The sequence below is a fragment of the Anopheles merus genome, unplaced genomic scaffold, assembly GCF_017562075.2.
Source record: "Anopheles merus strain MAF unplaced genomic scaffold, AmerM5.1 LNR4000087, whole genome shotgun sequence".
Classification (NCBI taxonomy): Eukaryota; Metazoa; Arthropoda; class Insecta; order Diptera; family Culicidae; genus Anopheles; species Anopheles merus.
Window position 1 is genome coordinate 25,173 of NW_024427667.1, and position 67,593 is coordinate 92,765.

The following is a 67,593-nucleotide window of genomic DNA, read 5'->3' on the forward strand; positions in this document are numbered from 1 at the left end:
TTTGGCTCAGAAAAAGAAATATTTAGTTGATCATTTCTTCCCAAAATCTCACCACTACCCAAAAATTGATGGCGCAAAACCAGGCGAAATGCATAGTTTCTATCCAAATAATCGGTATCCTATAAATGATTTACACTATGCAGCGTCATCATCAAATCCGGTCATTGTGGATAATCACCATTTTAATACTCAAGCAAAAAACTTACACGAAAAACAACCCTTGGAAATTCTTAACGACGATGCTTATGCAGGTATGTTTCCAGTATGTATGTAATATTTAAATTATTTATTTTCTATATGTGCACCTAATCAATTTAATTCTTTCAAGCAGGGAATGTTGCTTCCATGCAATATGAACCAGTCATTAAGGACGATTACATAGGACCAATTCCATTATTGGCGGATCATTGGGCTAAAAGCGACGTAAAATTCCGACGTAATCCTAGCTACGGAAAGGGTCATCGCATCGAATACGGAGGATTTAAGCCACCATTAGTGCCATCGGTTGAGATAGATGAGCATGGCATTCCACTTTTAAAAAAAAGCCCTCCTCTGCTTTCTTGGTAGTATCTTCGGTAGAAAATAATAATTTAGACGTGAATTTTCCTGTTTGATTGAGCGTAGGTTATATGTTTTGTTTGCTATACTATTTATTGCTTTTTAAGTCATAAAAAACGTTTACCAATTGAGAAATTGTAGATGAAATAAAGTAGTAGCAAAAAATAATAAAAAAGATTTTAAGTGCTATGTGTCAGACTTATGAAATTGTTAAAAACGTGATGTTCATCGTAAAAGCTTTATATTTTCAACTGTCAGCGTCCGCGTTCTCCAAGTCAGTAACCGCCATCGCATTTTTTCTCTTCGCCGTTCATTGCTTCCATCGTGCTGTCAACCGTAAGACGTTTGACGCAGGCGCAAAATCCTAACGTCTTCCGGCTGATTAGACGGAACACCTTCCCCCCACGGATGACTATCAAATGGAGCTCGGAACTTCATTATCCTCAATACTCGATTCATACAGCGTCGATATGTCCCTATCTTTGTCTTAACTTCAAAAGCTCTAACTAAGCCATCTTTTCCCGGGTATATAGCTGCAATCCGGCTTAGTTGCCATTCGAGCGATGGTAGATTTCAGTCATGCACAACGACTATCATTCCTTCTCGAACGTTGTTCCTGACTTGCTGATTCTTCTGCCTGAGCTGTTGAGAAAACAAATAGTCTCATTTTATTTCATTTCTATTAATTAATTGAGTGCAATATCCGCCATCAAGGCTAAATAATGCAGACTTAAAAGTAATTAATAATTAACAAATAAACAAAATCATTCATGAAAAACTAAGCCTAATTGAATTGGCCCTAGCTAGCAAAAAATAAAAGAAAAAAATACAGGTAGAGCGTAGAGACTATCATAAACTTAGATAAAAAAGGGAATAAAAGAAAACCAAGAAGAAGAATTAAAGAAAATTAGAAGAAAGAATACGGTTATGGAAAGAGTTAACCCCTCAGGACAATCGCATCCCAACCGGCATTATCGCGCGATTTTTATGTGGATCTATCATTTTTCTCATTCTAACATTCAGAAAAAATTTCATTCTGCCTCGTTCTTCTGTGTGTTGGTCAGTATTTGCTTGCAACTTGGCTGTGTCACATCAACGATTCGCATGTTTCGTTTAGCTTTGTAGAGACCGTGAACGGTTTGCGAGATTTAGAGACAGGGAACGGTTCTGGAACTTTCCTGAGGAACAAGGATGAGAACATTTCTTCTCTTTCACGCAAGGGTCAAGGAGGATATAAAAAGCCGCGATCGGCCGGAGCAGATCAGAAGGTTCTGGCTCGGCTTACTGTGTGTATCGTCGCGGAATTGAAAGAGAAATAAAGGCTCACAGTTGTGTTACACTTTATTGGTGACCCCGACGTGATCAAGAGAGATCACATAATCGCACACTCTTTGTTAAGAACACTAAATCTACGATTCATTTAACGTGGCGATTTGTTTCGTATAGTACGCCAGCCTTCTAATTAACGTGAGCGTCGTGACCGTACATGTGTTGTACAAGCGCGAATAAAACGTACGTAGTATCGCGATCGGGCGTGTGTTGAAGTACGTATGTTCAAAAGTACGGAAAATAAACATTGCGTGTGAGTTCTAGTGAAAAAGAAAGCAGGATTATTTTCTAGAATCCTTTGTGGATTACACGTCATCCGGTTACGCTCACCCCACAACGACACACACCAACACTCAGCACACGTCTGGTGACAGAAACGTTTCTTCAACGCGTTCACATACACACGCACCATCTTGCAGTAAATGTTACACACACCATCAAGAGAATCACATTCGTCTGGGTTTCGTTCGGAGCGTTATTCCTTTGCCGTATAAAAGGATCTGAACAGAAACATGGCTACAAATCAACCACAACTCGGAGACGAGACGAACGCGTCGGTACATCATGCGGCTCAAGAGGAGGCACATTTCGCAACTCCATCGACGACACCTCAATCCGAGATGACGAACCGCGTGCCGCCACCTACCGCACCACAGAACATCCGGGATGAGATGGAGATCAGTGCTGTGAAGCTGCCACCATTTTGGACCAACTCACCAAGTACATGGTTTATTCAAGCAGAGGCTCAGTTTGAAAACGCGGGAACCAAAACCGAGCGCACCAAGTATGCTCATCTTCTAACCGCCATGCCGCCCGAGACGCTGGAGAAAGTGATCGACATCGTCCAGAATCCTCCTGCGCACAACCGGTATACGTATTTGAAGGAAGCTTTGCTGACATGCTTATCGATTAGTGAGGAGCAGCGGATCTCGAAACTTCTCTACAACGCCGAGATGGGAGATAGCAGTCCGTCGGAATTTCATCGGCGTCTCGTGCAGCTTGCAGGATCATCCAGTGACATTTCAGATAAGTTAATTTTTCGTTTATGGTTAGGGCGACTACCAAAATCAATAGAAATAGCCATGATTTCACTAGGGAAAACTAACCTTAAAGAGATTCTACCTATTGCGGACAAAATATGGGAAGCATCAAAAGGGGCGATGGTGAATGCATGTAGCGTTAAACAAGAATCAAGCAACGAGAATAGTGAGGTATTTGCCCTTAAGAAAGAGGTTCAGGAATTAAAAGGCTTAATGGAACAGATGCGAATTTCTCGCGGCCGTGATCGATCGATTGAACGAAATCGGATGCGCAATCGTAGTGCATCTCGCGGCAAAGTAGGAACACCTAGAAAACCTTTTTGTTGGTACCACTATAAGTTTGGCAGTGCCGCTACAAAATGTGTGGAGCCATGTAATTTCTATAACAATGAAGCGCAAAAAAACGAATAAACGCTGCAGATACGGCGGGATCTGTGAGTGTTTTTACTAATTCAAGCCGCCTTTTTCTTTATGACGAAGAGTCTAAGCTAACAGTTAGATAGTGGGGCCGATGTTTCTGTCATTCCTAATTCTATTTTTGGCATTTTAGCAAAATCGAATGACACGTTAGTCGCAGCAAATGGAACTCCCATTCCAACTTATGGGGTAAAATTCTTAAAGGTGTCCTTGGGGCTACGTCGTTCTTTTCCTCATACTTTTGTGCTTGCTGCAGTGAACCATCCGATCATTGGGGCAGATTTCCTCAAACGATATGGTCTATTGGTTGATCTGAGTAACAAACGGTTAGTTGATCCACTCACCTCTTTATCTACCAAAGCGAGTATAGCCAAAGTTGATACTCCGTCCCCAAAATTGTTTGCGGTTTCTGATGTTTACACAAATTTGTTGAAGGAATTTCCATCCTTAATGGAAGCCCCAGATTTCAACAAACCGATTAAACATCATATTGTCCACCATATTCAAACCAAAGGGCAGCTTCCGGTTGCAAAACCACGCAGATTAGACCCAGTAAGGCATAAAGCTGCCCATGCGGAATTCCAGCATATGATGGAATTGGGCATCTGCCGTCCTTCTTCTTCACCTGTGTCATCTCCATTGCACATGGTGGCTAAAACAGACAATGATTGGCGCCCGTGTGGGGATTATCGGCGTTTAAACGCTGCCACAATACCCGATAGATACCCAATTCCACATATTCAGAACTTTGCCATGAATTTACATAATTGTTCATTTTTTTCAAAATTAGATATTATAAAAGCTTATCACTTGATACCGATTGCTCCAGAGGATGTGTACAAAACAGCGATTACTACTCCTTTTGGGCTTTTCGAATTTTTAAGAATGCCTTTCGGTTTACGAAATGCCGGTCCAACCTTTCAACGTTTTGTGGATTCAATTTTCCAGGATCTAGACTATGTATATGTTTACATCGATGACATCTTGATAGGAAGCACCTCACAGGAAGAACACCTTGTTCATTTGAGGGAGGTTCTGAAAAGATTGTCCGAAAACGATGTAAAACTAAAACACTCCAAATGCGTTTTTGGAGTACCACAGATAGAATTCCTTGGCCACAAGGTTAATAGTCAGGGCATCACCCCTACTAAGGATAAGGTCGAAGCAATCACGAATTTTCCTCAACCAACATCACTAAAACAATTACAGCGGTTCGTGGGGATGGTCAATTACTACCATAGATTTATCCCTCGTATCGCAGAAATTATGAGACCTTTACATAAGCACATAGCCATGTACTCCAAATCAAAGACTCTTCCATGGAGCTGGACATCAGATTGCGAAACTTCATTTGAAGCGTTAAAATCCAGCATATCCAACGCTACTTTGCTTAACCATCCGAGAGACAACACACAGTTAAATATCACAACCGATGCTTCCAATGTCGCGGTCGGTGCAGTACTGCAACAAGAGAATAACGGTTGTTGGGAACCTCTAGCATTTTTCTCAAAGCAATTGACAGAAGCAGAACAGAAATATTCTACTTTTGATAGGGAATTGTTAGCAATATACCTTGCAATTAAGCATTTCCGGTATTTTGTAGAAGGGCGAGATTTCTTTGTTCTCACGGACCATAAACCACTCACAACGGCTATTTCATCAAAAGCTGAGAAAACTCCAAGACAGGCTAGACATCTCGACTACATTTCTCAGTTTACTGCGGATATCAGATACATAAAAGGGGATAGCAATATTGTTGCTGACACTTTGTCACGCGTAGGAGAAGCTAGTACCATAAATTCTCTCAATTATGAAGAATTAGTAGAGGGCCAAAAACATGATATAGAGCTGAAAAAATGTTTAGAAAACCAATCAAGTGATTCAAGGTATAGACTTAATAAATTAAACGTAAATAACCAAGGTATATACTTTGAGACATCAACAGGTATCAACCGTCCTTACATCCCTGAACCATTTAGATTTTCCGTTTTTAAGGATCAACACAATCTATCACACCCCGGGATTAGAGCCACGCGGAAATTAATAACATCAAAATATTTCTGGCCTAGTATGAATAAAAACATAACAGAATGGACCAAAGCTTGCGAAAATTGCCAGAGGGCTAAAATCAATAAGCACATGCACTCACCATTAGCACAATTTGATCTTCCAGCTGGCAGATTTGATCATATTCACATTGATATCGTGGGACCGCTTCCAATTTCCGATAACAAATCGTACCTTTTAACAGTTGTAGATAGATACACGAGGTGGCCGGAGGCTTATCCAATAGAAGATATTACAGCAGAAACGGTAGCCAAAACATTGGTGTCAGAATTCGTATCAAGATTCGGTTGTCCTATTAACATAACAACAGATAGAGGTAGACAATTCCAGTCAAAACTGTTCATGGAGCTAGCTAAACTATTAGGAAGTCATCATATATCGACAACAGCATACCATCCTCAATCCAATGGTCTTGTAGAGAGATTTCACAGGCACTTAAAAGGCTCACTAATGGCTAACGATATTTCTGAACGATGGACCGAACGATTACCTCTCGTGTTGTTAGGAATCAGAGTTAGCTATAAGGAAGATCTGAAATGTACTCCGGCCGAATTAGTTTACGGACAGAATTTGCGGTTACCAGCAGATTTCGTTTCACCATCAGACAGAAATATTCCTGATGTTACTGATTACTTAGCCAGGCTTAGAAACGCGTTTAGCAAAGTATCTCCCACATCACCTCGCGTCACAGAAACAAAGGTTTACGTAGCTAAGGAATTAGAAACATGCAACAAGGTGTATGTCAGGATAGATAGGGTTAGGGAAGGCCTCGAACCTCCATATGAAGGGCCTTACGATGTGGTAAAGAAACTCAGGAAGTTTTTTGTGATAGAGAGAAATGGTAAGCAACTGTCCGTATCGATTGATAGGCTTAAACCAGCATACCAACTAAATAGAGTAGATAGGAAAGTAAATTTTTCACTCCGCGAATTTAGGGGGGAGTAGTGTAGAGACCGTGAACGGTTTGCGAGATTTAGAGACAGGGAACGGTTCTGGAACTTTCCTGAGGAACAAGGATGAGAACATTTCTTCTCTTTCACGCAAGGGTCAAGGAGGATATAAAAAGCCGCGATCGGCCGGAGCAGATCAGAAGGTTCTGGCTCGGCTTACTGTGTGTATCGTCGCGGAATTGAAAGAGAAATAAAGGCTCACAGTTGTGTTACACTTTAGCTTTGTTTCCATAGCCCGCTGCGCAAAGCGATTGAAAACTCAGCGTTTCGCTCAATGTAGCTAGAGAGCAAGAACCAATAAAAGGTAAAAGGATGGTGAAGAGGGGAAGGAGGGGAGAAAGAGAACGTGGGTGTGAACAATTTTTCGGCCATTATCATTTTTGCGCCAACACGGTCGCGTACCGGAGCTTTTTTGTCAAAAAGAGACATACACATACAGCGCGCTCTCTCGAAATACCGTAAACGCTTCAACCGATCAAGAGCTTCGATCGGTTCTTCGGACATTTCTGCTCGCTTTCTCGATCGGTTTCGGCGGAAAGCGAGCTAGAAAGCGAGCTCAAAAACTGCTCGATTTTGTTGTGCGGGTGTTATTGCCCGCTGCGCAAATTCGAGCAGTTTCCAGCGCAGAAAATGTACCAAAATCTGCGCTGGCCAGCGCAGATTTTGGCTGGTCTCCCGCGCTGGACTTCAGCGATTCCTGCGCTGGGTCGCGCAGTTCGGGCAGTTCGGGCCAAGTTCGGGCGGCGGCGGAGCAAAAAAAACGGTCAAAAAATTAAAAAAAAAAAATGGCGCCCATTCTTTCGTCCGCTTCTTCCTCTCCTCTCCCTCCTTCACCCTGGCTTGCCTTACTTGAACTTCAGCCCGTGCCTTCCGCCGCCAGCTGATTGGGTGTTGTGGTGTATGCGTTGATACTTATATGCGCATTGCGGTTATGTATTGTTATTGGTGCGTGTTAGCATTTATTAATAAGTGTGTGACCTTGGGACGATGCGGGAGAAGCTGGATTGGGATTTAAAGTGTTATCGGTGTATTGATGGATTATTTTATTTCGTGCCGCTGCTGATGAGACCATTCGATGCCCGTGGCAATTGAGGGTGAAGAAGCCTATTTAAAACAAGCGTAGGAGAACGTCTAACACTGAACTAATATTTTTTTATTAGAACATGTTTGATGCTTCAATGACCTTCTAAGCATCATGTAGCACGGCGTATAGTGGCAATAATTTTTTTTTAATGTGCAGAAATCTGTCTCGAGTTTTGGGTCTCGACACACACATACACGCACACACACAGCGCGGGGAAAGTGACCGTCCACTCAATCATGTCGCGATCCCCCACCCCACCCGGCGCTGGATGAGGATGCGCTACAAGATAGCTGAACCAGCCTTTCTTCCGAAAAGGTAGCCGTACTCGCTCGTGCGGGTGAGGGGGGGGGGGGATTGGTGGTGGGTGCGCGCTCGCCTGCGCGCTTTCGTGGGTGCGTGCTCGCGTGCGCGCATTCGTGGGTGCGCGCTCGCGTGCGCGCGTTCGTGCATGTGTGCGTGCATGCGTGTGTGTGTGTGCGTACGAGCGGAAACCCCACAACTGCTTCATTCTGATGCGTAAATTTTCATCCACTGCGGCAACAGAGTCCGTGCGTTTTTGATCTCGCTACCTGAGAGACAACACAACCATTGGATTGACACCACCATCTTTGCGATCGGCTCTGCTGTTGGGGGTATTAAAAAGACACACGATCGAAGCAAACGTGCATGTGATATGTAGCACATTTCTTTCCAAATCAGCTAGCAGATCCAAGTGGAAACAAAATTTGAATTGAATTCATACAAAAGAGGATTCTGGATTTGTTTATTACGGTGCGCGTATGGTGCTGCACCTGTCCGTCCAGAATCTGGTGGCTTGTTGGCTGGGCAAGCCGGTATCATGACGCCGTTCGACTGGCACTGCCTTGGAATGGGTTCGGCTCGGTAGGTTCATGTCCTTTGGTCGAGGGCATTTCGTGCATTTGTCGCGTCACAGCGGTAGTCCGGCAGCAATAAAGACAAGCCAATCTCTTCTCCGGGTGTGGACTGTTATGCTAAGTTCTTCTTCTTATTATTATTATTATTGTTGGGGTAATAGCCTATGCGATCATGCCGGCCATTTCAGGACTTGAATACCACGTAGCCGGATAGTAAGCCTTTGCTACGGCGGACGGTTCATACGCGGTTAGAACCCATGACGGGCATGCTGTTAAGATGTGCGGAATGATGGCGGTGCCGCGGGACCGCTCCTATCCAGCGGGCAACTTGCATACTGCCACACTGTCTCCTGCTCGATGCATACGCTGCAGGCAGGGGGAAGGATGCACCTCCATGATAGAAAAAAACACCATCATGAACCAGCGGTGGACCTAACGGTAGGCGGACTAGGCGGTCGCCGAAGATTTCTAGTCTGTAGTATGCCGTATGTCTACAAGTGGACAGATTATTAGCGACAAGGGTCCCCGGAAAGATGGTCGTTAGGGCTCCGTGGCTGGAGAACCATTTGCACCTCCCCTCCCCCCATGGCGACAACAATTTTAGGGCCTGTGACCCATGATCGTAGGGGTCGCATGGCCACCCCCCCCCCCCCCCCCCGCCCCATCCGCTGGCAATTTAAGTATACTGTTCAATCTTCCAACAGCTGTGTGTCAGTACCCCCTCCTCAGGGGCCTCAATTCGTCTTTCCGCCTTTCATGAACACCTTCCTTTCTTTGACCGATGGATCATAACATTCCGGAAGAAATTACATTTGACGACAGTTTTGCATACACACGCACACTCACAACCATGTGCAGGATGCTTAGCATATCTATGTAATCCACAACAGACGAAAACAAAAGCTTAGTGTTATGCTTAATGCTTAGCACGTTCAGTTCGATGGCACGCCCCAGGGACTGCCAGTGAACTTTCCAGTATGCCGATTTCACAATCAGCTTGCGTTCTAGATGCCGGCGGAACGGAATGTTGATGAAAATCAGCGCCGGGCTGAACGTGTTAGAGCGAATAAGGGTTCTGCGCGTTGCACAGCAAACCCTCCATCGTGCGCTAGTGATTCCGTAGTCATTTTTACATTGCATCGATTAAACTCATAGCGCTTTTTTGGTTTGATTTGTGAAAATGCAACTTCATCGCAGCAATGTGTGTAAACGGTTTTTTAAGCGCCACAGCAACTCATGAGCATTTTCCACACGCGAGAAAGAGATAGCGCTATGGAGGGAAAAAGCACGGACGACGGCTGACAGCGATTGGCCGTCTGACGCACCAACACATTCAAACCTTCGACAGCGCGCTCAGGCGAGGGGTATGAGGCGGAGTCAGGGACGGGTAGCTCGACGAGCTGCTTGACAAATTTGCCGTTGGAGGGAAAAAGATGGCATGATAAAATTCTCTGAACGGCATGATTTCTTCCGTCGCTTTGCGCAGCGGGGAGCTAGAAAGCGAGCTCAAAAACTGCGCGATTTTGTTGTGCGGGATTGAGCGAGTGGCTGACAAGTTTTCGATCGCTTAGCGCAGCGGGTGCTAGACCAATCGTTCACGCAAGCGTTTTCCTCTTCCCAAGCGAAATTTTTCGGGGATAATGAACACAAACTCATGCCATCTCTTTCTATTCATCAGCCCTATTCTCTCACACGCATCGATGAACTTTTACACATCTCTTTGTTTATTGTGCTATATTTGAAGGGTTTAAAACTGATAGATAACGATTCATTTTCATGAAGTAGTTATGGTCAAATGGTAATGGTGTAATTTTTTCACCATGGTCGACCTGAGTTCAATTTCATTGTTATTATTGGCGTTGATAATTTAAAGTTTTCTTTAACATACAGCTCCACTAACTTCAGACCCCTTTACTAATTGTTAGAAATGCGTGTTTTAAAATCAGTCTGTTATTTTTATTGTTTTTTTTTAATTTCTTTTAGTTCATTTATTATCAGTACCCCTTCATACAACAAAACCAGCAAATAGCACGATAATGAATAATGATATGGTGGTGCAACTGGCAAAGTGATTCGATGTAGAACTAATGAAGTGGTTGGTAGCATCAGCTCTTTTTTCGCATGGGTTTATCCTTCACGTGTGTTCACTATTCCCGAAAATGGTCTGTATTTCGTTGATATTTTCGGGGATAATTCGTCAACGAATTATTCCCGAAAAGCCCATCGAAAACCAGCGTGGTCGGGAGCTTGGGTATCGTCCGCTCTTTGTATCAATGTACAGGTACTCCCCGATATACGCTATCAATACGGACCGGAGGCAAGAGCGTACCTCGAATTTTAGCGTAAGTTGAATGTCGTTGTTTTCAGTCAAATTAAGCTAATTTTCGTATGATTTTGCATGAAGCGGTAGGTTTCAGCCACTAAATTAGTAATTTGATCCGATTTCAACTGAATTTAACAATTTTATACCTTTTGAAATTGTTTTTAATATTCGATCAAAAGAGAATTTATTTTGCATTTGACATTCGATGTCTCAAATGTGCACAATTTTCTCAAAGAACTGTCAAATTTAGAAAATAGCGTACAGTAAAATCGCGTGTATCGAGTATGCCGTATATCCGGGAATACCTGTATAACCACATGAGGAAGGCGCTGCTTCGCGTTCACATAAAAAAGTGGTAGGGTAACTGTACCAGTTTTCGGCAGTGTACCTTTTTTCGGCAGGGTAGCTAAAAACGTGAAATTCTGCACAAATGCGGTAACAAATTTCACAAAACAAAATTTTGTAGAGAACGTGTACTTATTTGTTATTTACATACGAAGTTTCACACCATTTCATTACGTTTTTTTTTTTTTTTCAAAATATCAAATAAATTGTGCTTTTTTCGGCAGATTTGCTTTCAGCCAATAATTCGGCATAATTCGGCTTTCAGCCAATAATTTTATGCTTATTTAATATTTTTAATTTATTTATTTAATTTAATTTAATTTATTTAATTTAATTTTCTATACTGCTTGGAATTTTAAAATCATGATAAACATGTTATTTTTCATTTTAAATGCTGCCGAAAATAGGTACACAGTAAATGTTCATTTTTGACAGCTCAATGTTATGGGCTCTTGCCGAAACTCGGAACAATAACACACCTTGGATTTGGCTGAATATTTCTTTTAAACTTGATTAGAACACTACAATGCGTATGTCGACACATAATATGACCTTTCATGTGTAACGACCAAGCGTTTACGGGTGGCGGAAGGTTAATTGGCCGTTTTAATAATATTTAGCACAATTCGGAAGAGCACACAATTAGTTAAACACAGAAGTCAGTTCATCTAGCACACCGGGTGCTCCAGCGGTCAAAATACAATGCGTATATACCGCTGCGTTTGGGGTTCGGGTTGAGTGCACAGTGGGCGATATTAGTCCGGACGTTACAGCTCGGCTATCCTGAACAATAAATTGCCCTCAATTTCCTAATCACTGGACTCGGTCCAGCGCCGCAACTTATTCGCTTCTAGAACCCCATCGTAGGGTAGTTGTGTGAGTTGACATCCTTCTACATCACGTACCACGTACCTATCATGAGGTAACACTTTATGAATGACATACGGTCCCCTGAACTTGGGATTGAGCTTCTTATTACCGCTATCGGTCGTATCGGTATAACGTATGGCTACTAATTCACCTTCTTTGTAGCATTGCAGTGGTTTATGCTTCTTGCTAAAATAATCCTCATTCTTCCGTTGAGATTCTTCTATGTTTTCTAACGCTTTAGCCCGAATGGCTCCTAAGTCCCTAGGCACTTGGTCAAATTTTTCGTCTAAGTGTTCGACTATTTCATCCGGAATCTTACCGCGTTGTTCAACTCCAAAGAGCAAGACAGAGGGGCAGAAGTTCGTAGATGTGTGGACGGTATTGTTTAAGGCATACTCAGCTGATCGCAACTTGGACACCCAATCGGCCTGGTCTGGAGCATCAGATAGTTTGCTAAGGATGGGACGCAACACGCGGTTCACCCGTTCTACCTGTCCATTGGCTTGTGGGGATCCGGTGGCGTTGAGGACATGACTAATGTTATGCGATTCCAAAAAGTCCTCAAACAAGGTGGAGATGAAACAAGTAGCACGATCGCTAACAATCCGCTTAGGGCGGCTATAGTAAGACATGTATTGAGAGAGGGCAGAACACACTTCTTTTGCATTAGTGGAAGAGGTTGGGTAAAGTTTGGTTAATTTAGTGAAAGCATCGATAACAACAAGTATGTACTTCTTGCGTAAAGGGGAACTAGGCAGTGGACCTAAATGATCGATATGGATTGTATCGAAGGGCAAAGGTTCTTTAGGGATGCTGTACATATTTCGGGCATTAGTATGATGAGGTGCAGAATAAACAATACACTTGAGGCAGTTCTTAATGAATTTGTCGATGGTGGGCTTCATATGGGGGAACCAATAATGCTGACTAATTTTGCTAAAGGTTTTGTTAATGCCTAGGTGGCCAATTCGCTCGTGAGTGTGTCTAATTACGTTGTCGACCATTTCCGAAGGGACATACAATTGAGGTTGACCATCAGGTATGTCGCGATAGACAAGCCCATCTTGAAGTAAGAATCCGTCAACTTCTTCTGATTCTAACCGATGTTTAAGAGCTTCGATAGATGGGTCACGTGTCTGAGCTACTTGAAGCTGGAAGTCAAGGTCAATCTCACCGATGGCACTCACGGCTTCGGTGCGACTCAGTGCATCGACATGGGGCATAGAGGTACCTGAGCGATGACAGATGGTGTAATCGTAATTTTCCAGAAACAAGGACCACCTGGCAATCTTAGCGGAAGCATTACGGTTCTTAAAGGTTTCAACCAGGGAGTTGCAATCGGTAACTATTTTAATGGGGAGCCCATGAACATAAGTGTGGAAGCGCTTAAGAGCGTAAATGATGGAAAGAGTTTCAAGTTCATAGCTGTGTAACTTGGACTCATCTTTTGAAGTGGTTTTGGAAAAGTAAGCGACAGGGTGTAATTTATTGTCATCTTGTTTTTGAAGGAGTATGGCACCAAAACCAAAAGAACTCGCGTCACAGTGTATTTCAGTTTCCCGCTTTGGGTCGAAGATGGAAAGAACAGGGGAATGAACAAGTTTGTCACGTAGGGTTTCAAAAGCGTGTACGCAAGTTGAATCGAAATTAAATGCTTCATCCTTCTGAAGTAGTTTTGTCATAGGTTTGGCTATGCAAGAGAAGGAGGGAACAAAGCGTCGGAAATATGAAAACAACCCAAGGCAACGCCTAAGCTGCTTCAGGTTAGTGGGCATAGGGTAATTGGTAAGTGCTTGAATATGCCGATCACTAGGTTGAATTCCATTGTAATTAGCTTTGTAGCCCAAGTATTCTATTTCCTCGTGAGCAAATTTGCATTTATCAAGACGGAGTTCCAAATTGTTCTGTTTAATCTTTTCTAAGACAGATCGAAGAGTGGTAAGATGTGAGTTAAGATCGGTGGAAGCGATGATGATGTCATCAAGATAAACGACTACTCTGCCATCATCAATAAATTCTCTTAAAATAGAGTTGATAAAACGTTGGAATTCGGAAGGGGCGTTGCGGAGACCGAAGGGCATTTTCAAATATTCAAACTGACCGTCTGGGGTTACAAAAGAAGTGTAAGGGATGGATTCATCACTCATTGGGACTTGGTGGAAACCGCTTTTTAAGTCTAGCAAACTAAAGAATCTTTTCCCACACAGATGCTCCAAACAAGTCTCGATAAGGGGTAGGGGGTAATTATCCCGAACGGTAATTTTGTTGAGGGGCCGGTAATCCACACACATACGAACTTCGCCGCTCTTTTTCCTAACGAGAACTAATGCGGAAGCATAAGGAGAATTGCTAGGGTGGATGATGTTTTCCGCTAAGAGTTTATCAACGATCTGTTTTACCTGTTGTCTTTCGCCATAAGAAAGTCTACGCGGCTTAGTGAATATCGGTGTATCATGGGTAAGATTGATTTTCATTGGATGTACGAGTGGTTTAGTGTTTGAAATATATTTGAGGTATGAATTCTCAATAATAGAAATAACAATTGAACGCTGCTCTAAGGATAGAGTATCTCCTAAATCCAGTTCATTTTCGGCTTCGATTACATCGAGCGAGCAAATACTCCTAATAGCATCTTCTAATTTTTCTGGAAGAGTTGTATCAACTTATTCAAGTTCCGCCAACGGGGTTTTAGTAATACATGATTTTGAAAAAGATGAATAAGTAAGAGAAATGTTAAGAGAATTAAGTAAATCGCGACCAATAATGACAGGCCACGCAATTCCAGGTAATATAATAAAAGAATGTCGAACAGAATGATCCCTAAACTGGATTATGCAATTAATTCGTCCTCGAGAATAAAGTGGTCCCTTAACCATAGTGCAGTATTCAGTTGTTGAAAGAGGTCCTAGCAGCCTAGCTGGTACTACTGTGTCACTGATGAAGCTCACAGGACTCCCGGTATCAAGAAGGGAACGAACGCGATTGAGGGTGGTACGTTTAGTAGAAGGGTGTAAAAATGTCAAACTCACCTCTTGGTTTGTGCCGAGAGTATCCTCCGAGCTAATACCGCCCTCAACAGTGGCGTTGGCCCGACGTTCAGGGCAATTGCGGTAGACGTGCCCAGTCTGGAAACAGCGGAAACATCCGCCGGGTGGGCGCTTCGGCTTGGAGCAGGCACTCTGAAGGTGTCCAAATCGGGAGCAGTTGAAGCAGCGGACAGGTTCCTGCGACGGTTGGGGCCGTTCCATAGGGCTGTTCATCGGGGCCCGAATATCGGCGGAAGGGGGCTTGATGGCTCGAAGATGACGGCAAGACTCGAAAAGCTTCAGCTTCTTACGGAAATCTTCCATCGTGAGGGGCATGAAATGCAGGCTTGAAGTAATTGACGGGCTTCCCAAGCCGTCGATGACGATCGGGATCAGTTCCAAATCAGGGATGTCGGCTTGGCCAGCTATGCGCTGCATATCAAACAGGTAGCGGAGGGCAGATTCTTGGGGCTGCAGCCGACGATTGCGGAGTTGGCGGTACACAGATTCAGGAGTAGCGACGAAATGAAGGTTGTCGATCAGCTCCATTTTCAGTTCGTCGTAAGTGGTGACGTCAAATTCTTTGGCGACGTTAGCTGCCGTGCCTGTGAGGAGCCGAAGAGTAAACAAAAATTTGTCCGCATCGCACACTCGGTGGAGTGAGAAAAGGCGTTCCAAATCACGGAACCAGCGGAATTTTTCTCAGCATCAAGCGGCTCGATGAAGGATTCGAAATCCTTTGTACAAATGGCGGTCGGTTGCTGCGCCTCGAGTTGATGCACTTTCTGACGCAATTCGGCTAACTGTAGCTGCATTCGCAGCGCTTCGATGTGAGCCTCCATATCGTCGGAACCGCGGGGAAGGGCGGCAGCTACACCTTGGGCGGAGGGCAGATTAGCATTGGCGTCGGTGGTGTTGTTCGTCGAAGCGGCATCATTAACGGCGTCACCGCCATTTTCATGAGGGTGATACAAAATGGCGGCCTCGGGATGGTTTGCGTAAGCGGAGGCTGATGCCATGGCCGAGGTGGTGGGCTGCGCTGCACGGGGGGAGCGAGCGGCCAGCTCGAGAGAGGCGTAAAGTTGCCGAAGTTGTGCGAGGGTGGCAGTATGCGGTACGTCGACGCCGGCTTCGATGAGCGCCCGGCGAAGTTCGTCTTTGCCCACCATTTTATGAAATGGCGTTATGTCACACGCACACACGTACACAGACACACGTAGACCGGCTGGTTAAGCGGTTTGCAGGCGGTTTGTAGGCGACTTTTTGTTGGTTATCCCACTTCTGAGATGTAACGACCAAGCGTTTACGGGTGGCGGAAGGTTAATTGGCCGTTTTAATAATATTTAGCACAATTCGGAAGACCACACAATTAGTTAAACACAGAAGTCAGTGGCTTACGTCTGTTCAGTTCAATGTCGCGCCAAGAAGAGAGCTTTATTCTATGACAGTTCATCTAGCACACCGGGTGCTCCAGCGGTCAAAATACAATGCGTATATACCGCTGCGTTTGGGGTTCGGGTTGAGTGCACAGTGGGCGATATTAGTCCGGACGTTACACATGAACAAAATATATCCAATTTCTCGACAAATAATGCACTTAAGAAAACATAAGAAAAACATAAATGTATGTAAGCCAGTTTGCACCGTACGCTATAACCATCAAACTGTCAATTTTCTACAATGGCTGCTCTGTTTAAGTGTCGCATCAAAATGGCTGTCAAAACGGGCCAAAATAAGCAAACTAAACTTGATGTTGGGAGATTGAACAGTAAACTTGAAATGCCGTAGCAAATCGTAACACACGCACGAACGGAAGTGAGCACGGACCACAATAGGCGAATAAAGATTTCAACCGAAATTTCATGGCTGTAACGGGTTCTCTTCGAAATCTTTTAACTTTTTGTTTCAAGGAGAACAGATAGCTTGCCGCCATCTTAGCTTGTTTATATACTGGTTTTGCACCCTTACTAATGTAACTGCCTAATAGAGCAGTGACAACACTTTTAGTTCCGAACCTAGAAAGCGTGTGTTCAAATCCTGATTTTTATTATCTTTTTTATGCGTTTATTTCTTTTTAAATTAATATTTTCTTACTATAATTAATATAAACAAAATTTATGTGAAGCAAAATTAAAATAATACCTTTTCAAAAACCATAATAATTACACTATGTTTACCGTTCATTATCTGGATGGGAGAAATATGTATCTCATTTCTCCTTTTATTAGAGTTATCGAAATGAGTTTGATGTATCAACACCTTTCAATGAGTTGGTCTTTAACAACCGAATAATGCAGACCATCTTTAATAAGGTGAAATAGCTCAGAGCTTAACGCAAGAGAATATAACACGTAAATCGTGCTATCGAATATCACGCTCATATCTGGGAACACTATAACAGTGTAGTGCTGAAGACCCTTGTAAGCTTTTCTTTTGACAGTTGCAAATTAAAATTTCAAATTGAAGTCGAAAATTTTCATTGACATATTTCAAAGGCATTTAATTACTGCTAAATGAACTGCTGATCGCCTTCAATTCGCCGGCGATTACAAGGCGATTAGTAGGCATTTAACGGAAATTTGCGGATAGGGAAGTATAGTGCTTGGTGTTTAATGGAACAGCTGTTGGCAAAATAATTATGAATTTCCTCTATACCTAGGAGAGTCGATAACAACAGGAGAGAAAAGAAGGCAGGAACGATCATTCAACGCGCCAGAACCGGACGAAGGAGAAGCGGCAGGAAGGCATGAACCCTCCTCCAAAGTGCTAGCGCCTGGTAAAGGGGAAGCGGCTGCAAGGTAGGGACGATCCTTCAGCTCGTTAGTGCAGCACGTGAGAGCAGCGAGAGGGAAGCAAGCAGGAAGAATTTTTAACGTCTGCTCACCAGTGCTGCAAAATGGCATGAGTATCACGAGATTTTCACCAACGAAAACAATGAACATATCCGTGGTAGCTTGATGCTCATTGCTGATAGTCAATAAAAGTGCGTCATGATATGCAGAACACAACATGTGAATACTTGAGTCCAACACGATACTCTGACTGACAAGCTTAGCTTAATGCCAGCGCAAGCATAATCATGATTTTTTTCTGGCTGAGATCCGCGCTGCCAAATGCCACTGTTTCAGTCATCAACGCTCATGACCGAAACGAAGCTCATATCAGATCACGTACAAAACTGAGATGATCAGTGACTATACTCAAACAGTTGGAGAATCAATCACATGCTTGGTGACATTTAGTTTAGCACCCAACTTTTGGTCACTTACTTGGTCACGACATTGTTGTCGGCGATAATCGCGACATTCTTGGAATATACTTTGCGCGTGGGCTCTAGCAACAAAATTAGCATGCTTTCTCCCTCTATCTGTTTTGATTATCTGTCGGGTCAAACAGAGCGAGAAAACATGCTCATTTTGTTTCTTGGAACAACCCGCACGCACCGCATATCTCCCATGACCATCGCGATGATCACCGACTCAAAATGTCGCGACCAAGTGATTGAACACGAGTTGGTTGCACACAATGTCACAAACCATGTGATGTTCGCTCCAACTGTTTGAGGCTCGCCTCTGATCATTACAGTAGATCTCGTGACGCTGAGATGATTTTGTTTCAGCCGGAATTTGTCATGACTATGTTAGTGACATTTTGCAAAACTGATCACAGCAAAAAAAAAAAGTCGTGACATAGTGACTGACCAAGCGATGGTCGCAAACATGTCATGAGCATATATTAGTCACACCAACCGTTCTGAGCATCACCTCAGATTATTACAATTGAGTACGTGACGCTGATATGGATTTTGTTTCAGTCAGATTTTTTTTATGTCATTGATAGTGACATTTTGCAGCACTGGTGCTCACCATTCGACGAAGACAACGCTGGATGAAAGGAAGAACGAGAAGAGAAGGCAGGCAAGACGGTTACGTGTGTGTCCCGCGCCAGTTTTCGGCAGTGTTAATTGTGTGAGAGAGCGGTACTTGTTCCGACGCAATGCGTTACGATTTTGCCAAAATGTAAGGGATTTGACAGAAGCATGCGTTAACGACGCACGACGCAGCGTCAAAGTAGAAAAATTTCTATTTCGACGCACGTCATGATGCGTCTGTCAAAATGGTTTAACCATATCGGGTGAAAATCGATATTTTTTCACGTTAAATTGTTTCGAGCGCAGTTTTGCGTGTAATGGACGTGGACTACTAAATTACATTACCACTCACTCTCTCCGCTTGGTGACGCACAGACGTGGTTTTGATCGCTCCTGCTTATCCTAGTTTTTGAACGCGGCTTGATTAATCGTCCTGTGGCTGGTTGATACTTTATCGCTTGTGACTTTAATCCGAAAATCCGATCTTCTCAAAGGTGAGCGAATCAGTAGTGAGAAAGCCATGGTGAGTAGCCATAGTGAATTATTGAAAAAAAAGCCAAATCTCAGGCCTTTCAATGTGCGTTTTTGTTTCGTGTGGTCATGGCTGCATATACGTCATATCTGCTGTACCAGCGGTGTTGTGTTGTGTGGTAATGTGTGTCGGTGTGAATTATGTGCCGCGTGTGAAAGTTCCTGGTGGAAAGTGAGTGGAAGGGAGAATTGTATAAACTTTTATTGTGTTGAATTTATCCGCGGTGTAGCTGGTTTCGATCCATGAGCTGGTGTTCATCGTCCTTGGTGTGCTGGTCATAGGATGTTCCTCGCGCGATAGGGCGATACAGATACAAAGCAGCAAAATTCTTCGCTCTATGAACGACGATAGTGCCGTAAAATTTCGTACAGCATTTTACGCGGTGGGGTACAATGGGATGCAGTTTAATAATTTGTGGTGCTTTATAGGTGTGTATCGAGTTTTTTAAAGTGCTAGTGCGTTTATTTTGTTTGTGTTTGTTTATGTTTTACAGTTATCACACCACAAAATAATGAACCGTGGCCTTGATCAAGCAAAAATTTTGGGATGTTCGGTGTATACATAATTTTTATTCAATGTGACCTGCTTAAAATTGGTTTTTATTTGTGTTTCAGATTATTGGCGATACCTTGCGGATTGTTAAATAAAAATGTGTGTGTTTTTAATTTATCATAGCTAAATAAAGAAAATGTTCATTGTGTTACTGTGTTTTTGATCATAATCACTTTTTTATTGTTCGATAGCATTAAATAAAAATTATTTAAGGGATTTAATGTTCTGACAAAAAATAAATTTGATAAATTTTGATATACAGGTGTCCCCCGAGATACGACTGTATTTGGGACCGAAAAAAAGGCCCAACGCAAGGCGTAAGTCGAAAAGGTCGTATGTCGAATATCTGTCAATTTTAAGTTTATAACCGAAGTTGAAGAGTCGAAATCTATCATATCGTGTTTTTATTTGAAACAATGTTCGATAATGTATTAATTTTACACAAAAAATCGTTTACACGATATAGATATACAATAACGGGTAGTAGTGGAATCTTTGGAAATGTGTGTGTAACGGTTATCAGCTCAGAAATTCAAAAATATACATCAATTTCTTCTCGATGACAACTTTTCACTGTCAAAATCAAAATCGTCGTATCTGCGAATCGTCGCAACTCGAGGGGGTCGTAACTCGGGGGACGCCTGTATTTTATTATGTAGTCAAACGTATAAAAATTATGTTAAACATACATGTGGTGAACCTAGTATATTAGCCTAGTAGTATAATATTATTATCAGTAAAATGTGTTTTACGCCTGCATTTCTTAAGCCGCTCGACTGTTTCGCATTCGCTTCCGTTATGTGTTTTGCTCGTAATGCTTTGCGTATAATTAAGACTAATGTGTATTATTATAACTATCGGCTTATGACGAGTCTTCGTATTAAATGTGATTCTTTAACTAGGAATGGGTCTGGGCAAATGAAGTGCGTTTGACAACATGGTAACATTTAGTAGGTTTTACATTGATTATATCCGTTTTCTTTTAACACATATGTGCTCTTCGCTGAGCACAATGCAGCTCTGCGAATTTTTCAAATTATTTTTTAATATAGAATTTGATTACTTATTATTGCTTTCAATATGCATTTCATGTAGGAAACGATAACGTGCTCATGGTTTTGCAATTTGGACAAAGCTGCGAACATGATTTAATCGTAAAATTGTTCCACGGTCTAAGTATAAATTGCAAACCCCTATTAATTGCTACTATTTCATGGGCCCTAAACTATTTCACACTTTCTTTAACTCTATAATCTTCGTCATATTAAAAACCAAATTTATGTCACTTGGTCTCTCACTAAAATATCCTAGTTCGTTATATTATCCTATTGTCTTCTATTTTAGTGGAACAACTGTAGTCAGTCTAGGCCTGCTTTAGTCATTAATACGCTTTTATATCCTATATATAGTATGCTACCCTATCTAGTTCCTGTTTTAATTAGTTATTGAAATAACTGTTACGTGAAATGTCCAGCTTAAAGTGATAACGTTGGAATGTTTCATGGACATCTTTTCTACATGTAGCTGCTTTCCTTTTAGTACACTGAAATGACCATATGAATTATAATTAACATCAATTGTATTAAAATTTATTCATTGTGAAATTGTATAGTTAAGATAATCTTACCGTTTTAGAACACCCATGAAGAGGCCATGAAGTTATTCATCGAACGGAGTGAGCATAACGGGTCTGTTATGAATTATGTAAACAAAGTTATCATCTGTAAAGGAAAGAAACAAAAAGTATTAGTAATATAACTTTACATATTTAAGCAATACGGCCTTTTTGAACCGTTACTCCTGAATAAAAAACAAACTTTACATATAGTTGATATGAAGGTTTAAGGTTTATTCTTACCTGCACTAGAACATATGCTTTATAGTTGCTTGCACAACAATTCATTGTATGGGTAGCTTAATTGGGAAAGCGAATGTCGTCTTTCCATAATTGCTCTGCTTTTTTAGTCAAGTTATCTCTTCAAATATCTGATTTGGAACGGTATGAAACAATATGACTGTAAAACATAAATTTTTAATCCTTCTATAATTCTTTTTTCGTAAACTTGCACTATTTTTAATAATAATTTGTTTTAATAATAATATACTTATCTGGTTTCAGGGATGTTGCACTTTGCTAACGCACGCTTTTTGCCTGCCGCTTGTCTTCTTCTTCCTACGATCGGTGTTGAAAAACGCGGTGGATTTTTTAGAGAAAACACTTTATTTATTGGTATGAGGTTAAATCAAAAAAATAGTCCACATGTACCGATTGTCGAATTTCAACTCAAGGCTAGGAGCAGACCAATCCTCCTCCTTATCTCCTAATTTATCGTTTTTATCCTCCTTCTCACTCTCTTCTCTAGCGTTGTGACCTGACAGACTGTTTAGCACTCACGAGTTTCCAACATTGTCCCCCCAGTGTACCACGGTTGAGGCGGTTGAATTTGTTAGTAGCCCGAAAACGCTGAACGTGTAACCCGCTGAAGCTCTATAGCCCGTTACACAGAAACGTCAATCCCGCTTAACAATGGTGCAACCTCTTTTTTCGCCATCGTAGCCTGCGACACTATCAACCGTGGCTACACTTCCCGCTGTGCAAAGCGACGGAAGGCGTTATGGCGTTCTGAGAATTTTTTCATGCCTTCCTTTTCTCTCCAACGGCTAATTTGTCAAGCAGCTCGTCGAGCTGCCCGTCCCTGGCTCCGCCTCATTCCCCTCGCCTGAGCGCGCTGCCGAAGGTTTGGATGTGTTGGTGCATCAGACGGCCAATCGCTGTCAGCCGTCGTCCGTGCTTTTTCCCTCCATAGCGCCATCTCTTTCTCGCGTGTGGACAATGCTCGCGAGCTGTTGTGGCGCCTAAAAATGCCGTTAACAAACATTGCGGCGATGTAGTTACATTTTCACAAATCAAACCAAAAATTGCAATGAGTTCAAACACTGCAATATAAAAATGACTAAGGAATCGCTAGCACGATAGAGGGTTTGCTGTGCAACGCGCCGAACCCTAATTCGCATTAACACATTTAGCCCGGCGCTGATTTTCATGAGCTTACCGTTCCGCCGGCATCTAGAACGCAAGCTGATTGTGAAATCGGCATACTGGAAAGATCACTGGCAGTCCCTGGGGCGTGCCATCGAACTGAACGTGCTAAGCATTAACCATAACTTTGTTATCCTAAGCTTTTGCTTTCGTCTGTTGTGGATTACATAGATATGCTAAGCATCCTGCGCATGGTTGTGAGTGTGCGTGTGTATGCAAAACTGTCGTCAAATGTAATTTCTTCCGGAATGTTATGATCCATCGGTCAAAGAAAGGAAGGTGTTCATGAAAGGCGGAAAGACGAATTGAGGCCCCTGAGGAGGGGGTACTGACACACAGCTGTTGGAAGATTGAACAGTATACTTAAATTGCCAGCGGATGGGGGGGGGGGGGGGGTGGCCATGGGACCCCTACGATCATCGGTCACAGGCCCTAAAATTGTTGTCGCCATGGGGGGAGGGGAGGTGCAAATGGTTCTCCAGCCACGGAGCCCTAACGACCATCTTTCCGGGGGCCCTTGTCGCTAATAATCTGTCCACTTGTAGACATACGGCATACTACAGACTAGAAATCTTCGGCGACCGCCTAGTCCGCCTACCGTTAGGTCCACCGCTGGTTCATGACGGTGTTTTTTTGTTAAGGAGGTGCATCCTTCCTCCTGCCTGCTGCGTATGCACCGGGCAGGAGAGAGTGTGGCAGTATGCAAGTTGCACGCTGGATAGGAGCGGTCCTGCAGCACCGCCGTCATTCCTCACATCTGCATGCCCGTCGTGGGTTCTAACCGCGTATGAACCGTCCGCCGTAGCAAGAGGTGACTATCCGGCTACTTGCTACTCAAGTCCTGAAAAGGCCGGCATGATCGCGTTGGCTATTACGCCAATAATAATAATAATAATAATAATTATTATTATTATTATTATTTGTTGCTGCCGGGCTACCGCTGTGACAAGACAAATACACGGAATGCACTCGACCAAAACATGAACCTACCGATCCGAACCCATTCCAATGCATTGCCGGTCAAGCGGCGTCATGATAACTACTCCAAACCAACAAGCCACCAGATTCTGGGCGGACAGGTGCAGCACCATACGCGCACCGTAATAAACAAATCCAGAATCCTCTTTTGTATGGATTCAATTCAAAATGTTGTTTCCACTTGCGTCCGCTAGCTGAATTAGAAATAAATGTGCAACATATCACACGCACGTTTGCTTAGATCGTGTGTCTTTTTAACCACCAACAGCAGAGCCGATCGCAAAGATGCCAATGCCAATGGTTGTGTTGTCTCTCAGGTAGCGAGATCGAAAATGCATGGACTTTGTAGCTGTAGCGGATGAAAATGTACGCATCAGAATCAAATAGTTTTGGGGTTTCCTAACGCACGCACACACACAATCACACAAACACACACGCGCAAACTCACACACACACACACACACACACACATGCACGTACGCGTACGAAAGCGCGAACGCAAGCACGAACGCAAGCACGCACCCACGAAAGCGCGAACGCAGGCACGCACCCACGAAAGCGCGAACGCAAGCACGCACCCCCAACCAGAACCCCCCTCCCCCCACCCCACACGAGCGAGCACGGCTACCTTGTCGGTAGAACGGCTTGTTCAGCTATCTTGTAGCGCATCCTCATCCAAAGCGCCGGGCGGGTTGGGGGATCGCGACATGATAGAGTGAACGATCACTTTCCCCGCGCTGTGTGTGTGTGTGTCGTGACCCGAAAACTCGAGACAGATTTAGGCATATTAAAAAAAATATTTTATTGCCACTTTACACTGTGCTACATAATGCTTCGAAGGTCGTTGAAGCATCAAACATGTTCAAATTAAAAATATATTAGATTAGTGTTAGACGTTCTCCTACGCTTGTTTTAAATAGGCTTCTTCACCCTCTATTGGCAGGGGCATCGAATGGTCTCATAAGCAGCGGTACGAAATAAAATAAACCATCAATACACCGATAACACTTTAAATCCCAATACAGCTTCTCCCACAGCGTCTCAAGGTCACACACAATTTAATAAATGCAAACACCCACCAATAACAATACACAACCGCAATGCACATATGAGAATCAACGAATACACCACAACACCCAATCAGCTGGCGGCGGAAGGCACGGGCAGAAGCGCAAGTAAGGCAAGGCAGGGTGAGGGAGGGGGAAGAAGCGGACGAAAAAATGGGCGTCAATATTTTTAAATTTTTTTACCGTTTTTTGTTCTCCGCCGCCATAAATAGTTCCTCCATTTCGCCAACAGATGGCGCTAAACTTGCTCGACCCAGCGCAGGAATCGCTGAAGTCCAGCGCGGGAGACCAGCCAAAATCTGCGCTGGCCAGCGCAAATTTTGGTACATTTCCTGCGCTGGAAACTGCTCTAATTTGCGCAGCGGGTTCCTATTATCTGTCAGGTGTTTTGCGTGTATGCGTGTGTGCATTGGTTTGTTTACTGTCTGCTCACTGTTCGATCTGTTGCGTCGTAACCACACGGTTTTACCCCAATTGCGCTAAGGAAATTGCACATCCGTGCGTGGACCTATCGTACGTTCCATGGACCGTTTTGACGGTGGCTTGACTTACTTGTCCATTCCTATCAGGGTTTACTACCACGATTCCTCCCTTAGGCCAACAATTTCTAGGAATTGTTACACGCCACTACAACTATATCCCCTATTTCTGTCGGCCGCACCGGTTCGGACCACTCTGTTCTGTGGTGAAGTGTAGCTCTGCTACATTTGTTCTATTCACATCGTTTGCTAACTTCGAATATCTTCTGTTTTAGAAACCCATCACGCTGGAACGCCTTTTTGTTGTAGGGCAAATTGACACTGTCGTACCGCCACAAAGGTCCCATTTCGTATCGCTGTCCGTTCGTTTCCCGCTCCAATATCGCCAACGCTCTTTCGTCGTCCCTAGGCCGAAACGGCCGCACTGCTTTGTCCAACGCGGAGTTACAAGAGAGAGCGTGAAATGGGCGGCCCGAGAAGGACCGCCCGTCCGGCAAAATGAGTGTATTTTTGAGTGATTTGAGTACCGTCCCCCCTTAGCAGTTACTCTTAGAGGAATGAGTTACACCCTCGCGCGAGCCCTCCCCCTCCCCACCCGTAACGCACGGTGCGCTATGCAGTTCTCAAAGTGTTTGTGTTCTTTCGAGCCATGCTACCAACACATCCAAAGATATTTGTTTCTTTCGTTTCTCGTTTTTTTTTCATGCATTGCCGCGATCGCAAATACGCCCTTATTCTAACAACAAACACAAACACGGTCATTTTTTATTTCATTAAACACTTTATTGAAACATAAATTACACTTTCACAACACATTTAGAATCCTTCATACTTACGAATGGCGTCTGCGGGAAACTTGTCGACAATCTGCGTTGCCTCTGTTCAGCAAATTCTTACCTGTCGATCCACGCACTGCATGTGCGTCTGTGCTCATTGTTTGTTCACTTCACACTTCACCATAACACACCGGCGCACGAGACTTTGAACGAAATGCGCACCAACGCACAAACACTGTGCGCGGGACTTAGAACAAAACGCGCACAACCATCTCCGACAAAGCGTCGCGCTGTACTGGTGGTTTTGTACGCGTAGGAGGGGGGACACACGGAGCGATGGTTCGATGCTGTAGTGTAAGCGAGACAACACGATGTGACGAGCAGCTCCAAGTTGTTGATCTCGCTGAAAGAAGGCACACACACATTCACAGACGGCTCGTCAAAGCACGGTATTTGTATTGGTGTTAGTGAAGCGCGCGTGTAAAACAGAATGCGAACTGTCATCGCAGCGCGTTTCTCCTTCCTTCCTCAAGCTTCCTCATACCCCTCGGCCAGAATCACTCAAAATTTGGGGTCTCATTGTTTGCGTGGGTTTCTCCTTGCTTCCTCAAGCCTCCTCATACCCCTCGGCCTGAATCACTCAAAATTTGGGGTCTCATTGTTTGCGTGGCGGTTTGAAGGACTCGGCTTTGCACTCGCAACCGAGCAAGGCCCATAGACAACCCATCCAAGGCGGGTTTTCGAAGCGACCGGTTCGTTGCAGCTAGCATCCACGGTCTTCAGGGTTCGCGTTATGTTGCAGTTGTCTATGCCTATGAGGATGCGGGGCACGGCGTAAGCGTAGGATTCGAACTGGTGATCTCTCAGATGAGTATAGCGTGCAGTCAGTTGTGCTACGTTTACAGATTGTTCCGGAAGGGCAAGCTCTTTGACCGTGTGTACTTCTGATAGTTTGTACATCGCATGCGACATGTTTCTACCCGATATGCGCACCGATAGCCTTACGGAGTCTTGTTCTTCTCTTGTCACGTCTCCCGTCCATTGTAGACACAACGGGTACGGTGTCCCTGTAACTCCAAGCTCCTGTGCTAGTCCGTGCTCCATAAACGTGGAAGTAGAGCCGTCATCTAAAAAGGCGAACGTATCTATTCGCCCCTTGGGCCCGTGCAGCGTAACGGGTATGTATTTTAAAAGCGAAAGTCTTTCGGTCCTGAATGGGTAAGAACGTTAGCGACACCAGTGTACACGACCTTACCTGAGCCATTTAGATGATCGCGGTGTTGAGGGCTGGCTGGTGTCTGGTCATTCACGTGGAGCAGCTCATGGTGTTGTCTGTTGCATCCATTCACCGCGCACGGTGCTCTTACGCTGCATCCACCTCTATGGTATCCGAGGCATTTCTGGCATATCCTGCGTTCACTTACAAGTGATCTCCTGGCGGCAACCATTGTCTTTTGGAACTGCTCACACTGGACGAGAGTGGGACAATCCCTGCCGCACAAGGGGCAGACAGTCAGTAATTCTGGTGTATTTTTAGATGAAGATGGGTCAACAAGATTCTCATCCTGCAATACCGTTGCGTTGCAGTAGGCTAGATGAACCCGCCCAGTGCCGATCGGTGGCCGTCGATCGAGTTGCGCTGGCGGGGCACGATGGGGTTGAAACCGCTGACACTGGGTGCGGCTTTGATGAGTTGGCGGTTCTGGTTGTTCATGAGTTGAGTCGCTATTGCCCATCACGGACATCACGTCGACAACACCACAGAGATCTTCTGCCAAGCCACCAACCCATTTTCCAAACTCCAACAGCGTCACTTCCGAAAATTTACTCCTCGTTCTCGCCCAGTCGATGCATAGGACGGGGGGTAGTTTCCTGACTAACTCCTTGAGTAACGCCACGTCGTACATGTACCCTCGTAACCCAGAGGCCGTCATCGCTCCTACCAACCGCTTCACCGCATATCCAAACTCTACGACCGTTGACAACCTTTCAATCTTCGGTGGTGCCATCTTTCTGATCTTCTCGGTCATGGTCTCCACAATCAGATCTGGTCTGCCGAAACGCGCCTTTAGGGTCGCCATCACCTCATTCAACCCGTCCGGGAAGGACAAAAGGTGGCCTACCGCTTCGAACGCCGCTCCTCTCAACGCATATTGTAGACGGCCGATGTTTTCGTCATCGGTGTAACCACATGCAGTGTTAGTGCGGTTATACGTGGTTATGAAAAGCGACCCCCGGAAAAGACCGGAAGGTCCCGGGGCACTGGTTGACGAGCAGCTATCTGGCTCTGACTCAGTGTGCTGGTTTTGAAATGTGGTTGCACATATTCGTGTTGTGGTAGTATCGTGTGAGCTGAATGTGTATGCGAAGTGTACGTCGGGTGTGTCTGTATAGTGTGCGCTGAGTGAGAATGTGTCGCGTCAGGAAAGTTTGTGTTGCGTGAGGATGCATCCTTTGTGACGGTAGTGTAGCGTAGGTCGACGCAATCGTGGGGCTCGGTTGAGGGAGTTGGGCTTGCTCAGCAGCGGCGCGTTGCCCGAGGTCGTTGCCCCCTGGAATTTGTCCTTGCGAAGGGCTTTTCCCGCCGGGTATATTCGACGCAAGGATTCCTCGAAACTCTTCACCCACCCAGCAAACTGCGGATAATGTGTCCCCCCAGTGCCGCCGTGGTTGGGATGCTCAGCGATGGCCGCCGAGCCATTTTCGTCCTCTGCATCCCGTAGCATCTGCATCTCGTACTCAATCTCCTGCAATCGTCATCTTCGCGATTCGCGAATGTCATCGCGGCCCTGGTTCGCACCGTGGTTTAATGCGTGGAACGGTGAACTTATCCCCTTACTCTGCCCTTCTTTGCGAAGTACCGCAACGTTCGTTGCGGTGGCATCGCTCCTCGGGGTGCTTCCTTCCGTCGTTACAGTGCTCGATGTTCCCGGGGAGGATGGATCGTAACTGGGCCCACCCGAGACGTTACTGCTTTCCTGCGGCGTTTCCGGACTCGCTGGTAGGTTTTGCTGCACCCGAAGCGTACGCCGCATTTTACGTTGGTTAATTTTCCCGTTCCACTATATATCACTTGCGCGCGCGACTTACTGTGCTTTCCGCTCTGCGAAACGAGTTTTCGATCAATTTTATTGGCTTTTTCGCGCGAATGTTAATTTTTTGTTGTTGAAATGTTGAAAAACGTGGTGGATTTTTTAGAGAAAACACTTTATTTATTGGTATGAGGTTAAATCAAAAAAATAGTCCACATGTACCGATTGTCGAATTTCAACTCAAGGCTAGGAGCAGACCAATCCTCCTCCTTATCTCCTAATTTATCGTTTTTATCCTCCCTCTCACTCTCTTCTCTAGCGTTGTGATCTGACAGACTGTTGGGCACTCACGAGTTTCCAACAATCGGGATAACACGAATATCTCTGCAAACATTTTCGCATCGGTGAAATATATCATTTGATTGTTTATTAATTGTTTCATTGCCACAAAAACGGAACACGAATCTGCATTAATTTTCACTTCAACACAACACCTTTCTTACAAACAAAACACTTTATGCTGTCTCGCGAATCATCACATATCCACACACATCACACAGCCACACAAGGCCGCGGGGCCATGAGGATTCTCAACACTCATTTTCTCAAGCACTCATGAGTGCTTTTGAGAAATCCTCGTTCTCAGCGTTTGTCGAATCGGAACAAAATCGGTTTTGAGAATCTTTGAGAAAGTTGACGATGCAGCGATCGGCTACCTGAAATATAAGCTATTTCTATTTCTATTTAATAATTGTGCTATTTCTTTTTCAATAATCACTTTGGAAAATGTATTCAATATTTATAATTGAAAAAGTTTAAAAAAACATGCGATCAAAAACATATTTTCTATTTAAAGCTCTAAATAAAACTTGAGTGGCTTTATCAGTTTCTCAGAGTGAGAAAAATTGACGACGGCCACGAGCTCGCGTCTGAGAACAAGTTTTGAGTGTTTGAGAAACTAAAATGAGTGCTTGAGAATGTTTTCTCAGCTTGAGAAAGCCTCGTGGCCCCGCGGCCCAAGGCGCCCTCACTAAACAATACGCAGTTCAACACACATGAGCAAGATCGGCCGCCGATCCAAAATCCAACCTCACTATCATGTGGTAAGGCATCTCATCGAATCGACGGGGCGCGCCAGATCATCTCATGAGAAAATTTGGCGCTAGTAAGAATGCTCACCATACAATCTTCTACAGCTCACCATGGCAATGAGGAAGACAATGCTCGCTCAGTATTGAGGAGGCAGCCGAAGGCAGCGTCTCAGTATGAAAATGTCAAGCTGTCTATAGTGCTCGCTATAGTGAGATGCTGTCCGATTGTGATTTGGGCAGTGCATCATAATGACTGTCTGTGCACTTTGCTCTACGGCAATAAATCCAAATGGTGAACCATTACATTTGTCGTTTTCGGGGGTGTGTGGCCGATTCTTCCATGATCAATGTGCCGGTGTCTCGGTGAATTGTGAAGTGAAATTGTTGGCAGATTGTGGTCTGTGCTGGCTGTGCAAACAATGTGACGCCTTACGTAAATCGAAAAAGCCTGTATTGTTTCCCGAGATTGATGCCGCCTTGGTCAATTCAATGGATGGCATTTTCACGTCTCTTGGAAACGCCATTAATTCGATTAGAGCGGATCTACTTCTCCGTTTAAGGCAGGATCTATTTAGTGAGAGTGCCTCGTTTGATTCCGCATATGTTAAGAGAGACGCACGGTTTCCTCTCCGAACATCACTACCCCTTGACCTACCATCTCGTCACCTCCCTCCGGCTCCCTGGCCGACAGCGGCTCCTGCGCCTGCAGTGCAGCAAGGAACGGGATCGGGGAGTACATATGATCCTGTATTTGTGGCTCCAAGGCCAACGTCATTATCATGGATTTTTATGTCGCGCTTCGACACATCTGTTACGGATAAGCATGTCATCACCATGGTTACTAATGGACTTGCGCTTGCTCCATCTGACATTGTGGTGCGTCGTCTCGTTAAAATTGGCGCCAACGTCAAAACGATGTCATTCGTATCGTTTAAGGTCGGTGTACCTTCCAGCAAGCGCGGTGAAGCTCTCTCTCCGGCCACTTGGCCTCCGTCTCTCGTGTTCCGTGAGTTTGTCGATTACCAAAATCGTCATCTCCCTGCAGTGTCAGTGAACGACACGCTCACAGATGAGTCGGCCAAAAATTTCGATAGTGCAAGCAACACTAACACCGTTAAATCTATCGTTGCCCGACTGGATGCTCCCGTAAACGACTCCTCTTCGTCTTTCATCGGCTCTCTGAGTACACCACGCTTGGCCAGCATGCCTTCTCAGAGTGCTTCTCTGCCTTCGGCTCTCTCTCATCCACTGAGTGACACCTGTTCCGAGCCTATTTCCGTGCTTCCTGCTCTTCAATAAACCTCGTCGATTCCTTCATCGTCTGCCTCGGTGTTCATCCCTGCGAGAACGACTGGATCCTCTCGTAAACCATCGGATTGGTCGCCTCCAGACAACCTGCCTGCTCCTGTTAAGCGCACCCGTGCTGATCACGCCAGACAACCGTCGTTGTCAAATGAACCAAATGAATAGCTAAGTATTTACTATCAGAACACTCGTGGGTTACAATCAAAATGTACTGATTTAAGGCTAGCGGCCGATGCTGCTGATTTTAATGTGATCAACATTATTTAAATATTCATGTTTAAATATGAGGAAAAATGTTGCCGCAAAGAAAAAATAGTAGAGTAGAGAATTTTACAAAGAATATTGTTTAAATAGCAAATTAGATTTAAAAATAAATTATTATGTTGCTTGACAATACCAAAACATGTGTTTAATCACCCCAAACTCTTAAATCATCACGCGGTGCTTTAAAAAAAATAGGATTAATTTCTACAGCGCTACAACCGAGCGCTCCATACCTGGATGCAAAACTCCATAGCTGTTTTGTACACTTCTCCTAAGCATTTGACATATTCCCCTATATGCTTGCAAACCTCCATAGCAACGTTGCATACATCCCCTAACCATTTGAAACATTCCACCGAGTGGATCAAGTAGTACATTATATGATTCGAAACCCTGTATTGATTTTAGAACTAGGACCACTATAGGAACATATCTGTTTGGTGTACCTATAATGGCACTATCGTAAAAAGCACTTAAAAATACGTAAATATGGTCAAAAGCCAATGAATTTGAATAAAACAATATCATTTGATAACAATTATGTTAAAAAACTAATTATTGCGTTGTTATGTGGTCATTTAGAACGTTAACAAAAATACGAGAATCGTTATGAAATCCTAAGGATTCTGGAAAAATGTTGATATCTTTCACAAAATAATGGATTTTTCGGTCACTAAGAAACGGAATGGAACCATTTCATTTTTAAATTCTTTGTAAAAGGCTAGAGAACATTTCACACTTTCGTAGATAACTTAACTACTGTTAATTTATCGTATGAGACGCATTTTAGTGCAATACCACCACTATTGATACTAGCACCACTATAGGTACGTTTTCCCTATAGGTGTTATCTATGTCCCACCCTATTTAGCAGCTGATATGCGTACGTTTGAAAAACTTTTAGAATGCGTTTACGATGTCAAAACCCGCTTGCTCAACAAGGATCAACTTATTCTTCTTGGTGATTTTAATCAAACTTCACTGCAATGGATAAATTCTCTAAATTTAACGGTACCTTTCCAGCTCTATGCTCCTCATAATGCGTTGCTATGTCATGCGCCTTTTGTCGATTTATTCAACGTTATGGAATTTTGTCAACTAAACAATATTCCAAACCATAATGGTCGCGTGCTTGACCTTATACTTCTGTTTTCTCTTAACTTCACGCCGTGTTCCGTTTATGAGGCAGATCCTCCTCTTGTAAAAATTGACACCCACCATCCTCCGTTTGTTCTTGAAATTGAATATTTATCCACTGCCAACTTACCTGTTTCTGCGCAAAGTGTTAATCTTAGTGACTATGCTAGGCTGCGTGTAATTTTGTCCTCTATTGATTGATCATTTTTGTTTGAATGTACGTCCATCAATGAGGCTGTAACACAGTTCAATGCTATCCTGATCACTTCCTTAAACTCCTGTTCTCCTCTCTTCAGACCACCACCTTCCCCTCCATGGTCCGACCGCCATCTGCGCTCTCTGCTTATGGATCGAAATCGGGCTACACGTGCTTACCGGACTTGGCGTTCACCGTACACGCGTAGGTTATTTAAATATGCAGCATCCGCTTACAGATCATATAACAGATATCGCCGTAAATTATATGTTTTGCGTCTTTAATATTGTTTCCGTTCAAACCCTCCAGCGTTTTGAAACTACATTAACTCTATGAGAAAAAATATCGGCCTCCCTACTAGTATGTCACTTGGTGATGTGCTTGCTACGTGTCCGAATGACATTCGTTCGCTTTTTTCCGATCATTTCTCGAGTGTCTATGAAAATGATTTAAATAACTCTGCAAACTTTGAGGCTAGTCTTTCATTCACCCCTCTCAATGTTCTGAATGTTGAATTTGTTTCTGTAAGCAGTGCTTCTGTTTTACGTCCGTTAGGCAACCTTAAACCATCCTTCGTGCCGGGTCCTGATGGTGTTGCATGCATATGCTATACGTAGTTTATATAATTCCCATTACAATCAAATAACAGAAATTGTCAACATACAACACACAATAACAACTCTTAAGTCAGGAAATGTTAATCAGCAGAAAAACTCTCATCTCAAAACGGCTAAAAAACATGCAAGCCACATACTGACTTTCAAAGGCGAGAAAAACATTACTTAGCACAAAACCCGTACATTGCATAATAGCAACCATCAAGTCATATATAATGAAATAGGATACACCGTACCTTCGTGTGTACAAATAGAACCGTTACCCGCAAGCGTAGAAACAAAACACCGCATCGTTTGACGTTTAACTGTTCGGCCGCACTTCCGTCGCGCTCCGTGATTTTTCAGTAATTTTCGTGTGTTTTCTGCGTCGCATCGCATTGTTGCCTATTCTACGGACTGCGGATTCTAAACTGCTTCACATCACCGTTGCGTCTTGGCGAATTGTTTAGTTGCACCGCAACTGTGGTTTCCTGCTGTTTTTTCCTGCTCGGCTTAGCAGTGTTGTGCTGTGATTACGCGTGATTTCGCGATGGCGGCTATTTGCTTCTCGTGTGCTGAACCGCTAGAGGCCACCGGCTGCATCATCAGTTGTGCATATTGTGACGCTACGTTCCACCGCGGCTGTTGCAAATTGCCCCGAGCTGATTGACGCAGTATTGTCCAATGTCGACCTGCACTGGAGCTGCATTGGCTGCACTAACATTCTTAAAAATCCGCGCTGCCGTTCGGTAATAGAAATAGGCGCCCAGGTCGGTTTCCAAGCTGCCCTCACATCAGCTGTAGCAGCTATCGGCAAGCTCGTTGAGCCTATTGTCGCCGAAGTTCGCAGTGGTTTTACCCTCCTTCAAACTGCATCCACGCCTCACATTCGGAATCCTGATCCTCGACCGGCTACTGGTAGAAAGCGGAGGCGCTTAATCGAGGATTCGGCATCTCCTGGTGTAAACAGAATTGTAAACAGTCGCGGTAACATCCTTTGTGCCGCGTCATCGCCAAACGCATACACCAATACCACGATTGCCGTCCAGCCGGCACCTACACAACCGCATGAACTGGTGGGAACCGATCCGTTATCATCACCGCTTCAAGCTGCACCTCGTGAGCCATTCACAGATAGGATCTGGATCCGCCTATCCCGCTTATCAACGGCCGTCACTGTGGAACAAGTGGTCGCTTCTGTAAAGCGTCGCTTAGCCACCGATGACGTTATAGCGTATTGCCTGCTTAGAAGAGGGGTTAGTGTGGACAGCATGAATTGGCTTTCATTCAAAGTGAGAGTCCCGGCTATCCTTCGAGATGCGGCACTCACACCATCCACCTGGCCCGTCGGTATCGGTGTACGTGAGTTTTTTTCCATCCCGTCAACACGACAACCAAACCTCATCTCCTACAGCCACCCAAAACCGCTTTATAACACGCACACCAGCTACTAGTACTGATCACCGCTACACCACACGCACACCAACAACGACTCACCGTTTAGCCGCACGCACGTCTACTCCACCTGGTCCTGAAACAACATCATCACAACAGTGTCACCCCCCGGTGAATGATACCTTGGAAGCACCCAACTCAACACTTATTTCTGGACCGCCCGAAAACCACCGCGCTTCATCTCCGCACTTGCACCAGTCTACAATCGATCGCTTTTTTCTCAACTAGACGAAGTTCCGCTCATTGCACGCAACAAACACGCCAAGCCTCATGCTCTGACAACGCGGCTCAATTGACTTACCGTATACCCGCTTTATCCAACCGCCACAATGACAACGCTACCGCTGAGTATTCAAGCTGCTATTATCAAAACGTTAGAGGTATGCGTACTAAAACAAAAGAATTTCACCTAGCTGTATAAATAAATGATAAATAAATAATAATAATAATAATAATAATAATAGGCACAAAACCCCAGAACTGACCTTACAGAATAAGCGCAACCATATGTAAACTCAAAAACTGATCTTCAGCATAACTGACATAAAACAGAAAGTGAAAGTAAAACCAAATCTAACTATACTCGTTACTCGTATAAATAAAGATGTAAGATAAGACCGAGTACTGCTCAGTACGCACAGTGACACGGTTCAGTGGAGCCGTTTAAGTATTATCGTAATTCGCACAAACAACACAAATGTGTTAAATTAATTCATTGTGTCCACTCGTTACCTGGAGCCCTGATGGTTCGCAGTGATCATCCGAAACTCTGCTATGTTTTTTTTTTTTTTTTGACGAATTGACCCCGCGAGTGATATTTAATCCTTCTGCACCGCTGCTCTAACAATTGCAACCTGATCCGAACATTACAATGGTATTCCTGCTGCTTTACTGTTACATTGTCGTGAAGCATTAGCCCTTCCTGTTTCTTTCCTTTTTAATCTTTCTTTGTCGACGGATACTTTTGCGAATATTTGGAAGCAAGCATGGATAAGGCCAGTTTTTAAAAAGGGTGATCGTGGTTGTATCTCTAATTATCGTGGCATATCTATTTGATCTGAGTTCAGCAAAGTCTTTGTATCTGTTATTCGTTTAACTCTTATGGAAATGATGAAATTGTGAATCATTCCTAATCAGCATGGTTTTATACATGTGGGATTAGGAAGTTATGGCCATTTAAAGATTAACACTCTAGAATGTATTCAGACGTTGTCGCAAGTGTCTCCAATGCACTTGGCATGACTCTGGGATAACTTCCAACATCATACCAAGTGTCTCCAATGCACTTGGAATGACTCTGGGACAACATTTAACAGTGTACCAAGTGTCTCCAATGCACTTGGAATGACTCTGGAACAACATTTAACAGTGTACCAAGTGTCTTCAATGCACTTGGAATGACTCTGGGACAACATTTAACTCTGATTAAATAATTCTGGGACTCTGGCCGCTCCACTACTACTAATCTTATCGAATTTGTTTCCTCAGCACTCTCAATTTGTACTTTGGCTTGCAGGTTGATTTGGTGTACACTGATTTTAAAGCTGCGTTTGATAAAATACCCCATTCTCTGCTCATTGCTAAATTCAAGAAATTTGGTTTATCTCATTTCTTTCTTGAATGGCTACAATCATTTCTATCGAATCGATTTTGCTGTGTTAAATTGAATGACGGGTTTTCTTATGAGTGTCATTGTTCGTCGGGTGTACCCCAGGGTGATGTCTTGAGTCCTTTACTTTTTATTTTATTTGTCAACGATGGGTGCTCTGTTCTTCCATCCGATTCCATCCGAATGTTTGCAGATGATTTAAAAATATTTTGTCCTATCACTGACTCAAATTCATGTGTCTCTCTTCAATGTCTGTTAGACTCCTTCTCTTTTTGGTGTTCTGCAAACTTTCTCTCCCTGTGTATCGATAAATGTGCTTGTATATCGTTCTCTCGGAACCCAAATATGTTGTCCCATAATTATTCATTGAAATCTGTTGTATTAAATCGTGTTAATGTCATTCGTGATCTTGTTAATGTCATTCGTGATTCGTGGAATGATTTGTGCTATGTTAAATGATGTGCGTGACCCTATGTGCCTTAAAGCTCTTTTCTGTAGCTTAGTCCGCCCTATTTTAAAATACGCTAGCGTTGTGTGGTGCCCAGTCAGCTCGGTATGGATTGAAAGGGTTGAAAGCGTTCAACGCAGATTCACCCGTATTGCTATTAGGCGTCTTTTAGGGCAATCGGGTGCTTCTCTTCCCCCTTATGAAGTCCGGTGTCGCATGCTTGGTTTGATGACCCTGCACAATCGTTGCTCTGCTTCTCAAGCTTTGCTCATCAGCGGTTTGCTTCGGTACGAAATTGTTTATCCTTCATTAGTTGACAGAATACCGCTGTACGCGCCTGCTCGCTTTCTTCGACGCCGCGATTTCCTTCTAATTCCGTCGAGAAGAACGCTTTATGGCACCAATGATCCGTTTCTTCGATCCCTCCATCGCTTCAACAGTGCCTCTGGTGTGTTTGATTTTCAAATCCCCCCTCAATCCCTTCGCCCCCTCTTCGTTCAGTTCTTTGACTCCTTTTTTGTTTCCCCATCCTAATTCTTTCATCTTACTTGTGTTGGCTGTGTTACATATTGCTTGTTGTCTAGTATATGTTTGTCTAGTTAGATATAAGTATTTGTTTGTTATCATTAATTTTAAGTTTTAGTCATTAAGTTTCCCTATATTTAGCCCTCTGAGGCAGATATTTGTATCAAAATAAATAAATAAATGAATAAATAAACAAATAAATAAATAATGTTATAAACAAAACAAAATAAATGCAGAGAAAGTAATTTCGTAATTGCTGCAAAGCAGGTGTGTGCGGGTCAATATGCAATATGCAATAAAAAAGGGTAAAAATACTTTTAACTGTTTTGAACAGAACTGGAAATGATTTTACAGTTGTAATTTAACAATATACTTACTTCAGAACCTATAAATAATACGCATTATTGCTGTTGATTATGATGTTTTTCTTTGTAGAATGTGTTGACACATCCATGCAGAACGCAGCGAACAGATACCAGCGTGCGTCACGTAATGCGTTTCGATACTGTTATGTATGGTCCAACCTGCTGTTAGGAATTATTGCGCTACCTGGCCAACCGCTTTTGACGTCTGTCAATTTTGGCGCGCCATCGGGTTAAGCTTCGCTTTTTACGCACTCCCGCTCTATCTTGAAAACAAACATAACGTGAATAAAACTTGAACTGAATTATAAAACAGAAAATGCAACAGATACGCTGCGTCGGAACAAGTACCAAGCCCTGAGTATTGAAAAGTTAAGGTGTGAGTACAGAGGTAAAAATTAAGAACGAATGTGTGGAATGGAAAAATGAGAGAGAGTCTGAGTTTGTTTTGGGAGAAAGGAGAGAATGAAAGAGATTGAACAATAATATAGCATACAGAAACTACATGTATGATATCCTCCAGGACAATTGCATGGCAATCGGATTGGACGCGCTACATTTTCCATACAATCCGTAGTGTTGCGTGTTCTTCGCGGCAACTTTGTCTGTATTTTCAATGAGCCAAGCGATTTTAACCCCCTCCTACACACGTTGAATACTGAAGCACGCTTGTCGCGGCAACGTTCACCGCATACACACACACATCTCCACACTCAGGGTACGACATCTTCCTTATTGCTGTTCTGGACTCAGACAAAATTTGTGTTTCTACACTTATTGTTAAAAAAAAATCTGAATTTACAAACAAATATCAAAATATTACGTTCTGCTAATGATATTGAACTAAATTTAATTGTACTACATTAAGTTTTTACATATCTTTCGTAAAAGTTCATCAGAGTATGAAAGCGTTGAAACAATTTGTCATGAATAACTTCAATTTTAAGATTTTCGCGCATAAAATAAGGACACACGCTGTGCATATTAGTGTTGGGCATTTCGTTAAAAAAGGAACGGAACCGAACTAGTTCATTTTTCAAGAAGAACGGAACGGGAAACTGGGGGTGCAAAAGAACCGACCCAGAGCTTAGAAGCCAAGCTGTCTTCCGGGGGGGGGGGGGGGGGGTGTTACTTCATACAGGATATGAAAAGGCGTATCTTAAATCATCAATCTGAAATCATATCTGACACCAAATCTAGATGGGTTCAACCTATGTCAAATAAGCTGTACCGGCTTTGCTAATATAAAGCATACATTTATTATCTAGCATTTTTTAAACTTTTTAGATGCGACGACCATTTTCGGTCAAATAAATAGGCTTGGCTATCAGTAACTTAAATGCTCATAGCAGATTCATAGATCCATTCGAGACTTTTACCCATGCCGATGTTATTGAGTGGTACGAGTTGACGATTGTATCACGAGACTGACTAATTATTTGAATTTCACTTACTATTTAAAACAAATAGTTTTTTCACACAAATTGTTTACATGTTTACGGCACTCAAACGGTTGTCGAATGGAACAGAATGCTTCGAATCGAATGACCAAATATTGGAATCATGTCGAGTGCCAAGATCAAGAGGATATCGTGGAATAAAAAATAAATACATATTTTTTCCTTGTTTATACTCACATATTATAATACATCTCTTCTAAACCGTTCTGCAATATGAGTACAGATTTAAATTTTAAAATAGTTATTCGTCTAGTTAAAACAAGCTAAATTATAACAAAAAGTATAATAGATGTTACAAATTGCACCATAATACCAAATGTAACACCATTTTTGGTTTCGCTTACCACGATTTTTATAAACGATACGCGACGAAGTGCGATGAATTGTTAGTATGTTGTTAGTATGATTTAGAGAGGCTTTGGCTCCTGCGGAGTTCTTTCGCCTCTAGTGCAATGAATATTCCTGTGAGCATGGGAGAGTGCACAGGCAACACATACTGTGTGCGAGAAAGAGTGAACTGTTATCTTGCATGCAGCGGAGCGAACGGAAAGAACGAATTGAACGGAACGGAATGCACGGAAAGAACGGAATGAACGGAAAGAACGAAATGAACGGAACGGAACGGAATGAACGGAATGAACGGAACGGAACGGAATGAACGGAATGAACGGAACGGAACGATTTTGTATAAAGGATCGGAACGGAACGGCCTACATAAAGAACGGAACTTTTTTACTAGGTTCGGACCGGAACGGCCAACACTAGTGCATATGCCTGCTGAATTCTTATATCTGTCTCGCTTCTACACTTGTGTGCATTACCGCTGTCATCCAGTTGAAAACTTTGTTGTGATTCGTATTAGTGTAGATATTTTTGTTATCTAAGGAAACTTTGATTTACAATTTAGATGATCAAATAGTAAAGATTTATCATTTAATGAGCAACATAATATCGCCAGTACCCCAGTGTTATGATCTAACGAGTATTTAATAATTGAAATAAACTATATTTACGTTATTGTGTTATACTTGCTGTTTCGAGCAATTCGCTTGCTGTAAATTTGAATTTGGTAAGTAACAGGCTTAATTATGAATGGTTAATGTGTTTATAATGTGAAACGATAAAGCTACTGGGTGTGTTCATGTTTTTTAGGTGAGCAGGCGACAAGATATTCTATTGTCGATGTCCAATCCCACCCAGCTTGTCCCACCAGGGATTTGCGAGTCTACGCCAGGAAACTGCGTTCAGTCCGAGAGTCCGGCAGTGATCCAAAATACCAAAAAGGTACACGCGGAAATATTCGTGACTGAATATGGAATGTAACTTGTCCGTGTTTCGATGGCTGCTAGGATCCCACGTCCGGAATTATGTGTTGTGCTCACTTGAGTTGACTGCTTTTACCATAATTGGCGGCATCTGATATTTTGTGCCAATGTCCGTTATTGCCCTTTCTTCCGTATGTCGCTGCTCTTCGTTGCTGCTTCGCTCCACGATGGATGTGGACACGGATGTCCTTGCTTGCTGGGTAGATTGGTATGAGTTCCACAAACAGCAATGCGTTCATACCAATTTTACACGCCAATTGCTGACTTACGCTGTACCAGTCTGAGCAATCTGAAGCACTTCAGAAGCACTCCTGGCAGTCCCTGTACCGCACAGGTGGTGCGTAGCATAACGCCGAATCGGTGGCTGACTACTTCCGGAGATAGCTTTAAACTTGAACAACAGAACCAAACCATAACCCTTACTTTGCACGATGGCTTTTCAGCTGACAGTGTCCATGCCGATGGCGGATGTGTAACGCCATAACCATCAGGCAGTGTTTATCCCGAGGGTTAATGCTGTCGAAAGATATGGCCGTTATGCCCGTGTTGACAATACACAAGATTAAGTGATAGGAAAGCCACACGCTGCGTAGGGTGTATCGGTCGTTAGACATTGACATTGTTGTGAATCCTGTTCCTCTTGGTACAGGTGAATGAATATGCGTCGCTGAAGTATTTTTCCAAGTGTGTCTAGCATTCACAGCACCAAAGCTAATATTTTCGAAAGGTTATCTAGGCTTGGGGAGCAATATCATTTGTTGTCGGTTTTTAATACGGTGCAAATGACCGCTCGAAAGACGAGTTTACCAGGTATTCCTGTTTCGATACTATCGTCTTAGCATGTTGAATTATTTTCAATGTTCTGGGGCTTTTTACGTTGCCATCTCAGCAGGCAGCTCAGTGCCAACCGTTACAGGCATCATATAATTGCTCGCCGTCGAGAGCTTTCTCCACCTTTGCCCTCAGCTATGCTGATGAATTGGAAACATGAAACTGTTAGCACATGCTAACTTTAATGACCTTCTCGATCACGCGGCTTTCATTAAAGTGATGTTCCGCTGCCTCCTTTTACCCAGGTAATGGCGCAGAGGGATTTCTGGTGCTCACGTTATAGCATGTGCGTTTCACTACAAGCATCGGTAAGCACCTCAAATATCGTTCTCAGCTGTATCTCTCTCTCGGATATCAATCCTGCGAAGTCCACCAAGTTACCAACCACATGCCGTGATCATGTTCATCCTTCCTACATGGTGTCATGTGCATACCGGACGGTCCATAAGATCAATACGGCACCGCACGTGGAGTTTACGTTCGTAATCTGCACCGATTGTCGTAGGAACCCGCTTCTGGTATGGTTTCTGTTGGAACACGACACCGCGTGTGGAGCGCACCAAGCACTTTGTCTAGCACCTGTGTACATATCTGAACATTGTTTGATTGACTATAAAGGGTAGGGTCATTGTACCAGTATTGGGCTGGCCAGAGCAGCAGTTGAACTAAAACTGCTCATAAACTTACAATTTCAATATTGTTTGATGAAAATGTTCTTATTTTGCTTTATAAACTACTGTAATATTACTGTACCCCGAGTATGTCAAGTTACAAATACTTTTTTTATATATTAGCAAAACGTGGTACAGTCCTCAGGTGGCAAAACTTAAAAAAAACTCGTCGTGAGTTCAAGCCTTCTATGGACCGACCCCTTGTGTCAAGGACTGAATATCCGTCTGCATGGTATTAATAAGCCTAGAAGCCCGGTACAGCCCTGTCCTTAGGTCGTTACGCCAAATAACAGCAATTTCATAAATACATAATTATGGTTCAATACACCACGGTTCCTGTCGAACACCCGGAAAATGTAAAGCTCCTAAAATGTTATTATATTTTATTTTAAATACGTTGTGCGCAAAATGATGTTATGCATCGCATTTTAGCACACATTCACGTATTTTGTTACCCTGTCGAAACCTGTCAAAACTGAAAACTTATACTGTTTACCTGGTAGATTTGTACAAAGTCTACCATTTCTTAAATATAAATAGTAAACATAAACATTACTCATAAACATACCTGCTAAACAAATGAAACTTACTCTTAACTTACAAAAAAAGCTTATTCTAACCTGGGAAACTAAGAAAATGCTACATGCATACGAAACCATAAAAACGCAGGTAACTTTTACAACAGCTAGAACACGCACATCTGTATAAAAATCCCAGGCAATTAAATGGTTCGTATGTTGTGCAAAGGTAAATTTACATACCTTTCCAAACTTCGGGTTGTATAAATTTTGCTCCAAATACAGCATGCCCTTCATTCGCAAATACGTTGTTGTTTGTGTGAAATCTGTTCTAATTCGGAGCTCTGTCATTGTGTCTAGTGTATTTCTTGAAAAGTGTAAGCTCGATTAGTGATGGAAGATATTCCATATTCGCAACAACTTAAAAGAACCTCACAACGCAAAAGATCCTCGTACATTAAAAACTCTAACTAAACTAAAAACTCCAAAGAAACCTGCAGGAATTACAAACATCACTGGAGGGCATCTGTGGTACCAAGGAATAGACATGCCTCATCAAAAAGTTTCGGTAAGTTCAATACAATTGGAATCGCAATTTCAAATACTAATTTATGTTTGCCTTTGTTTCTTTAACAGCACCGCCATCCTTGATGAAAATATTTCAACACGAGGCTTGAAAGTGTTTATTGATGGATTACCACTTCATAGGAGCACCAATCTGGAGTTTTGGCCAATCTTGGCGAGCATCGACGAACTCCCAAACGAAGCGCCGATGAAAGTGGGTATTTATTGTGGATTGAAGCATCCACAAAACATAGAGGAATATTTACGGCAACTTGTAGATGAGTTGAAAGAATTGACTACCAGTGGTATTGTTGTACACAACCGTTTCATCAAAATCAACTTGCTTTACTTCATCGCTGATACTCCTTCTAGAGCTCTGCTAAAAGGTAAATATTCATTTACACTATTACTTCTCTACCAGCTAAATGTAAAGGAAATAAGCTATATCCCTCTATTCCGTTTATTAACAGGAGTTGTGAATTTTAACGGATTGCAAGGATGCATTAAATGCACATGTCAAGGAACAAAGGAAAACAATAGAACTATTTTTAGAGGAGTTTCTGCCGAGCAACGAACCAACAAAGCATTTCGAGATGGCGATTATATGCCAAAGCATCAAAGAGAACTAACTCCTCTATTGGAGCTAGAGTGTTTAGATATGATAAAACAATTTATTGTGGCTGATGAATTGCATCTAATTTACCATGGAGTATTCAAGAAACTAATTACGAGATGGAGGGATGGAGAGCGTGGCTTTTTACCTAGATGGTCTGATCAACAATGTGAGACAATTTCATCAAAATTAGCCGACATACAGCTTCCATCCGAAATTCATAGAAGGCTACGACATTTAAGGTATTTCGATGAATGGAAAGCGACCGAGTTCAGATCATTCCTTCAATACGGGAGCATAGTTGTTTTGCGTGATAATATATCAGTCGAGCAATATTCCCATTTTATGTTGCTAGTTTGTTCAATTACTCTGCTATCATCAAAAGCGTACGAAGAGTATTGGCCAAAAGCAGGAAAAATGTTAAATCGTTTTGTAATGGACTACGAAACAAAATACGGACCAAACGGTTTAACCAGCAACGTACACAATCTTCAGCACGTTCTAGAAGATGTCAAAAACAATGGCCCTCTTCCATTAATATCAACATATCCGTTTGAAAATGAACAACGTCTTTTGAAGCTACTGTTAAGGAGTGGAGTGAACTGTTTACAACAAGTGATAAACCGTTTGGCAGAATTAGATCAACTTGACAACCTACACAAAAATACAGAGGAAAACATTAAATATCCATGCGTTAAACACCACTGCGGTAAGAGGACAGCACATATACGTCAAGGATTAATGTTAAAGCAAGGAGATAGAAACGGATGGTTTTTAACGAAGGATAATCATGTGGTTAGATTTGAATCAGCAGGTGAACGCGCATCAACAGTGGTTATAAAAGGAAAAAAGCTTCTGACCAGCGAGGAATATTTTTACAAGCCTATAAGTTCCTTCCTTTTAAACATATCCAAGGGTAATATGAATGAGTTATCATCATTTTCAGATGAGTTTTTCCCTCAAAGTATAAAGTGTAAGTTAGTAGCTATAAAAACAATGTCAAAAGAGTATGTGTACATTCCAATGCTTCATACTTTAGAAACATAAATAAAGAAACATATTCATAAAGAGCGAACTTGACAGTTCATTTATTTAAAAATAGTTCATATTGCTTAGAATTTTCAATTCATTTCATTGTAATTAATTTCATTAATTGAAACTTTCTTTTATTATATACGTTAACATATGTTATCACAAGTATAAGATCATGTGTAAGCATAACGAACATAATTGTTCCCAAACGATCGGTGTCGACCAATCTCGTTCAATTCGTGTCTGAATGCCTTACGACAAAGGATGGCAAGTCACAGATCGATGCAATTTATACTGATTTCATGTCAGCATTTGATCGGATTAACCATGACATACTCTTTGCGAAACTGAGCCGGCTTGGCTTTCATAATAATCTAGTCATATGGTTAAAATCATATTTAAACCAAAGATCATACTGTGTTAAAATCAATAAGTGCTTGTCCAACGTGTTCGTTAGTTCGTCCGGTGTACCACAGGGAAGTAACATTGGACCAGTATTGTTTATCCTATTTATTAATGATGTTGTATTTGCGCTCCCCAATCAATGTTTGCTTATGTATGCGGACGATATCAAGATTTATGCGACCATTAGAAATAATTCGGACAGCTCGACACTCCAGCACAGCCTAGACGAATTTAGCAATTGGTGCTCGGCGAACTCACTATCCTTGTGTGCCAATAAGTGTTTAATTTAATTTGTTTATTACTCGTTCAATGGATAACAATGGATCCGTGTGAATGTTCTTAAGTCTAATATTAGATTAAAATATGTAGTAAGATCATCTTAATAATTCGCTTCTAAGGCAGTTTTTAAAGGATTGCACTGAGGTTCCAAAATCAAACAAATGACGAACTTCGTTAAACACCCTAATCATGGAGTTGAGGGGGTCTCTAGATCCATATCCAGTTCGACTACGGTTCAGGGCAAGTAACGGACGAGAGCGAAGCTGAACAGCAGGCGCGTAAAAGTTTAACTGCTGGAGTAGGGAAGGACAGTCGATGTTACTTTGCAGTAAACCAGCCACAAATAGTTGTTGTGCGGTACGGCGTCGGATGTGGAGCGGTTGCAGTCCAAGAAGCAGAAGTCGCGTTTCATAAGGTGGTAACTGACTGCCAGGTGGCCAAGGTAACAAGCGTGTTGCGTATCGGGATAAGCGACGCTGTATCGATTCCATTCTCTCAGAAAGTCTTTGGGTTGAGGGCTTCCAGACGACACAGGCGTATTCGAGTACCGGGCGGATAATACCACAGTATAACGCTTTGATGCAGACTGGGTCTTTGAAATCTCTTGTTATCCGAAACAACATGCCAAGCAATTGATTACCTCGGGTAATCACCTCGTCTGTTTGCTGGTCAAATGACAGCTTTGAATCAAGTATGACTCCGAGATCCTTCATAGCATTAGTGCGTTCTATTGGTAAACCGTTAACTGTGTAGCTGATGCTCTTAATTTCTCGTGCTCGTGTGAATGAAATGACTCGGCATTTTTCAATGCAGAGGCTCAGGCGGTTTCGATTGCACCATTGGTGAAAATCTAGAAGGTATTGTTGTAGCTCGGAGAGGTCTGTGACATTTTTTTATCGTCATGTAGATTTTAATGTCATCTGCATACATTAAATGATTCGCTGCTGGTACTACATACGATAGGTCGTTGATGAACAGTACGAACAGTAGTGGACCCAGGTTGCTACCTTGTGGCACACCAGATGATGCAATGAAAGACCTTGAATGGCACCGTGAGAAAGATACAGCATACGATCGATTGACAAGGTACGATTCTAACCAGCATATTAAATTTCGCCCAAGTCCCAACTTATTCATCTTGGCTAAAAGGATGTTGTGATCGATGCTATCAAAAGCAGCCTTTAAATCCATATAAACTGCATCTGTTTGCATCCTGCTATCTATGTTACGGAGACATTGTGATGTAAAGTCAACAAGGTTAGTAATCGTCGACCGCTTTGGAACGAAACCGTGTTGTTGAGGGCTAATATAGTGATATGAAGCCGTGAGTAAACTTGTTTGGATCACTTTCTCAAAAACTTTGGCTCCAGCACTGAGTGATGTTATGCCTCTATAGTTGGCTGCATCTTCCTTGTCACCTTTTTTAAATATGGGGACAATCCATGAACTCTTCCAAATAGAGGGGAATTCTCCTTGTTGCAGTGAAAAATTAAAAATTTTGGTGAAGATCGGCGCAATGGACTCACAGCATCGGCTGAGAATGATGGCAGGAATACCATCTGGGCCAGGACTAGCTTTGGGCTTGACTGCTTTGAGCACATTTAGAACAGATTCTTGCGATATATTAGTTAAATTAAGGTCGATGACATCATTAGGAGTATTAATTAAAGCGTTGGTGATAATATTGTCGTCCGTAGTTGAGATTGTGTATGCCTCCTCGAATCTACACGCAAATATATCACAAATGTCTGAAGCAGTTGAACCACCTCGGTCATTGTGGAAAATCGATTTAGGTGTCACATTTGTACTATTGTGTTTCTTACGAAAACTCCAGAGAGCTTTGGGCCTTTTGATGAAATTCTTCTCCAACCGAGACAAGTAGCCACCGTAGCGTATTTTATTGTAACTACGGTACAAGCGAGTTGTTTCATTTAATATGCTTTTGTTAACAGGTGATCGGTACTTCGTATATTTTTTTAATGCAGCTTCCTTAGCTCTTTTGAGTTTTTTTAGGTGGCGGTCAGACCAAGCAGGGCCGCTCTTTGGTGTGATAAATGGTACACACGAATCAAACGAGGATAAAAGAAAGCGTATAAATATCGATAAAGCTTCATCAACCGAATTAAACTGGCTAATTCTGAACTGGCTATTAAAATTAATTATGAGCTCATCAAGCCGAGTAAAATTGGTTTTATAAAAATTCATCCTACGTCTACTTGCTTGAGTCAGTGTAGGGTTAGGCATTGTGTTTGGAATTCGAACCGTTAAATCGATGGCTGGATGGTACAGGTCAGGAGAGACTAGTGGTGTAGGGCAGGGGTGCAAATCGATGCAGTAAGTTGTGGCAATAAAATTTGCGAATAATAAGTCGAGCTGCCGGTTAAGCGAGTTTTTGATACAGCTTATTTGATAAAGATCGCTAGCGTTAATTTCATCCATAAACCGGGATCTGACCGAAGATGATGAATTTGCCACATAGTGCGCGAACGATGATGAGTGACCAAATGTTTGTTGTGATAGTGACCACGATACTGCCGAAAAATTAAAATCTCCAAACAAAACTATTAGATCATTAGTTTTTGCATGGTTTACTATTGCACTTACACTTTCAATCACAGATGTAAGAGTATCTGTGTCGTTAGCTCGATTAGGAGGAATGTAAACAGTCCCGATGAATATCGTGCAAGAAGATAGGCGAACGGTAACCCACACTTGCTCAAGTGAGTTACGAGGAAGAGTGAGTTCACGGGTGTTCAATAAGGGTGAGCATGCGATCAGTGCGCCACCACCACGAGTATGCATACTATTAGACAAGCTACGATCACATCTATACACCGAATAGCCCGGGTCAAACAGTAGCGATGATGGAATTGAATTGTCAAGCCAGGTTTCGGTGAGTATTATTATCTGATATTTAGCGTCCAATGTGTTCAATCCGAATTCTGTGAGTTTGGTACGTAGTCCTCTAACATTTTGGTAGTGAAAATGTATATCACATGGTTTCAAAGCAGTGTCAGTCGGTTTGGCATGTGAAATGTTTTTAATATCGCCAATTGAAAACATTTTCAAGTGAGTTGCTGTGTTAGTGCGTGCGTGGTCATTACATAAAGTGTTAGTGTGCGAATAGCGACTGGCTGATGCTTCTTGTGTGCGTAAGCTTCATGAGCTGTGTTCGTGATGAACGTCATTGTTTTGAGCCGTACGATCAGCTGGGATAGGTGAATGCTCCATATCGCGCACTATTGGTTGTACATTACTAGGTGATGAACTATTTGGCTTTTCATTGATGGTTTGCTCTGCCGGTTTCGGAATATTATCGATAGGCACTGCATTGTTGCTTTGAAGTGGGGTTTCATGTGCATTCATCGGTGTGAGACAAGCCAAAGTATGGGATGAGGCTGGATGGTTATCACGTAGTATAAATTCACGTACACGTAGATTAGAAGGCCAAACCGAGGACGATAACGCAGTTTCACGAAGGTGAGCCGGGATGCGAACCTTAAACGACATCGGTCTAGCCAAAGTAGTGTCGACATTTTTGCCCATCAAGCTAAATGCAATGACGTCGGTTGTGGCCAGCCGTCGTTTCACAGATTCCACGACTTGTTCACAGGAAGTGCCAGGAGCAATGTTAGCTAAATGAAGCCACATTTTGGGTACAAAGCGGTTTTGAACGGTTGGAAGGTTTGGAGAATCGTTATCCGTGCCATAAATAGCAATTGGCTGGCGAGAAGTGATGTTATTTGTGATGTTAATATTGTTGTGCTCAGCAAGTGACGGTACGGCTATGTTATTGTTGATATTGTTATTATCGATGTTTGTTGTTCTTTTGGCGACTAGCGAGATAGCAGGTGAAGTGTTTGTAGCACTGACCAACTCGGAGAATAATCTCTTCGCTGGTAAAACTCTGCGCAATTTGGCAGGAGGGTGACTGCTCAGTGGTGTTCTCTTCTGCGATTCATTAAGCTGCGATAGACCAGTACGAATTTCTTTTGCTAGAGGTTCAAGTGCAGATTTGAGACTATTGGCGACGGCATCCATTGTTGTTTGTATGCTCGACTGGGCCAAAGCTTGTTTGATGTATTTAGTGCGAGGATTAATAATCACATTGTTGCACGCCAGGCAGCACCAGTGGAGTTGTTGGTATTCGTTGATTAGCTTCAGTGCATTCTCAGGAATGCGCGAACAGCGGATGTGGAACGGTGAGTTGCAAATATAACAGCTAATCAGGTCTTCGGTGATCTCGGTTGTGCAAGAGTTGCAAGTATGCTCCATTTTGAAAAGGAATCCACAGGTCGATGCCTTGACCGGTTAATAGACGCACTACGCGGGTGATGCGACCGACGAGCAACTGAAGAAGAACCAGCACAATTGCTAAAAGTATGTATAATACGTTGTGGGCAAGCCCACTACACAACTTTTTACTTATAGAAAACTGATTGTTTGTTAAAATAACCGAAATACGGAAAATAAATCACGGAGCTATACGTAAACACGTCTGACTATGCCGATTTGACAGCTGAGACACATTGCGTGATTAGTTTTACTCATAAAAAAGACCCTATCAAGCGAGACTATAATATTGACTCGTGTATAATCCCACGTAACATAGAAACTAAGGACCTCGGTACTATTCTTGACTCATCACTCTCCTTTCGTCAACAGTATTCGTACGTCATCGACAAAGCATATCGGCAGCTTGGTTTCATTCATCGTCTGACATCTGATTTTAATGACCCTTTCTGTTTAAAACAACTGTTCGTCGCCTTAGTCCGGTCCATACTTGAATTCAATGTTGTAACATGGTCTCCGCACACTAACAACTGGTCCACACGAATTGAGCGCATTCAGAAAAAAATTACAAAAATAACTATATGAACCTTACGGTGGAACATGGACCAGGCTCTAACCTATCAAACTAGACGGCTTCTTCTAGGATTGCAGTCCTTAGAGAGACGTAGGGAGGTAGCACAAGCTGTTTTTGTAGCAAAGTTGATAAAAGGTGAAATTGATGCTCCCGAGCTTCTACTTAAGATCAATTTGTACGCCCCTGACCACGCACTACGTCCTCGGAATTTTCTGATCAAAATATACCGGGCCCGTACTTACAGAGGAGCTCAGGATCCAATTATTTCAATGTGTAAAGCTTTCAATAAGTTCTACTGCTTTTTTGACTTCAATATTACCATTGCCACGTTTAAATGTTCATGTCTGTTTTCAAATATAAGGCAAGTAAATAAGGTATCTTAAGTATTATTTTATTTGTAATATTGCAAAGGCCCCTGCGTGCACCACGCAATTATCTTCAATAAATAAATAAATAAACATAATATTATGAAATATATAAAGGAACATGCTTTGTTATAAATTCTATTTTCTCTAGCATTACCTTGTTTAGTGTTTAGGCTTAAAATTATGATAAGTAGAAGCACGAGCTCCGGGTAGATTCAGTCTAGAGCTCAGCTAAAAAAAAATCATTCCGCCGGTTTCGCAAATTTTGTCTCCACAATTTCCAAGAATAATTTTTTGATAATCGTGGAGGACGAGAAAGGAATCTTTTGCTCTGTTTTACTGCGTCCGGACAAAGTCATTTTAGCTAAAAATTGGCGGGAAAATAGTAAGTCCAATGCTTAGTGTATTTGGTATATAGAGTTCCCTAACTTTAATGAACTTCGCAGTTCCGTTAAAAATTTTTGTTTGAAAGTACCGTTTGATTCTCCTAGCTGGCTTTCAAAATCCTCTAATTGCTTTTGGTCCGGTATTGCTTTGAAAACAAATTCATTCACTGGCTCACTATGTCCTGATTTGTCGTGTAATACATCTATTATGTTGGGTAACTGTACCAGTATTCGGCAGTGTACCTGTTTTCGGCAGGGTAACTAAAAACGTGTAATTATGCAAAAACGCGTTGAAAATTTTATCATCACATATGTTTTACATAGAGATATGCTCATTTGTTATTCATATACGAAGATTTACATCATTTCCATGCATATTTTTCAAAATATCGAACAAAATGTGCAGAGTTCAACATGTTTCGGCCGATTTGCCGTTAGCTAATAGTTCGACAGGTTTCATTATTAACATAATCAGACCACTAAAACAATAAAAGTATGGTTTTTATGAAAGTTTTTATGGTTGCAGATTTTATATTAGCCCGCTTGGAATTTTAAAATCACTAAAAAAAAGTAATTATTCACTTTCAATGCTGCCGAAAATTGGTACACGGCAAATGTTGATTTTTGACAGATCAATGCTGTGGGCTACTGCCGAAACTTGAAACAAAACACACTTTTGATTTCGTTGAATATTCTATTAAAACTTGATCAGAAAACTGTAATGCGTATTTCGACACATAAAACCACATTTTTTGTGTCAAATATCACCAATTTCACTATAAATTATACAATAACTTGAGAGAAAAATAATTATTTGTGAGCCAGTCGGAGCCGTACTCTACAGCCGTCAGGCAGTCTCATTTCTCCAGTGCCTACTTTGTTTGTAACTCAAATCAAAATGACTGTAAAAATTGCCAGCAAAATGCCCAAAATGGGCAACATAAAATTAATAATTTAAGTACTTCACAACACAAATCTTAGGAAAGTGAGAGTGTAAAACTATTTTCAACATTTTTGTCTACCTATTGGCATTAATTAAAACATTTACCGACCCGATTTCGCGTTGCCGAAAATAGGAGCACAGCCTGCTGAAAATAGAACCAAACTGCCGAAAAATGGAACAAAAACTGTGTTTGCATTTTCATGAATATCCCTAGAAAATGCATTTGAAACGGCAAATAAAAAATAGCACAACATAATTCGATAGTTAATCGTTCAAAATAACGTCACTTTCATGAAAAGTAATAAAAATTGTAAGTGTACAAGCAGTTTTTGCGAAACTCCTGCACTAACCTGCCCAATACTGGTACATTTACCCTAATCTAATTTGGTATTTAAAATATCCAATTTGCGCTCTAATGTTGAATTTGTTTTTTGATTTTCTGATTTGCTGATGTAGGTGCAGTCGTAGTTGAGGTTGTTGTAGGTATTGTCATTACTACTATTGTCATTTGGTGCGGGTGTCGATATCGGTATGGATAGGGTTTCTTCGAATGATTGGTTGTAAAGATAATCTGTAGCAAAGCAAATTTATAAACTTATTCAAGTACATTTAATTTTATTATCATCTCACTCACCATCTAATGAATTGCATCTAGAACGTGGCAAATACTGAAGAATACCCTGTCATGGAGACTGCAAATAGATTAATATTTAAAAATAGGATTTTTTTAAGATTGTTCAGGCACTTCATACCATTTGATGTGGAAACATTTGTTGTTGGATCTTGTTGAACCTTAAACGACATCGGTCTAGCCAAAGTAGTGTCGACATTTTTGCCCATCAAGCTAAATGCAATGACGTCGGTTGTGGCCAGCCGTCGTTTCACAGATTCCACGACTTGTTCACAGGAAGTGCCAGGAGCAATGTTAGCTAAATGAAGCCACATTTTGGGTACAAAGCGGTTTTGAACGGTTGGAAGGTTTGGAGAATCGTTATCCGTGCCATAAATAGCAATTGGCTGGCGAGAAGTGATGTTATTTGTGATGTTAATATTGTTGTGCTCAGCAAGTGACGGTACGGCTATGTTATTGTTGATATTGTTATTATTGATGTTTGTTGTTCTTTTGGCGACTAGCGAGATAGCAGGTGAAGTGTTTGTAGCACTGACCAACTCGGAGAATAATCTCTTCGCTGGTAAAACTCTGCGCAATTTGGCAGGAGGGTGACTGCTCAGTGGTGTTCTCTTCTGCGATTCATTAAGCTGCGATAGACCAGTACGAATTTCTTTTGCTAGAGGTTCAAGTGCAGATTTGAGACTATTGGCGACGGCATCCATTGTTGTTTGTATGCTCGACTGGGCCAAAGCTTGTTTGATGTATTTAGTGCGAGGATTAATAATCACATTGTTGCACGCCAGGCAGCACCAGTGGAGTTGTTGGTATTCGTTGATTAGCTTCAGTGCATTCTCAGGAATGCGCGAACAGCGGATGTGGAACGGTGAGTTGCAAATATAACAGCTAATCAGGTCTTCGGTGATCTCGGTTGTGCAAGAGTTGCAAGTATGCTCCATTTTGAAAAGGAATCCACAGGTCGATGCCTTGACCGGTTAATAGACGCACTACGCGGGTGATGCGACCGACGAGCAACTGAAGAAGAACCAGCACAATTGCTAAAAGTATGTATAATACGTTGTGGGCAAGCCCACTACACAACTTTTTACTTATAGAAAACTGATTGTTTGTTAAAATAACCGAAATACGGAAAATAAATCACGGAGCTATACGTAAACACGTCTGACTATGCCGATTTGACAGCTGAGACACATTGCGTGATTAGTTTTACTCATAAAAAAGACCCTATCAAGCGAGACTATAATATTGACTCGTGTATAATCCCACGTAACATAGAAACTAAGGACCTCGGTACTATTCTTGACTCATCACTCTCCTTTCGTCAACAGTATTCGTACGTCATCGACAAAGCATATCGGCAGCTTGGTTTCATTCATCGTCTGACATCTGATTTTAATGACCCTTTCTGTTTAAAACAACTGTTCGTCGCCTTAGTCCGGTCCATACTTGAATTCAATGTTGTAACATGGTCTCCGCACACTAACAACTGGTCCACACGAATTGAGCGCATTCAGAAAAAAATTACAAAAATAACTATATGAACCTTACGGTGGAACATGGACCAGGCTCTAACCTATCAAACTAGACGGCTTCTTCTAGGATTGCAGTCCTTAGAGAAACGTAGGGAGGTAGCACAAGCTGTTTTTGTAGCAAAGTTGATAAAAGGTGAAATTGATGCTCCCGAGCTTCTACTTAAGATCAATTTGTACGCCCCTGACCACGCACTACGTCCTCGGAATTTTCGGATCAAAATATACCGGGCCCGTACTTACAGAGGAGCTCAGGATCCAATTATTTCAATGTGTAAATCTTTCAATAAGTTCTACTGCTTTTTTGACTTCAATATTACCATTGCCACGTTTAAATGTTCATGTCTGTTTTCAAATATAAGGCAAGTAAATAAGGTATCTTAAGTATTATTTTATTTGTAATATTGCAAAGGCCCCTGCGTGCACCACGCAATTATCTTCAATAAATAAATAAATAAACATAATATTATGAAATATATAAAGGAACATGCTTTGTTATAAATTCTATTTTCTCTAGCATTACCTTGTTTAGTGTTTAGGCTTAAAATTATGATAAGTAGAAGCACGAGCTCCGGGTAGATTCAGTCTAGAGCTCAGCTAAAAAAAAATCATTCCGCCGGTTTCGCAAATTTTGTCTCCACAATTTCCAAGAATAATTTTTTGATAATCGTGGAGGACGAGAAAGGAATCTTTTGCTCTGTTTTACTGCGTCCGGACAAAGTCATTTTAGCTAAAAATTGGCGGGAAAATAGTAAGTCCAATGCTTAGTGTATTTGGTATATAGAGTTCCCTAACTTTAATGAACTTCGCAGTTCCGTTAAAAATTTTTGTTTGAAAGTACCGTTTGATTCTCCTAGCTGGCTTTCAAAATCCTCTAATTGCTTTTGGTCCGGTATTGCTTTGAAAACAAATTCATTCACTGGCTCACTATGTCCTGATTTTTCGTGTAATACATCTATTATGTTGGGTAACTGTACCAGTATTCGGCAGTGTACCTGTTTTCGGCAGGGTAACTAAAAACGTGTAATTATGCAAAAACGCGTTGAAAATTTTATCATCACATATGTTTTACATAGAGATATGCTCATTTGTTATTCATATACGAAGATTTACATCATTTCCATGCATATTTTTCAAAATATCGAACAAAATGTGCAGAGTTCAACATGTTTCGGCCGATTTGCCGTTAGCTAATAGTTCGACAGGTTTCATTATTAACATAATCAGACCACTAAAACAATAAAAGTATGGTTTTTATGAAAGTTTTTATGGTTGCAGATTTTATATTAGCCCGCTTGGAATTTTAAAATCACTAAAAAAAAGTAATTATTCACTTTCAATGCTGCCGAAAATTGGTACACGGCAAATGTTGATTTTTGACAGATCAATGCTGTGGGCTACTGCCGAAACTTGAAACAAAACACACTTTTGATTTCGTTGAATATTCTATTAAAACTTGATCAGAAAACTGTAATGCGTATTTCGACACATAAAACCACATTTTTTGTGTCAAATATCACCAATTTCACTATAAATTATACAATAACTTGAGAGAAAAATAATTATTTGTGAGCCAGTCGGAGCCGTACTCTACAGCCGTCAGGCAGTCTCATTTCTCCAGTGCCTACTTTGTTTGTAACTCAAATCAAAATGACTGTAAAAATTGCCAGCAAAATGCCCAAAATGGGCAACATAAAATTAATAATTTAAGTACTTCACAACACAAATCTTAGGAAAGTGAGAGTGTAAAACTATTTTCAACATTTTTGTCTACCTATTGGCATTAATTAAAACATTTACCGACCCGATTTCGCGTTGCCGAAAATAGGAGCACAGCCTGCTGAAAATAGAACCAAACTGCCGAAAAATGGAACAAAAACTGTGTTTGCATTTTCATGAATATCCCTAGAAAATGCATTTGAAACGGCAAATAAAAAATAGCACAACATAATTCGATAGTTAATCGTTCAAAATAACGTCACTTTCATGAAAAGTAATAAAAATTGTAAGTGTACAAGCAGTTTTTGCGAAACTCCTGCACTAACCTGCCCAATACTGGTACATTTACCCTAATCTAATTTGGTATTTAAAATATCCAATTTGCGCTCTAATGTTGAATTTGTTTTTTGATTTTCTGATTTGCTGATGTAGGTGCAGTCGTAGTTGAGGTTGTTGTAGGTATTGTCATTACTACTATTGTCATTTGGTGCGGGTGTCGATATCGGTATGGATAGGGTTTCTTCGAATGATTGGTTGTAAAGATAATCTGTAGCAAAGCAAATTTATAAACTTATTCAAGTACATTTAATTTTATTATCATCTCACTCACCATCTAATGAATTGCATCTAGAACGTGGCAAATACTGAAGAATACCCTGTCATGGAGACTGCAAATAGATTAATATTTAAAAATAGGATTTTTTAAGATTGTTCAGGCACTTCATACCATTTGATGTGGAAACATTTGTTGTTGGATCTTGTTGAACCTTAAACGACATCGGTCTAGCCAAAGTAGTGTCGACATTTTTGCCCATCAAGCTAAATGCAATGACGTCGGTTGTGGCCAGCCGTCGTTTCACAGATTCCACGACTTGTTCACAGGAAGTGCCAGGAGCAATGTTAGCTAAATGAAGCCACATTTTGGGTACAAAGCGGTTTTGAACGGTTGGAAGGTTTGGAGAATCGTTATCCGTGCCATAAATAGCAATTGGCTGGCGAGAAGTGATGTTATTTGTGATGTTAATATTGTTGTGCTCATCTAATGAATTGCATCTAGAACGTGGCAAATACTGAAGAATACCCTGTCATGGAGACTGCAAATAGATTAATATTTAAAAATAGGATTTTTTTAAGATTGTTCAGGCACTTCATACCATTTGATGTGGAAACATTTGTTGTTGGATCTTGTTAGTATTGTTCTTAAAATTGTGTTTCTACTAATACTGTTTGAAATTATTCTTGGCTATTTTTTTGGAGATCTTGTTGTTGATGTTTCTCTTTCTGTTGTTGTTGTTGTTTCTCTTTCTACAAATATTGTCTTACCTATGGTTTCCGTTTTTGTCTTTGACGGTTTGATGACGGTTTTAAAATTTGCACTAATTTGTCGGATTGACTTCGGTTGGACTATATTGCACGCTGAAAATAATTGCATACATTTAACAATCGAACATGTAAACAATGCATTGCAATCTTATCTTTTTTTTAGTTCCAGGTTCTTCATTTTCCTGCTCCAAAATACTGCGGGATCTTTTTTCCAGATGCAGGAATCTTCTTACCTCTACCGGACTGCGGCATGTTGTTTTGGTTCATTTTCGGAGTTTATTCTTCTTCTTCTTTGGCTCAACAACAGATGCCGGTCAAGGCCTGCCAACCCACTTGTGGGGTTGGCTTTCAGTGACTTATTGATTCCCCCCCCATAGCAGGATAGTCAGTCCTACGTATGGCGGCACGGTCTATTTGGGGCTTGAACCCATGACGGGCATGTTGTTAAGTCGTACGAGTTGACGACTGTACCATGAGACCGCTTCGGAGTCTATAAGTGAATTTATGTTGAAGTGGAATTTTCGTTCTCATCGCAACCACTGCATGAATGCACAAATGCGCGCTCACTGGCCAACAACACCTTTGTGGATGGATTTAAATTTAACGGATTAGTGCAACTTAATCACATCAATAATTCGCACGGACGCATGCTTGACCTGCTCTACGCTAACAATGCTGCAACTAAATTGTGTTCGCCTGTCTTTCCAAGTGTTGTTCCGCTTGTACCTCTTGACTCCTACCATCCGGCGTTTGACTTCAATATACGTATTAACTCGTCGACCCGACGCAATTCGACGACTCGACAAAACTCGACGACAACCGCATTTTATCGTTATAACTTTGCTAAAGCTGACTATGTGAAACTGAACGACATGATATCAATGTTTAACAATAGCTTTCATTGTTCCAATTTTGTTTCACTTGACGAAGCAGTATGTTCATTCTCGTCCTTCATGCTGCAAGCCTTTGTTGTATGCGTCCCAGTTCAGCGTTCTAAACCTAACCCCCCCTGGGCGAACCGCACACTCAAACGACTCAAACGTGTAAAAAGAGCTGCTTATCGTCACTACCAAACGCGCCGCTGCCAAAGATCTCGCTCGATCTACTTTGACATGCACTCTTTATACTGCAGCTATAACAGGTTTCGATATCGCAGATATTTGAGTAAAATTCAACGTAACCTCTGCAGGTGGCCTGACTCGTTTTGGCGCTTCTACAACCGCAAAACAAAATCCACGCATACACCGAAATCCATTACGTACAAAGGAGCAACAAGTGCCAACACTAATGAAATGTGCAATCTCTTCGCGGATTGCTTCGCAGATTGCTTTTCACCGGCCATGAATGATACCGATACCATTGATGCTGCTCTCGTCAACACTCCGGCTGGCGCAATTAACATGAGCACTCCTTTCATCGACAGTGAGATCGTTTTATCAGCCCTAAACGATCGTTTTATCAGCCGCTGCCAAACGACAGTAGCACCTATCCTTGCAAAATTGTTCAATGCATCGCTAGCCAATGGCAACTTTCCCAAAACATGGAGGAAATCTTGGATGGTTCCTATTTACAAAAAGGGCGACAGGACAGATGCCATCAACTGCCGGGGTATTACATCTTTGTGTGCCATTGCCAAGAAGTTCGAACTAGTGATATACAAGCATCTGCTACATGCATGCCGCAGCTACCTAAGCCCGTATCAACATGGATTCGTGCCAAAAAAGTCGACTACCACGAACCTGGTGGAATTTGTAACCTATTGCACTAGTCAAATTGATGCCGGAGCTCAAGTCGATGCAATTTATACAGATCTGAAAGCAGCATTCGACTCTCTTCCGCACGCAATTCTTCTCGCTAAACTCGATAAGCAAGGAGTTCCCAGCTCGCTCGTACAGTGGCTTAAGTTTTACCTAATTAATCGCACATACATCGTGAAAATTGATAAGCACATGTCCAAAGAAATAGTCAGCAGCTCGGGTGTGCCACAAGGAAGCAATATTGGCCCGCTTCTCTTCATATTGTTTATCAACGATGTTACCCTCGCTTTACCTCTCGACAGTATCAGCCTGTTTGCCGACGACGCAAAAATGTTTGCGCCTATTTACAACACAGGTGATTGTACATTCCTGCAAGACTGCATCGAAATTTTCTGTTCGTGGTGCAAGCGTAATGGACTGACTATCTGCATCGAGAAATGCTACTGTGTGTCTTTTAGTCGATGCAGGAGCCCAGTGAATGGGACCTACTTCATGGACGGCACTGCAGTTAATCGACAGAATCATGCCAAAGACCTGGGCGTTCTGCTTGACTCTAGTTTGAACTTTAAACAGCATATCGATGACGTTGTAGCCAGAGGAAATCAATTACTTGGCGTGGTTATCCGGACAACTAATGAATTCCGCAACCCCATGTGCATCAAAGCTGTGTACAACTGCATCGTTCGTTCGGTTCTGGAATATTCGTGCGTAGTCTGGAGCCCAACTACCGCTTCTTCAATTGCTCGACTTGAGGCGATTCAACGTAAGCTCACGAGATATGCCCTACGCCTACTTCCCTGGCAGGATCGCCATAATCTTCCTCCATTAGGAACCTAGGCCTTGAACCTCTTTCGGTTACAAGACGCAATGCACAGTGCTCTTTCATCGCTGGACTGCTAAATGGCTCTATCGACTCATCGCCTTTGTTGCATCGAGTCGATATCTATGCACCATCCCGAACACTTAGGTCTAGAGAAACTCTACGGCTCGCTCAACCCCGTTCCAGTGCTGGTCGGTCTGACCCTATGTTCCGCATGTCGGCTGTCTTCAACACTGTCTCGGATTGCTTCGACTTCGACATCTCAACTCAGTGCTTCAAGGAACGTCTCCGGCTTTTGCCGTGGCCGCAGTGAATTGCGATGCAAATCTTGTTTTTGCTTTGTATTTTTTTTTTAATTGAACTGTTACATCTTAATTAGGCCATACGGCCCGTTGAAGATTAAATAAATAATAATAATAATAATACAGACGCATGCACGGTGAAAAGACATCGCATGATACATATCACACGTTGCCTCAGCACGACTATCCCAACCGGCATTATCGCGCGATTTTTATGTGTATCTATCATTTTTCTCATTCTAACATTCAGAAAATTTTTCGTTCTGCCTCGCCCTTCTGGGTGTTGGTCTGGTTTTGCTCGCAACTTGGCTGTGTCACACCAAACATCCTCATGTTTCATATGGCTCTTCTCTTTCCATCGTTAGAGAGAAACTCTTGCGTCTCGCTTTTCTGGGACTTGTCCAATTTCGCTTGCTACACCAATCGTTCACGCAAGTGTTCTCCTCTCGCCCGCTCTTTGTATCGTTTTACAGGTACTCCCCGATATACGCTATCAATGCGGACCGGAGGCAATAGCATATCTCGAATATTAGCGAAAGTCGAATTTCGAGGTTTTCAGTCAAATTATTCGATCTAATTTATACTGAATTTTTCAATTTTATACCTTTTGAAATGGTTTTTAATATTCAACCAAAAGGGAATTTATTTTGCATTTGACATTCGATTTCTAAAATTAGTACAATTTGTTCAAAGAACTTTCAAATTTAGAAAAAAAGCGTGTAGCGAAATCGTGTCTATCGAGTATGGCGTATATCGGGGAATACCTGTGTAGCCACACGAGGAAGGCGTTGCTTCGCGTTCACATGAAAATGTGGTAGTGTGAAATCAAGTTTGCAAGCGGTAGGACGCGTCGGTGTGTGTCCGTTTTTTTTCTCTCGTGAAACCAGTACGGAAAAACTGTTTGGTAAGTACAGTTTTCAATAACAGGTTATATCAATTTATATCAAACTGAATTGTATTGATAATTGTGATATAAAATCAATTTCGTTTTTTTAAAGAAATCGTAACACACGCACGAACGGAAGTAAGCACGGACCACGACAGAAGCAATATTCAATTGGTTGGTAAGTATGGTGCTTGACGTTAAATTGAACAGCTGTTGGCAAAATAGATAATATTTCCTTCTATCCCTTGGAGTACCGAAAACAGAACAGGAGAGGAAAGAAGGCAGGAACGATCCGATCCTCCAACGTGCTAGCGCCTGGTAGAGGAGAAGCGGCAGGAAGGTAGAGACGAACATCCAACTTGCTAGTGCAGCACGTGGGAGCAGCAAGAGAGAGGCAAGCAGGACGCGTACACACCATTCGACGAAGGCAAAGCTGGAGCTGGAAGAACGAGGAGAGAAGGCAGGCAAGACGGGTACGTGTGTATCCCACACCGGTTTTAGGCAGTGTGAATGGTGTGAGTATGTAAATATGTATGTGCGAGTAAGAAGGTACAATAAAGAGCGTAAGCATGTGCATAATGGACAAATGAGAGTAAGAGTCTTTGTAGGGAGAATGGAGAGAATGAAAGAAATTGAACAATAATGTAGTATACAGAAACTAGATGTATGATACACGCTGTCGCACCGTTGCAGGGACGTGCTCTTTAGTGCTGCTAATGAGCACGATTTGAGAACGTTTTGAGCCCGTTTTTTCTCATACAAAATTTTAAAATGTCGCGCGATAATGTCGGTTGGGATGCCAACTCATTCAAACTATCCCCCAACCGACATTATCGCGCAATAACTTTACCGACATATTTTTCCTGCCAGGGGATAAGCTGACACATACACAAGCAGCAAAACACGGAATAGAGACAAATTCAAACATCCCTATATACTAAAGGCAATATAGATTCCCTGCTGCTTTAAACAAAATAATGGAAGACCAGATAGAAGAAATGCAAAAGCAGAACATAATAAGGTCAAGCAAAAGCCCTTGGAACGCACCAGTTATGTGCATACCAAAAAAAGGAAATGGGGATGAAGAAAAGAAATTTCGAATTGTAGTAGATTTCAGGGCACTAAATGAAATAACGAAGCCTTTCATTTATCCCATCCCTAGGATAGATGACATTATGGATAGTATAGGGAATAGCAAATATTTCTCAACCATCGATCTTAAATCGGGATTTTTTCAGATTCCCATAGATTTCAAAGACTGCATTTTCGACGTTGAAGGGGCATTATGAGTTTACCAGAATGCCCATGGGTTTGAAAAATAGTCCATCAACGTTTCAAAATTTAATGAACACGGTTATCTACACAATTCAACCGGTCAAAGCATTAGCGTATTTGTATGACATTGTTGTGTTTGGGGAAACAGTGAAAAAAAATAATTTGAATTTGATTAAGGTGTTAGAGGGACTAAGACAGCACAATCTTAAAATAGAACCTACCAAATGCAAACTTTTACATAGAGAGATTAATTACCTAGGCCACACAGTCAGCGAGAAGGGTATCAATCCCATGCAAGCAAACGTAGAAGCCATAATTAAAATGCGAACGCCGAAAACCCTAAAAGAATTACGGTCCTTTCTGGGGGCGATAATTTTTTATGGCAAATTTATACCTCATGTATCAGACGTCCGGAAACCCTTGCACGAGCTGCTTAAAAAAGATGCAAAGTTCGATTGGGATGAAAGGTATGACACGGCCTTTGTCAAACTAAAAAGTTTTCTTATCTCAGAACCCTTACTCGTACGACCAAACTATGATGACATTTTCACAATTACCACAGATGCTAGTGATTATGCGCTTGGTGCTGTGTTATCGAATGAAAAAACAATGGATAAACCAATCGCTTATGCTATTAGAACTCTTGTTGGAGCGGAAAATCGGTACCATCCAATCGAAAAAGAGTTACTAGCAATTGTTTGGGCCGTAGATTATTTCAAACACTACATATACGGGCAGAAATTTGTGATATATTCAGACCACAGACCCTTAGTTTCCATCTGGCGCCTCAAAGAAAATTCACCAATATTGTCAAAGTTAAGGCTGAGGCTACAAGGCGTACAATGCGAGATACGATATAAAAAAGGAAAAGAAAATGTGGTTGCTGATTTTCTCTCACGACTCCCTGGGGTAACGTTGAGAGAAGTAGAAGAAGTACAAAAAAACAAACAGTACGATGGCTGTAATTACACGTCAACAACAAAAGGGTATAAAAGATAAACAAAAACATCAAATCAAAATTACAAACGACAAGGTTGTCGAAGAAGAACAAGAAGATCATTGGGGTGATTTGAGAAAAATGAATATAGATAAGGAAACGAACGAAAATGAACTACGGAGGGAGGAGAGGTTAAACAACATAAAGCAAATAGATAAAACCAAACTAAAAAATTACACATCCGGTTTAGATCGAATAAAAATAGAACCGAAGGAAATAGACACAATTCTCAAAGAATTTCACGATGCACCCTTAGGAGGTCATGTAGGAGTTAGACGAATGAAGAAGAGGATTAAGGATATGTTCTTTTGGGAGAACATGTACAAAGATATTGAGAGGTACGTTAAAAGCTGTAGATCATGCCAGATGAACAAGATTGGTCGCTATAACAGAATTCCGTTGAAAATAACGACCACGTCAGGGGCACCAATCGAAAAGCTTTTCGTCGACATAGTAGTCCTACCGGAATCAAATGCAGGAAACAAATATGGGCTTGTCATGCAGGATGACTTAACGCGTTACCTAACCGTAGCCCCTTTAGCAAATCAGGAAGCTAAAACAGTTGCACAGAGTTTTGTGGAAAGAATTATTTGTGTACGTGGCACTCCTAAACAAATAGTTACAGACCAGGGAACGAATTTTATGAGCGAAGTTATGAAAAACACCTGCAAGCTCCTAAAAATAAAAAAAATTAACACTAGCGCTTACCACCCACAAGCTAACCTGGTAGAAAGATCAAATAGAGAACTGAAGACATATCTAAGGCAATATGTACAGGGCAAACCTCAAACATGGGATGAATGGTTACCATATTTTATGTTTGAGTATAACACTACGGTAAATTATTCTACTGGATTTACACCATTCGAATTAATGTTTGGAAGAAAAGCGAGATTACCGACTTCAGTTTATAAATCGGACAATAAGCATAATTATGGTGATTATTGTGAAGAACTACAGGATAGATAGAAAGGCATGCACGAACTGGCCATAAACAATTTGAAACTATCAAAGGAACAACGAAAACAACTATATGACCGTGGAGCAATCGATTGGAAGCCCATGTGGGGTGAATTAGTATTGATGAGGAATAATGCTACTGGCACGGGCCAGAAACTGCAAAGTATTTGGAAGGGACCGTATGAAGTGGTTGACATACCAAGTGCACAAACGTCCGTTATAAAGAATGGGAAAAAACTCGAAAGAGTACATAATAATCGACTCAAACGATTTAACGAATAAAAAAAAAACAAAAAAAAGAGGATCTTTCCACGTCCTGCGTTGAATTATTGTTTAGGAGTTATTAAATATGAATTAGGATTAGGATTTGCATCGAAAAATTAGAATTAAGATTAGATTGTAAATAGACGTACATGAACACTAATAGAATAAGATTGGTTCGAAACGAAAACCACGAAGGATTACATGCGCGAGAAACATACCAAAATTTCTATGGTTTTCATGTACATCTATAAAAAACCCAATTTTTGTTAATTATACATTAAGGATACAACGAAAAAAAAGAAGAATAAGAAATAAGTGAATCTATAAGTCTAATATACCAATATTGCCAGTTAGTAAATTCACAATATGATCTTGCACATTAAGGGCTAATCAGTTAATTGAACTGCAGTACGAGTAACAGGAAGGTTGAACGGAGGAGGTTGATCGGAAGAAGTTGACGAAGAACGAGGTTGACGATGAACATCGGAGTAAGAAATTATGATCGCATTGTCGCAATGCCTGTAATACATCTCGGTTGAAAATGAAGTGCAGGAGGCACTCGGCTGGAAGAGAATACGTTAAATGTTAGATGTGCACTCGGGAATTATATTACGTTGGAAGATACAACCGGCACTACCAAAAACAGAAACACGAGTATCGTGACGGAAGTAAAAGTGAAAGGTTGCCAGGTGAAGCAAGAGAAAAATGCTGTAAGCAGAAACACGAAAGGTAATTTTCTTGCAAGGCAAGCATCAAGCAAAAAAAAACAAGACAAAACAAAAAAAGCGTAATGACATCCCGCTGTGCAAAGCGACGGAAGGCGTTATGGCGTTCTGAGAATTTTTTCATGCCTTCCTTTTCTCTCCAACGGAAAATTTGTCGAGCAGCTCGTCGAGCTGCCCGTCCCTGGCTCCGCCTCATTCCCCTCGCCTGAGCGCGCTGCCGAAGGTTTGGATGTGTTGGTGCATCAGACGGCCAATCGCTGTCAGCCGTCGTCCGTGCTTTTTCCCTCCATAGCGCCATCTCTTTCTCGCGTGTGGACAATGCTCGCGAGCTGTTGTGGCGCCTAAAAATGCCGTTAACAAACATTGCGGCGATGAAGTTACATTTTCACAAATCAAACCATAAATTGCAATGAGTTCAAACACTGCAATATAAAAATGACTAAGGAATCGCTAGCACGATAGAGGGTTTGCTGTGCAACGCGCAGAACCCTAATTCGCATTAACACATTTAGCCCGGCGCTGATTTTCATGAGCTTACCGTTCCGCCGGCATCTAGAACGCAAGCTGATTGTGAAATCGGCATACTGGAAAGTTCACTGGCAGTCCTGGGCCTGCCATCCAACTGAACGTGCTAAGCATTAAGCATAACACTAAGCTTTTGCTTTCGTCTGTTGTGGATTACATAGATATGCTAAGCATCCTGCGCATGGTTGTGAGTGTGCGTGTGTATGCAAAACTGTCGTCAAATGTAATTTCTTCCGGAATGTTATGATCCATCAGTCAAAGAAAGGAAGGTGTTCATGAAAGGCGGAAAGACGAATTGAGGCCCCTGAGGAGGGGGTACTGACACACAGCTGTTGGACGATTGAACAGTATACTTAAATTGCCAGCGGATGGGGGGGGTGGCCATGGGACCCCTACGATCATCGGTCACAGGCCCTAAAATTGTTGTCGCCATGGGGGGAGGGGAGGTGCAAATGGTTCTCCAGCCACGGAGCCCTAACGACCATCTTTCCGGGGGCCCTTGTCGCTAATTGTCTGTCCACTTGTAGACATACGACATACTACAGACTAGAAATCTTCGGCGACCGCCTAGTCCGCCTACCGTTAGGTCCACCGCTGGTTCATGACGGTGTTTTTTTGTTGAGGAGGTGCATCCTTCCTGCTGCCTGCTGCGTATGCACCGGGCAGGAGAGAGTGTGGCAGTATGCAAGTTGCACGCTGGATAGGAGCGGTCCCGCAGCACCGCCGTCATTCCTCACATCTGCATGCTCGTCGTGGGTTCTAACCGCGTATGAACCGTCCGCCGTAGCAAGAACTAACTATCCGGCTACGTGGTACTCAAGTCCTGAAAAGGCCAACGTGATCGCGTAGGCCGTAATGACAAGAATAATAATAAGAAAAAGAACTTTGAAGAGTTTGTTATGACTTTGTTGCTGCCGGGTCAACCGCCGTGGCACGACAAATGCACGGAATACACTTGAACAAAGGACATGAACCTACCGAGCCTTACCCATTCCAAGGCAGTGCCGGTCGCACGGCGTCATGACTCATGATACCGACTCTAAGTCAACAAGCCGCGAGATTCTGGACGGACAGGTGCAGCACCATACGCGCACCGTAATAAACCAATCCAGAATCCTCTTTTGTATGAGTTCAATTCAAGTTTTGATTCCACTTGCGTCCGCTAGCTGAATTGGAAAGAAATGTTCTACATATTACATGCACGATTGCTTCGATCGTGTTTCTTTTTAATACCCCCAACAGCAGAACCGATCGCAAAGATGGTGGTGCCAATCAATTGTTGTGTGGTCTCTCCGCTACCTGATCGAAAATGCATAGAATTTGTAGCCGCAGCGGATAAAAATGTACGCATCAGAATCAAACAGTTTTCGGGTTTCCACACGTACGCACCACACACACACACACACACACACACACACACAC

General features: G+C 42.2%; 2 protein-coding genes, 1 long non-coding RNA gene and 1 pseudogene across 7 annotated transcripts in view; 2 read left to right on the top strand and 2 right to left on the bottom strand.

Moving 5' to 3' along the window:
• LOC121601412 overlaps window positions 1-763 on the top strand; it is a 15,379-nt gene extending 14,616 nt beyond the window's left edge. For 2 of the 5 annotated variants that reach the window (XM_041930230.1, XM_041930229.1), the window contains 2 exons: window positions 1-251; window positions 329-763. The exon at window positions 1-251 is cut by the window's left edge and continues 1,710 nt beyond it. In XM_041930230.1, the coding sequence (XP_041786164.1) occupies window positions 1-251; window positions 329-567 (490 nt within the window). In that variant the 3' untranslated portion in view covers window positions 568-763. Of the gene's footprint in view, window positions 263-328 lie in introns of all 5 variants that reach the window. The other 3 variants (XM_041930232.1, XM_041930233.1, XM_041930231.1) reach the window with 3 other exon arrangements.
• A 33,560-nt stretch (window positions 764-34,323) lies between these two features.
• LOC121601413 lies at window positions 34,324-35,483 on the top strand (annotated as a pseudogene).
• Window positions 35,484-48,833: 13,350 nt separating this feature from the next.
• Window positions 48,834-54,063, bottom strand: LOC121601410. The gene is made up of 2 exons (XM_041930228.1): window positions 53,251-54,063; window positions 48,834-49,395 (listed from the first exon to the last, which is right to left on the bottom strand). Exons 1-2 carry the CDS (start codon window positions 54,025-54,027, stop codon window positions 49,057-49,059), a joined length of 1,116 nt encoding a protein of 371 aa, XP_041786162.1. The 5' UTR covers window positions 54,028-54,063; the 3' UTR covers window positions 48,834-49,056.
• Window positions 54,064-56,510: 2,447 nt separating this feature from the next.
• LOC121601411 lies at window positions 56,511-57,983 on the bottom strand. Its single transcript, XR_006006096.1, has 4 exons — window positions 57,661-57,983; window positions 57,065-57,431; window positions 56,948-57,005; window positions 56,511-56,884 (listed from the first exon to the last, which is right to left on the bottom strand). It is a non-coding gene; the product is annotated as an uncharacterized LOC121601411 (long non-coding RNA).
• Between the last annotated feature and the right edge of the window lie 9,610 nt (window positions 57,984-67,593).

Coding starts and splice junctions, on each gene's coding strand:
- LOC121601410 (XM_041930228.1), bottom strand. CDS start 54,027: ATGGAGCATACTTGCAACTCTTGCACAACCGAGATCACCGAAGACCTG. Junction 49,396..53,250: donor CTAGACCGATGTCGTTTAAG/GTTCAACAAGAT, acceptor ATGTCGTTTAAG/GTTCGCATCCCGGCTCACCT.